The 56,887-nt window shown below is 40.4% G+C and overlaps 1 protein-coding gene across 4 annotated transcripts; it reads right to left on the bottom strand.

The window, feature by feature from the left end:
- Positions 1–269: 269 nt before the first annotated feature.
- On the bottom strand, positions 270–31,819 carry VEGFD (vascular endothelial growth factor D). 4 transcript variants are annotated; one of them, XM_068395459.1, is made up of 8 exons: positions 31,611–31,819; positions 31,230–31,396; positions 12,967–13,177; positions 9,279–9,469; positions 6,465–6,613; positions 5,019–5,116; positions 2,415–2,610; positions 270–938 (listed from the first exon to the last, which is right to left on the bottom strand). In XM_068395459.1, the coding sequence occupies exons 2-8, from the start codon at positions 31,317–31,319 to the stop codon at positions 812–814; spliced, it is 1,062 nt and encodes a 353-aa protein (XP_068251560.1). In that variant the 5' UTR covers positions 31,320–31,396; positions 31,611–31,819; the 3' UTR covers positions 270–811. The 4 variants fall into 4 exon arrangements, with proteins under 4 accessions (XP_068251560.1, XP_068251561.1, XP_068251559.1 ...); XM_068395460.1 differs by having other exon boundaries at positions 31,230–31,376; XM_068395458.1 differs by having other exon boundaries at positions 31,230–31,819.
- Between the last annotated feature and the right edge of the window lie 25,068 nt (positions 31,820–56,887).

Below are 56,887 nucleotides of genomic sequence, written 5' to 3'. Positions count from 1 at the left end.
AGTGTGGCTGTTATCCCCTTAGGGAGGTTAACACACTACACCAGGAACAAATAAATAAATCACACATGGTTGTCAGGCAGACGTGGGAAAAATGATTCTTCTTTATTGAAACTATTGGATCAAGTGACCTTGTTTCGACCTGGGTTTGGGCAGAAGCCAGTCCCAGAGGGACAAACATAAGGCGGCTGTGCTTGAGATGGCTTTGGGTTTTTGCTTATTTTCTTTTGGTTAGGCAGACTTTTAAAATAACAGAGAAAAATCAAAACCACTCGAATAACTGATGTATTTATTTTCTTATATACACTTAAATATGGCACATCTGACAGTAGTTGTACAATAAACTCAAAATTATAATCAAAGCTGGACAGTAGATCAAATAACTCAGTGCTGAACTTACTAGAAGCCAAATCCTGTACACTGAATTTCTGAAGAAAGTTTTACCCAGGAGCTGCATTACCTAAGGATTCAAAGGCTAAGACTATCTAGTCTCAATTTCTGAAAGACTGGCTGGTGACTGTGACTCTGTAACCAATATACCAGCTTCATCTTCCTTAATGTTAACATTGAACTGGCACTTTCCACTCTCTCTTCCACGCAGCCAGCAGTTCACCGGTTGTTGTTACCTCTTAGCGAACAATTACCAAAGTCCCAGAGGATTCACCTGCAGTTAGTGATTACTCTAATAAATAAATGCAGACTGGATTCATTCTTCTGCTGTTAATGTGGAAGATGTTTGTGTTTGCTATTGTTTGAAAGTCAGTGACAGCTACTTTGCAAAGCAGTGGATTTTTGGAGAATAGGGGAAGCTCAGTCAAGGAGTTTCTTTGCTTTGGGACCCATGAGAACCTCTCTTCTCCTTCGGACAGCGACAATGCCTGGGACACACTGGTTTTGCAGTTGGGCATGTTCTGGGTTGGGATGGGCATTTGTCCTCACAGCTGTTTGATAAAGGAGAAAAAAGGAAAAAGAGAGAAGCATTGAAATATGATAATTCGTCACTGTCGCAGTCCTCAACTTTTTCATCACTGAACACTGCAATGCTCTCTAGACAATGTTTGGGAAAGTGTCGACACCCTACAACACAGGGAGACAAGACTGCTGCGTGACAGTTATTGTCTACAGCAGCAGGTTTTGCTGTTGTCCATTTGTCCACAGTCACGACCTAAGTAATGCTTTCATTTTTTGCGATCAGTGAAGTCCAGAGTGTCAGCACTGGATAGTGCTGCCCTCAAATTCTGTGAAGTACCTTAGCTCACCTGATGCTTCAGCTTTGGTCCTCCAGGAATACTGGGCATAAAAGTCTAGCATAAAAATCCCGTGTCCAGATTATAGTAACTTTTAGAAGCCAAACTCATGTAAAGTAATGATTGCGTTGATCCCTTCTCACCTGTCTGTGGCACATAAATGACCAAGTCTCTCATGCTCACTTTCAGCTCTGCTGATGCTATTTTTATACTTGTTGTCAACTATTTTATGCTTGTCTGTATTTTCAAAGGTGAACCTTAAGATGCAAAGGTTACTTCTGCCACAGCTTCTTCTCCATGAATAAACCTATGAAGTCTATGAGAATGGATCCTGTGGGTGACCATTCAGTGAACTGCAGCTCTGCTAAGGTACCCAGGGAAACGGGACGCTGACTGTCCTTTCAGACAGAGGTCCTGAATGCTCTTGGGTCTCTACACATGGCCAAGGTTTTCTGAGAAGGAAATTTTGAAAATAAACTAATGCATGAAAAAAAGAGTATTTTAAAAGGGTATTTTCTATCAAAGTTTTGCCAGAGAAACCTTAAAACTAATTACGCAAAAGGCTTAGGGAAATGCATGGAGTATAACAGCCCTATAACAATTTATCAGCTTCTCAGTGGAATCAGAGCTGATTGAGTAGCTTTGTATATGTGCAAAATTGCACTAGCTCTAGAAAATCACTTGCTCTGAGGACAAACTGAATAAGGAACGAGCTGTATGCTGTGGGTGCCAACGTAGGGACCTTTTGTCGCTAGACATCCGTGAGTCTGCATTCAGCTGTGACAGAGAACACAGGCTGGGTTCTTCCTACCTACAAATGCAAGACTCGGTATCTCACTGTAAATCCCCTGTGTCACACAGTAATTTCAACTGTAGCACAGTTTTAACCATCATTCCCTTAAGATAAGGGGAAAAAAAAGTAATAAGTATTGATAGTTGAGTAGCATCCTTGTCTAGACTTCTTTAGAATGTGTTAATTAAATAAACTTTAGACTCCTTCTATGAAGCAAGTATTGTAAATATCATTTCTATTATTATTATCTCCCTAACTGCAGCAAGGTATTTTATTCCAGGTGGACCTCCTAGCTAATTCAGCACTCACACCTCCAGCATCTACGCAAGCTAATTCAGATCTTGCAGCATAGACACTGAATGACGAGGAACACTTACCTGCAGGTTTCAGCATGAAATATCTTGTGTTTTAGAGCACAGCTTTCCTGGCTCTCCCTACACAAATAGCAGCTGCAGTTCTCTTTACTTTGAAAGAAATCTGTGGGACACTTCTGTCTACAGATGCATTCACAGTTTTCTTCATCAAATTCCATATGTTGTCCGCACATAGCCAGCTCAGCAAGAGGAGGGAATCCTGCAACAGCACACACATCTTTTAGTAGTAAGCTTTACGTGTCTAAATCCTGCTTTTGAAGAGACTAGCTCTTTCTTTACAATCACTAGAACTCACTCATGTACTCTCTGATAGAGTCTAGTGTTCAGAATTTCTGTTGTAACGTACAGTGCAGAAAAGGACTTGAGAGGATTGAGCTGATTATTTTTCTTACTCTTAATACCGCTATTTCTTGTGGGTTGAACTCTGCATAAAAATATTTTATTTTGGGGCTGTGTATTAAAAGACCATAGTGCTAGGTTTTGGAATGCACAAGTCTTTACTGGACAGCAGGTTTTAAAAAGAAAATCTCAAAAAGGATTTAGTCTGCACCATGACAAAAATGCACATCCACGCGAACTGTCATGCTCACCACTCAGTGTACTTCACTATCCATGTACTGCGGAAATTTTGCAAAAGTAATGCTGTGTCTAGTAAGGTGCGAGCTGGTCTAGTGCGTCAATAAGAGCATACGCACACTTGTCAGTTAAAGATAAAAGAAAATACTTTGTTTCAGAAACAAAACCCGAGCCAAATGAATGCACTGTCTAATACCTCATCTATCTTCCCTCAAAATACACATCTGGAGTACAATATGAGGCTAATCCTACCAAAAAGGGAACACATTTAGTGAAAGGTTTATTAAAATGCTAGCAGCACATCCCTGGTTAAAGGTCATGGCATATAATGTGTCATTGGGAAGGTAATTTCCTGTAGTTTTACAATTAGCTCTTGGGTTTAACCTACGGAATGTGGAATGTAACCTGCATCTGCGACCTCTGTAGCCTGAGCTCTGATCTCTGTGGCCAGAAAAGGCTTGCACATTTCTTGAAAGAAACCGTCATTATTATTTACTTAATGCTGGAAAACCAATATCCAGACAGAATAAAACACAAGACCTTTTGGAATGGTGGAAGGAATCTGCCCCAAATTCTTGGAAGACAAACCCCTTCCTTGGGGTGATAAAGCTTGGCATGTGTGAAGTGGCGTAGAGTGTTTCAGTCTCGCTTTGTTTCAACCTCAAAGACAGATTTTAAGTTATTTTGTCATTGTGCCAAACACAATGTACTTCAGAGAATGATATTTTATCTGGTGAAATATTGAATCTATGTCAACAAAAGCTATAATTCAGCAAGCCACAATTTTTAATGCTCCAGGCTGACCTTACAAAAGGCTGAGTTAGGGGGACTCTGGCTATTCACAGTCCTTTTGACATACTCTGAAATACAGAGTACTAATCCTTTCTTGAGTGAAAAGTCTAACTTGAGCTTAATTACCTAACTGGATAGTCAAATGATCTGATCCAGAATGAGAACAGATCCTACAGAAACCACTACGCAACTGATCTCTTGCTTATTAACATTAGGAGACTGTAATCAACAGATCAGTTTATGAGATTATTTAGTGTTATTTTAGCCTGCTAGTCTAGGAATTGCTTGCCAGCATGCTTTTATTGTTGCCTTGGATGGTTTATTCTTTTGCTTGCTGCATGTAGGTTAAACCACAAAGGCAAGGCTTCCTTCTGTTCTGCTTCTAGTGCTCTAGTGCTCCTTCCTTGTATCTGCTCTAGTGCTATGATAATTTTATTTTGACTGGTACAATTTCCTGAGAAAAACAATTTTAAAAAAAACCTTTTACAGGGCTTGGAGAAATTTTAACTTTTCTTAATGTTTACTGCTAGTAAGTATCTTTAGACTTACACAGTTACCCCCCCAGAATATTTCCTGCAAATTTCTTTGACAGATTAAAGTTTTCCAGGAAAAGCAGAGGGAGAAGGGAAGTAGTGTACACTTCTGTGAATTTTACCCTCTTCCATTTCGTTCCACAGACCCGAAGGGGTATGTGTGCATACTCCTGAGTATATATGGCACACCAGTTTGAAAATTTCCTGAATACCTTATCATAAAAAGTAGTCAGATACTTTGAAAGGCCATGTAATCTTTTGCACTGTCTGCAGCTAATAGAGAGGACTGATTTTGCATGCTTAAGTCTGTTCTTAAGAATTTCCCACGATAAAGATTCAGCACCTTCCCCATGCAATATATTCCAGGACCTAATTTTTTCTACAATTAAAAAGTTTTCCCTAATGCCCATCATACAATTTAAGGTCCATGTAAAATAAAAATTTATCCAGAGTGCCTGCTTCACTAACTCCTATTCAGGTTGCTAATATAGAGGGAGTAAAACGTCCAAGCAAAAAACATGAGATGGGGATAAGCACATATGAGTGTTTATTTTCAGGTGAGTTTCTACACCATAAGCCAAGTTTATCTAGAGAGGTGGAATCAAAACTATAACTCTCTCAACGGAAAAATGGAACAAACCCAAAATGAAACACAAGCAGCCTGGAGATAGTAAGCAAAAGCATCCATTTGTAATTTCATCTTTACCTTCTCTTCTGTTGGAGTGCTGTACATCTACAACACATTCACATTTGTCGCTATCCCAGATCCATCCATTATGGCAAAGTTTGTTGGTAAAGGGGCATCTAGAAGAAAAAAAAATAGGAATTAAAAAAAAAATTAGGAGCATCATGTAGTCTTTTGGCAAAATGAGCCTGCTGGTGTGCTAGGTCTGCCACTTCTACTACGTGAAGGTATGGCATCTGTGTGCATTACTGCTGCAAACTGAAAACCTTGGGACTGGATGGTTTTGCTGATAGGGCTGAGCTGTTTGGCTCACAGCAGCTAGGAGGAGCAGGTACAGCACATGTTTCAGATTACATCCTTAGGAAACAGCTACAATTTCGCAGATCCTCTTTTCCATAAAACAGCTCTACCCCACCCAGGGTAATCTTTGTCTTACAGTATTCGTGCCATGTAACTGTATTCAATTTTGCCATGCTGCCAGAAAGTGCAGCTCCAGTTTAAATTTGCCCATGCTTAAGGATGTACAGTGGACTGTTTTCAGGGTCAGAGGGGACAGTTTGGCTTTTAGCTACTTGGCCCTGGGAGGGGAACTCACAAACTAGAAGGTGGCTGAAGTTCTTCTGTGTTTGCATAGGAAGGGGATTCAGAGTGGCCAGTAGGCTGAGTGAGGGCTGGAGTGGCTTTGCTGAAATGCCACCTCTCCCCCAGCCCAGATGTCTAACTAAAGGGCAGTTATGGGGGAAAGCCTACATGCAAGGTTAGACAGAGACATCTGAGCTAACTTCACATGGGTCAATCCAGCTGGCTGTGTTTCTAGTCTTTCTTAAATTAGTGTAGCTTGTTCTCATCAGGACTACAAGTATTTTATACCATATTTTGGAGTTAGATGTGAGAACACTTTTCTCCAGCCAATGAGCCTAACAGAGGCAAACGAGGACTGGACCAGAAAGTACAAAACCACAGTTTGCACTGCTTCTGACCTGATGTGCCATGAGGTATGGCAGAGGGCTTTAGCTTAAGCACAGGACTCTGTGTGCCCTGGCTAAAAAATGTGCAAGCAGAGTTGGTCATGTCAGGTTGAAAAAGTCAAATACCCAAATAGCCCCAGTGGACTGTAGGGCTAATATGCGCACTTTGAGTCCCCACTTAGGCACCTAAGTGTCTTAACGACTCCAGATCCTGCTGAACTAGCCTAGCCTGCTGTTTGTTGGATTCTGGTGTCTGTTCACTTATAATTAGGTGGTCCATTCACCCATTCACACCATTCTGGTGTCCATTCACCAGGTTTAGTTGAAGCTTTGAAACCCTGAGTGATAATCAAATTATTTGGAAAAAACGTTGGGATAACAGAAAGTGAAGGCACCATTGTAATGACCAAACCTGAACAAAATAATTTTTGGACAAAACCTGAACAAAATACTTCGGACTGCACAACATGTGTAGGATTTTGTAAATGAGGGAGCTTACCCATCTTCTTCCGGGTACTGAACAGATCTTCGTATGATGGTGTACTGGTGACGCTGGGTATTTGACAGACATTTACAGCCTGTGTGATTGGCAATTTTGATTGGCACAGGCTCAGGAACACTTGTCAAGGGAACTGAGATCTCAAAGAGCTAGGTGGGTGAAATAAATAACATTTATTTTTCAGTTTCCTTTATACAGTTACTATTTGGAGTTTCAAATCAAAACCTCTTATCCTTTGCCACCAGTTTCCCCACTGTTGCTCTTTTCTAGAGATAGTTACCATAGGTATAAGTGAGGGGGTGGGCACTGAGAGTTTTGAAGAGTAAACAATGCCCACCAAGGTCAGAACTTGCCAAAATGCTGGTCCCAGTGCTGTATTACCAGCTATTAAACACCCAAGATCATTCAAAATTATTTGCAAACACACTCAAATGCCTCTTCTGGATGCAAGGGCCAAATGAAAAAGATATAGGTGTTGGAAATTTGTTCTCAATTGTATAGAATCATAGAATTATAGAATCATTTTGGTTGGAAAGGACCTTTAAGATCATCGAGTCCAAGCATTAACCTAACACTGCCAAGTCCACCACTAAACAGTATCCCTAAGCACCACATCTACTCGTCTTTTAAATACCTCCAGGGATGGTGACTCCACCACTTCCCTGGGCAGCCTGTTCCATTGCTTGATAACCCTTTCTGTGAAGAAATTTTTTCCTGATACCCAATCTAAACCTCCCCTGGCACAACTTGAGGCTGTTTCCTCTTGTCCTATCGCTTATTACCTCAGAGAAGAGACTAACACCCTTCTCACTACAACCTCCTTTCAGGTACTGGTAGACAGCAATTGATTCTCAACCACTTATGAAGACAGCTATTTAACTGTCCTAGGGTATAGTCACAGTATGCATCTTTAGGGGCCTAACTTAACCCCCACGGCCTCCGCAGAGAGGGAAGAAACAAGAGTAAATAGAGGAGTTCATTGCACTTCGGTTGGGTTCCTGCAGGGCATCATCCTGGAAGCATCTCTCTCTTGGCTATAGCAGGAACCTAAGGAACCAAGCAGCCTACCTTCAGTGCATCCAAATTGTCTAGAGTGATCTCTGAGTAGCCTTGTGGAAGCCCTTGCTCCTTGGGCAGCTACATGCAGGAGCTGTTGAAGTGACCCACACACCGTCTGCCCCCCCAAGCCAGCTTCCTTCCCATGGAAACCAAAACATAGGGTACATCTTCGTGTGCCAGTGTGTCTTGGCTTAATTCTGCATCCACATGCAGGGACTGAGAAGTATTCCTAAACCTGACTGCTTAGACATTTAAATTTAGGTGTCACAGTGTCTAACATCAGGTGGCATAAATACCCTTCAGTGGATATTTTATACCAAGGAAAAATAAATACTCTCACTAATATGGGAGTAATTCCATTCATTTTTGAGGAGTAAATCTGGACTGATGGCGGTGTATCGAGGCGTGGAATTTATCTGGAGGCTTTTAAGGGAATCTTTATTTTGAAGGACGCTAAAGGAATGTTATACTCTGCAAAACCGCAGTTTTTCAACAAACTTATGAACTTCTGCTCCAAAAACACATAAATAAATAAATACTTTTTAGCCCGACCTAGCTCCCTGAGCTGATCGGATGTCTTTTGTGTGTGGCCAGCAGCTCATAACAGCTTTCTCCTGGTGTGGAATGAAAGCAATTAATGAACATTGACGCAAGAAGGATGGGCCCTGATTTATTTTACTCCAGCTATATTCCAGTACAACCAGGCATACTGGAATTACATTCCAACAAACCTGAAACAAATACAGAAGTGAATCGGACCTGCTCCCCATGAGGACTTCAATGTCCTTTTTAGAACAGCTGTCCTTGATCTTCTGATTTAAATAAAAGTCTTTTTCATAACTAGAATTTAATATATTACTCCAAGTCAAAAGGTTTTGTCAACTATAGGTAGCAATGCACAAGGTGAAGTTTAATCAAGCAGGACCAGTCTTCTGTGCTCCTTCTGTAGACATGAACACAGATGGTTTCGTCTGTAGAGCTGATAGAGAGTACTAAACTTGGAACTCTGCTCAGTCACCCGCTGGAGCAAGGTATCTCTGTCCGTAGACACTAGAGGGAGTCTACAGAAAGAAGCTCTCTGTGTATTCTCTTTATGCTCACTTTTTGACACTGGTCATTGAAACTCAGGTATTTGTCACCTGTTGCACCTAAGCAGTAAGTGGCTACTGGTTTAAGCATTTCTTTTCCAAAGTGACCTGTGATTTGGGACATTCAGATCCTGAGGCATTCAAATTGAAAGCATCTGTCCTCTCACATTGAAAATGTCCCCTTTTTAGGCTTGCAAAACTGCATATCCAAAATTATTATCCATCCTTTTCGGCACTGATAGCAATTTTGAAAATGCAGCTCCTGGACTCCTAGCCTCACACAACATAATTTCCCAGAGTCTCTCTTAAACCTTTGGTGCAGAGGATTCCTGTGAGCCAATACACTCAAGAGGTCCCAGGTCCAGGTAACAATACATTAATGAAAGATTAAACTCCTTAACATCACGTGAGCCTGCAGTCACTTTCTCAGGGCCTGATTTTCCATCTCTATGCATATGTAGCTATTCTTAATAAGGCAACATCAATGTAAAAAGTTATCTCACATGCCTGCATTCACTCCACATATAGATAAAAAATTAATTCTTCTGTTTGTTATGATTAGTGCAGACAGATCTTTCATAACAGGATCTCAGAAACCAAACATCCTCTTTCCCCTCCCTTCTTGGAGAGCCAGGGTAAAAGAAAGCAAATGAATAGCTTCATTTACCGTTTTGGACACATAAGTTGTACTTGTATTCATGCAGCTCAGACTCTCCTCGTTGCAGCAGCCTCCACATCTGAACACGTTCACACAGGGAGGCTTGAAGAATTTGTTGGTTGTTGTACCCAGCTCCTTGGCAACTTCCACACAGGTTTCCCTTGGCACGCATTGAGTCTTTTGCCATTCCTCATCTATGACTGGAGAAAACACCATTTTTCTGAGCAATCATGACAAAGTTAAACCTCTGATTAGTGAGGCAGAATCATTATATAAATGAAAATGAAGTGCTGGCAGGCCATTTGCACTTACTTGGATCGATCTAAGGACCAGAGAGAGTCTGAGTGCAAAATTATCCCATAACTTACACCAGCTGCACTGGCAGAGAGGTCGTTGCATTTATACGCCTTTAGCTTTCCATGCGGATGACCAAAATCTCCATTAATTCCAGTGGGTTAAGTAGAGCTGCATTGATTTCCCCTAGCCAAGAGTCAGCTCCACGCCCTCTGTCTGACAAACCTGACCCACACCCTGTTCTCCTTTTCTCCAGTGTAGACCTCCTTACTGTCATTTTATCCTCTCTTCCCCACTGCAGACTTGGTAGAGCCTGGGCCTGACTGCAAAAGCACATTAACGATTAACAGATTCTGGTCAGAGGGTATTAATACTCCTACTGGATGTCAGCCAGCAAGCACCGTTTCCAAAATGTCTAATGAAATCCAAGACAAACAGTCTCACACCTCAGTACCCTCAGGAGGTTTGAGTCTGAATAACAGGAATATGAATTCAAGCATGATTTGTCTATTCAAAACACCGTGACATCTTCCAAATACTGAATTGTTGTCTGCTAGTAATTTATTTTAGACTGATCTGTCAAATTCTGACTGTGAGGAGTAATGCATTAACTGACTGAACCAGAGGGAGAAAACATCGGCATTTACATAATATTATCTCGAGTATTGTTAAGGGGTGGCCCTGCTTCTTTTGGCTTTACTTACCTGATTCAATTTATGGAATTACTCGAGACTCATCAATGCTTATGCTTTAAGTCCTTCTGAAAATTACAAAAAACATTTTTCCTGTCTGCCTCCCTCCAGCAGGTTTCTGAACGATCAAAAGCAACTTCTATACTGTTAAGAAAATTGCTCTGTCTTTCAGTGCTGTCCACCTCCCTATGATTGTGCAAGCGATGCATATGTTTACAGGGAAGTTCTGGAAAAAAAAATTCTGGAAGACTTTTAATCTAGATGCTATACTTTTCTTCAGACGAGCATTTATTTCTCTCTTCCCTACCTGACTTTCCTTTTATTATTTTTATTTTTTTTAACTGATTGTGTATATTTAAATCAGTTTTTTTATTCCTGCAAAGTGCTTGCCAAGGGTTGATTCACTCCATTTTCCAGTCATGCAAAAAGTGCAAGAAATAAGAGCTTGGGGTTCGGATTCTGATTTTCCAGCATAAATTAAGAGAAGAATCACTAAAATCAACAGAATTTTCTAGAGCGACGTCAGTCTATCAAAACAGCAATCCAATCCTAGGCCTTAAAATAGAAAATAAAGTGTTTGCCAAACTCATTAAGGTATGTGCATGTAATCACTTCAGATGTCACTTCAATGAGTGTAAGCGGTGATGACCTTTCCAGCTGCACACATCCTCACTTTATTAACCACTTCTTTAGCAGAAGGGCTGTTATAGGAAGGGATGGTCAAAGAAGTGGGTGTCAAATTTTGTTCAGAAGCACCGTGGTCACCCTGGTCTTTTCCATGAGCAAGTGCAGGGCATCTGCTGAGAAATTTGGCTCCGATACAGACTCCAGCTTGAAAGCGCTGCAGTCCTAGGTGAGCTGAGCTGCTTGGGGGAGGCTGTGGTTAGATGAGGTAACACGAGCTTTCAGTGGATTCATTGTTAAATCTCTGGAAAGGAGGAACAAAGTCCTGAATTTGCCCTGCTGGAGTTTGGGGTGCTGTGAAAGATGGTCTAGCAGTGAAACAATGAGGAGCCTTGACCCAGCCTTCTTGTCAAAACACTGTATTAAAACAAAACAGATGCCCTTGGCAAAAAGATCAATGCTTAATGACTGGAAAGGGTGTGGGAAAGAAATACATGTTTATAGGCTTGTTTTTTTTAAAAGGAGCTTTAGTACCTTGAACATATTAACATATTAGAACAAAAGCAGTTTCTGTCCTGGGGTAATTCCACTTTGGATGGAAGAATGGAGAAGATGACCCAATAGGCTTTTTTTAACTTCAGTTTCAGTGGTTTGACTTTGAATGAGAAAGCTGACATCGCTCTGTCTAGAGTTAGACTTTTGAAGGAAAAGTAGGAAATGACCTAAGAGCTGTTCCAAGCAATTATAAGAAAACTATATCTGTATGACTACAGTCATCTGACTTTATTACCTGAACAGTTACATTATTCTGCCATTGAAAAAAGCCCATTGCAATATGTACTACCTCAGTAACACTTGACAACATCCTCTGTTGTCTTGCTGTATTGACAAAAGGAATATTTTAACTTTTCAGAAATGCTGGTGCCCACTAAATAGAGAATAGAGAATTACAGCATTTGACACTAGGTACTACTTCTAATAACAGCTCTATGAACTCTGAGACTTCTAAAGGTGAGCAAACAAAATGTGTATCATTAATTAAAGTCCTCTTAATTGTTCAACCAATATATATTGGATTATTTTTTTCTGTACAAAATTTCTATGAGAACTTTAAAACCATGTCTTCATATGAAAACCCTTTTCAGACTGGCACTTATGTCTGTATTTCTGTGCTGTGGCTCAGAGAAGCAAATTAAGGCCTTTGCTCAGCCACAATTTAGCTGAGTAATGGTGTGCAAATGTGGCTGTAGTTATTGCAAAAGTGGTATTGGAACAGGATCAGCAATATCCGATTTCCCAAAAGGAAAGTGATATGATCATATCACTTCAGGGTACAGACTGAACAAAAAAGAATAGCTCAGTCTGTCCTTTGTTAAGCTACAGTGTAGTTTTGCTGTAGGATATCCATTTGCTAGACCAAAGTATAGTAACTGATCCTTTATTTTACGTCAATGAATATATAATGCCTCTCAAGTCTCTCACCTGCAAGGAATAGTATTCATTTTTGCTCCAAGTGAGGGAATAGATTGTGATTCCCCACATTCAGGTGATGGTTGGTTCTTTCAAGATCTACTTCTCTCCGGAGAGACTTCTTCAAATAGATTGGGATTAGGGCAATACCTCCTTCCTCTGCAATTACCACACAGACATTGCTGCTGATACAGTGCCTTATGTCAGACCACACCTAATAAAAAATGGGATTCTATGCCTGCAGGAAAGCTCATTTGTTTCTGCCTGCAAGTGAATTCTGAGCTTTAGCCCAATGTTTCTGGCCAGCCCCTTGGCCACTCATTCCAACCTGTTCTCTGCACGTTGACTTCCCCTCCTTTCTGTGGGCTGACAAATCCATACATAATACATTCTCTCTTTGGAGAGTATACAGAGAACAATAAGCCTGATTTGGCCACAAAACAGGGAGGCAAACTCAGGCTATTGCCTGACATATTTCCATACAAAGTAATTTTCCACGAATGCCCTGTTGTTTCCAGTATGGGTGTTTTCCAGGAAATCCCTGGTACTTAACCCTTTACTGGTTCAGAGTCAGTGGTCCTGAAGGTGAGACCATTCCACTGCAAACCTGCACCTACCTTTCAGTGTATCGATATCATAGAAAGCAGCAGCAAATCTGGTGGAGCGATGTGATGCAGAGCGAGAGTCTAAATTGGCCAGACTCTTGAGTTTTAGCCTGCATTTCCACAGCTTCCAGTCCTCAGAGTGAGTGATGCGAAGCAGCTCTTCCAGGCTGGATGCTCTCCTGATCTGCTGTTCTGACCGCTCCAATGCTGACAGAGATGTCCTCTGGAAGGGAAGGGGAAAGTCAGAAAGCCAGTACCTTTACAGCCTGTCCCCAATGCAGCACGTGGAGCACTTGTACAAAAAGGCAGCACATTACTGAGGACCGCTGAGAATACCTGGGAAAACAGGAGCACACAGAGATGTCCTGGGCTGTGACAGTGCCTGGCGCCAGACTGAACTGCAGGATTTGTGCCCCTATAAATTGGGAAGAGGAGATGCCCACTTCCTCACCCTTTCCATCACAGCCACTACAGCTATTTGACAAATGCAGGCTGTACTCCCTGTATCCTGGCTCCCCAGGGAACCTGGCAGACACTGATCACATCGCTGCTGAGCCTGAACTGGCCAGCCATGCCAGCATGAGTCCCGGGTCACCCTTACAGACAACCTGAATGAGTTCAGCTGGTGAGCACAACCCATGTGCCTTTGCAGCAAGCCACCTCAGGTGCTGAAACTCTGGTGCCAACCACAAGACATCACTGCAGGGGCAGGTGATACAACTGGAACTGCCCTAAGTACGAGGGCCCATCCACACATCGGGCAAACACAATGTTCAACGTCCTGCAAAGTGAAGGATGCATCTGCCATTTCCCATCCCGACTACTGTTTGGGTCATGGCCAAGTCAGCCAAAGCGGCCTCCGTCCAGCCTCAGCGCTGTGGCTGCGCAGCAACGTTAGCACAGTCATTGCATTTTCCACTTGCATGATGTACGTGACCATTCTCCACTCCCACAGAACACTCCCTACAAAGGCCTACCCCATCAGTTTAAAGTCATTATTCACTTAAAACATACCTGTTTAGAGAAACTTAATATTGCACAGCACCCCATAACAGTACTGGTTTCTTTGGCTGCTGCTTTCCAACATCTGTGTTTGTGCCTTTATCAAGGCATTGAGCATTTATTTCCACTGACTCACCGATCTGCTGAAAACTATTGCCTCCAACCCAAGTAAAAGGTTATCTTTGTAAATGGCTGCGTTGCGCTGGGCTGGTGCTCTCTGTTGTACTCTCTGGTCATGCAGTTGACTGTACTTTTTTGACTCGCAAATGAAGGGCTGTACTGCCAGCTCTCGTAAATAAAACGGCAGTCCTTAAAGGCAAAGCTGAAATATAGGAAGCTGGCAGTGGGGTGTGTAGCAGCCTGCAGTCTGAACTGGTAGCAAGCGAGTGCTTGGTATAAGACTGGGGAAGGGATAGGGGAAAGGGTCACCTGTCAGAGGAACATTTTTAGATGAGATCTGAAACCCAGGCACTGACGGCATCTGTTATTTGTTATTAAAACATCTGTGGCATTTATTTTGCAATGATACAGATGTTAGCCTGTAAATACAGGCCAAGTTCATTTTTGGGTAATTACCTTCCACTGAGATAAAATCCCCTGTGTAGTTAACTCAGAATAAGTTATTTGCTCTTCTTGGTATGCCCATACAGAACATTATATTGTGCTCGAACAAGCTGCCGTGTTTCATTATAGAGATGGCTGGTTTTCATAGGTGAATGATTTCTCATACATTTCGTATGTGGTGAAAACTGGAAAGCCCATCAATACTTATGGACAAATAGGTCAGAAGGAATGCGAATACTTAGCGCCAGTATCTGAATTTCAAGACAGTTATACAAACAAGCTACCCAGAATCTTGCTGATGTAGGAAAGCTGAAATTCAGCTTGAGGTCAATGCATCAAGACTCATTTGTTCTACAAACTGCAGCTTATATTCACTCCCATTCACAAACTTTCTCCTTGACCCTACAAAACATGTAAGTATAGGACCAGCATTGGTGTGGTAACGGGACCAACAGTATTAAAATTGAAATCTGTTAACCATTAAAAAGAATTTTTTCTCTCTCTTTACAGTAAAAAGATGTTCTAGCTGAATCAGCATCCAAGACTTCTAAACTAGAGTGACATTACAGCAAACCTGTAACATGAGATGATGGTATTCTGTAAATTAGAAGACATATCCCTGCACTTCTTATAAGGATCAGTAGTTTGGGACTAGCTTTTCCATTTCTTTTGCTTAAATATCAAGAGGTTTTATTAATGATTATTATATGAGAAAAATAAGTTTTAAACCTAAGATCAAAGAGAACAGAAAAAGTATACATGCCTCCTTGTGGTAAGAGAAGATCTCTGGGCTTATCTAAAGCAAGAATTTGTACTGCTTTAAGGATTCCTGTATTTTTAAAGCCATACAAGTTCCTTAATGTGGACTGAATACACTGAAATGAACTGACTTTATGCCTTCATAATTAGTATTGTATAGAAATAGGAACAAGTAGTAGAAGTAATTTACATACCCAAAAAATGCATCTGCAATAGGTTTTGAAATGTGGTAATTAAAAAGATGTACCTCTGATATTCATGCATCGCAGTGGTGTTGACAAAGTGTGCCTATGTGTGCAGGTTGTTCCTTCTTTTCTTTTATTGTTTTTCATACATTGGAAACTGGAGGAGTACGGTCAAAGGAAATGGAAGGAGCGGTGCTCATTACAGAATTCCCTATGCAGTCATCAGAAATATATCCTAATTAACTAAACCATGATTATCCAAAACTGACACAGAGCCCTTGGAACTGAGTTATTGCTTCTCTGTCAACTCCATCTCTGCTCAGTGTTGCCTGGGCTGTTCAACCCTGAAGTGAATCTGTTGCCTCTACTCTCTCCATGTTTCCTAACACCTATCCAAGCTCTGCAGTTTGACGGGATTGCCAGTTGCCTACTAGCACAATGCCAGAATAATTGTCTTCCTTCTTATATTTGACTTCCTGAAGGGAGCAGATTTTATAGCTGATTTTATAACTTCTTCCCAGGAATCCCTATCTAGGAAAGAATTTCCTGATTCCCTTTCCCGTAACAACAACAGCATTGAGATGAAGTGCAGACTCTCCCTCTGAGCATTGCTGACACTAGGCAAGATAGTGAGCAGAAGGCACTGCTAGATTTTAAGGGAGGGCTGAATCCCAGATAGTTGTAGGTTTTTACAGTGTGGACATCTGTTTTGTCTGTAAGTTAGTCACTCTCAGCTCCCTCTATAGCCAAGACAGAGAAATATAGACACTTTTAGAGCATGTTTCATTTGAAATCACCTTGAAAGTCTTCCTGCTGGCTGCCCAGCAAGCCCAGGCTCACCAGATCACAGGAGGTATTCGTGTGGTGGATCTTTGGTCAAACAAATCTCACCACAGCTATCTGGCATATAAAACATCTGAAGAGAAGTACCTCATTTTGTTCCAATCTACCTAAGTGCCAAAACAGGAACAGTGAATACCACCTTATGTGTTTGTTTTGACTCCTTTGAGACTACTACAATACTCTCACCTAAAACGTTCTTTTAAACACTTGCTAGAGCACAGAGTGTTCAGCATCTAGAAGGATGCCCCTCATAGCTATCACAACTTCAAAGCATTCAAAACTAAAAGCTTAAAAAATGAAAAGAATGTGGAGGGTGCATCAGCCCCATGAGCAGGGCACAGCCCTACAGCCTCGGACACCGCAGGTGGAACAGCTTCAGTTGGGCACTCTCTTGCTGCAGCACAGTAGCACTGAATAGTGTGTGGTCACAAAATCTTTCTGAAGCATTCATTTCTGGTCATCCTATTTTGAAAAGGACAGCATCAAATGAAAACACAAACCTTATGGTCTCATATAATACCACAGATGATGTGCCATAGGGCTGCTAGCACCACACAGATGTGGAGACTTCTTTCATGTACTGCAGTTTAAATTCAAGCCCTGTATAGATATGGATGAACATACTTTGGTTGACTGAAAAGCCCCACTTAGAACAGTGCAGCTTTGCACAGAAAGTTGAATAAATGTTTCAAAATGTGAAACTGGAGGGAGGTGTTATGTTCGACAGCATCCCAAAACTATCCCTCATGTGATGGTCAAGGACTTTATCCCCTCTCACAGTGATATCGAGTGGGACAGCAATTAAAATCAGCATTTGAACAGGAGGGGAGATCCCCACTCAGCCACAGAGCAGGGGGAAGAGTACAGAGTGGTCAAACCTTCACTGACATTTTTGGGAGACCCAGCTCCTCACAGAAATCAAGAGGAACAGAGCGACTGTCTGTCTGTTTCTCCTGACTGTAGTCATCTGCACATCCTATTTCCCATTTTTCAAATACCCCTACCTCCCTTTTTTAGGCTTTCTCTGATAACTACAGTTCTTACTTACAGGTTCCCTTCCCATTCTCCACTCTGCTCTCATCTTCTTCTACTGCTTGGATCCCACTGTGCTTTTATGTTGTTTATTTTAACTCCTTTTCCCATATTCTGACAGGTGGGAGTCTAATGAGACCTACCTCAGGCTGAGCTGTTCAGCCTCCTGGTGCAAAGGAACATCCATTTTTCTCCCTGCCGTGCCCTCATTCCACTTCCCTTACGTTGGCCCAGATTTTAGTAGTCAGCTGGGGTGAGCCATCACCACCATGGTGGTTGTTGGTTGTAATGGCTGCAACCTTGATGTGGAGCAGGAATTCACTGCGCTTGGTGTGGTTCACATAGGTAGCAAAGTTATGATCTCTGGTCCCAGAAAGTTTAAAATACACATGAAGGCTTGAGAAAGAAAACAGAGAAGGAGCCTTTGGCAAAGGGACAGGGCAATGTCCTTTACATGCTCCCAAAATGAACAAGCTACCTGTGGAGCCATATCACTGGAAAGCTCCAAATAACCTAAACTTTCAGTATTCGTAAATGCACACCCTGTAGTCAACCAAACGCATAATGCTATTGCCTACAATAAATGTTTGCATAGAACTCATCGATAACAAATGTCAAAGTAGTAGGTTTAAGTAGTTCATTCTTATTTCTTCAGCTTACTGCTGCTTTTAATATAATTTTTCTAAGTATCTTACCTAGGAACGGATCCCTTAGAGATACTTAGAGATAAAAATCAGATTCATATTTAAATGAAGCTCTGTGTTTTTCATAACACTGACCTCTCATATGTTCCAAAACTATTCTTCAACTCAAAGAGGAATATCTGTTTTCCTCTGTTTGGGCTATGAGCAACATCATTGACATCAGGAAATGATAACCTGGGTTAACATTGTGATTTTTGGATGATTACAACTTTTGTCCTTCCAAAAGAAACCATAATGGCCTATCTGTCTTCCTATCTCAGATGCCAGAAAAACCCTAGAAGTAGTTAGCATTGGAAAGGAACAAGAGAAAAAGCAGTGGTATGTTCAGTGGCCTTTCCCACCTTGGATGCTGCCTTAAATCATACACTGAGTTCATTAACTCATTGATTTATGCTAGTCAAATATTTGGCTTATGCATCATGTCATATGGATGCACAATCCCACACATAGTCTGCGCTGTTCAGACTGGGCCCCTTCTTCAGAATTAGTATTGACAATCTCCCATCAGGTGCTGCGGCTCAGCAGTTTCCACTTTTTCTCCATGCTTGACAAGCTCCTAGGTTTCTTGCCTAAGAAAAATACCCTACCCTATTCAAACTGATGTCTGAGTGAGTCAGCAGAAACCATGTTTGCAGAACCCCTTTTTTCACATGTGCCACTCTTTCCAGCCTGACACATATCATCTTTGCATTAATGCTGTGTTTCAGGATCTCCTAGAGGTATTTTGAACAATGGAGGAAAGATGTGTAGAATACAATAGTAAAAGAAATGCCCACAAAAGTCCTAAATTTATTTGAGGACCTATAGCACAAACACATGCCTAGGTCCTAAAATTAATTCTTTTCAAGGCCATCAGTAACTATCAGTATTTTTATTTAAGAAAACAGACGCAAGGTGAATAATATTTTGTGTACATGAGAACGCAAAAATAAAGGTTGATCAAAATCCATATTTTGCTCAATCAGAGGAAAGTCCTGCTTGCATTTCACTCTGTACTCAAGCACACACACCCACAGACCTGGGAAATACATCCTGAAAGCTTACAGAGATGACTACTTTCCTTAAGTCCCAGACTCGCAGTCCTTATCCACAGTGGGACATAAACCTCTGCTTAAAACTAAACACACGTAAGAGCTCTTCTGAAAAGGAATGTTTTTCTGAGTTAGGGTCACAGATACTATTGTGGCAAGTGCTGCATAAATACCAATGGAAATCTTCAACATTATCACTGTGTCCAGGGCCAGGACAAATGATTAAGGAACCTCTCAATAACCTTGCACTGTTTTATGATCCATCATCTCAGCGGTTAAGCAATAAAAAGAAGGTAACAGCTTTATCTTGCCAGGGAAAGCAGGCTGTAGCTGCATAACACAGAGTGATGATTCTCTTAATGCCATTGTATCACAAACATGGCCAAACAGATTTAAGCTAAGTTCGTACTAAATCTTTCAAAATTAACCAGTCTAGAGGGAAAGTTTCATCGCAAAGTGAGGGCACATGGACATCAACAAAGAGTACCAACAGCATGTGAGGACATTTTGAACCTTTATGTGAGTGTTGTGTGCTTAATGCAGCAGTAGCAGCTGCATTCACTTCAAGAGAAGTCATGTAGAAGACAAAGACTTGATGCAACCCGAAGCTGAACTCCCCCCATTCCAGTGCTGCCCAAAGGCTATTCTCAGAACGTGACTCAAACCATCTACTAGGTAGACGTTTCATCGGCACATGAGAATACCAAGGACCTTTGCTGCTATGCATGCTCCACCTGAAAATAACCTCCTTCTCTTCCGTGGTGCATTCCCTAAGGTGTTTTTACGACAGCGTATGAGCTGATCATAGATCCATCATAGAATGGTTTGGGTTGGAAGGGACCTTAAAGATCATCTAGTTCCACTCCCCCTGCCATGGGCAGGGACACCTTCCACTAGACCAGGCTGCTCAAAGCCCCATCCAACCTGGCCTTGAACACTTCCAGGGAGGGGGAATCTACAGCTTCTCTGGGTAACCTGTTCCAGTGTCTCACCACCCTCACAGCAAAAAATTGCATAGTTATGGGCTCATCTTGCAGAGACACAGTGCCTACATCTCCCTGCCATCCCACGATCATTAAAAAGAAAAAAAAATATGATCCTGTGGGTCATTCACCTGACTGAATATGAACTAGTTATCGAGACTCCTGGTATAGTTAATGGGGAAAAATAGGTCCATTGGGTGCATGTTCATCTCATTCTAAAGTCTGTTGGATAGACTGTGCCTCCAAACTTCTTCTTCCTCTCCATTGACACTGAAGGAGTCAGCAAGTCACTAGCTCAGCTGTAGTTAGGTGACCTGAATCCCACTCAACAGAGAGCAGTCAAACGAGATTAAATCCCCTGTCCTTATCCAACGCACAAGCAATTTATGAGGGACTGCAATCAGTTTTTCTCAGGTACACAAAGATAAAGAACCAGGAAGTGCAACTCCACCAAGGTCTGAAGGACCTGGGACTGGCTGAAAGCTGCACTGGAAGCTGCCTGGACAGAAGAAAGCACTTCATTCCCAGCCCCAAAGCCATGGGATGGTTGCCCAGACATGCTGTGTCTCACAGCACACAGACTGTGAGCTGATGTGGCCAGGGAACTGCAAAGGAGTTCCTGTGGAAAAGCTTTGTTCTCTCTTGGCAGGAAAACAGTGCAGCTCCTGCCATTGTGAGGCCAACACAAAGACCCACATGGTGTCTGAAGGTCTCTTGTTCGACCATTTTCCTGGTAAGGACGACAACTTTGTGTGGAGTCTCTGCAGTAAAAGGAGCTCCTTTTGAGGATTTTCATCATTATCAGTAGTATTTTTAGCATTATTGTGGCTCTTAGGAGTATGGGGTCAGGTACAAACACGAAATAAAGAGACAACCTGGTGTCTACAACCAAAGTAAAAGAGGAGAAAATGGAGGAAGGCATTCATCCAAAGGGAATACCAAGGAAACACAGAAATTATTGCTCAGAGCGAGGTGCCATGATTTTGAGATATCAGGGGCTTAACCATTGCCAAATTTTATCATAACAAATATGGTCTATAATACAGCATCTTGTATCCTTGGGGTGTTGCATAACGGGTAATAAAATAGTGAGAGAATATTCTGCAGCTTGAAAATATCAGGCTCGCAGGAGCGACTTGCTGCCTTATCAAAAGCAACTGTATTACCCTATAAACATCTAGCATGAGGCGTCAGACTCTACCACATGTCTGACACAAACTAGTTTGCACTAATTTTATCATCACCGTTGTACTTCATTTGTGAGGAGAGAAAGAACATCTACTTTTCAACAGCTCCAATAAAATCAGAATTTTGATTCTTTGTCAGCTATGAAGTTCTGATATATGAAGTCCCATCCCTGACTGTATCCCCTCTGGAAGCATGATTATCTATCTATGCATTATTAGTGCACAAATAAGCTATTTTTAATTATAGTGAACATGGCCACAGAGAGACAAAACAATGAGATATTTTGACTGCCTACTAATATTGTGCTCTGAAACAGATGGGCTTGTCATGGGATTTTTCAGTGACTATTACAGGCTTTGCCATCATTATCAGAAGCATGGATGAAGTTTCAGGAGCATGCAGTATTTCGTTGCACCTTCAAATGGTGACTGCTTAAACAAATACTTGAATCTTTCCTAATACTTAGAAAAAACTGTAGGCTCGCTCAGTGCACTGCCCTATCCAGGCTGAACGTTCACTTGATCATCACAGTTACAGCATTAATAACCTGGAGGGACATGCTGCTTATGGTGGGGACAGGTTTAGGTCCTGTGAGGCAGTTTTCCAGCTGTCACTTTTTTAAAAGGGTGCTTTCTCCTCTGAGAATTGTATTGAAAGCATACAGCTGTATTGTCCAAGTATACCGCAAAAAATATGCAACTGGGCTGAATTTCTTCTTAAAGAGGTTGAAAATGGCCTCAACATTCTTTCCCTGAATATAAAATTTGTGAGGACTGTGTTACAGTTGAGAAACCCTAGGGTTGCATCAGACATATGATAGTCAAAGAAGCTGGGGTTTTGGGGCTTGGAGGCAAAGTACCAGGGCAGCACTTTTTGTTTTCCAAAGCCCCCTCAGAAAATTGATGCCTTGATTTGCCTGCTAATATTTTCAGCTGTGCCCACTACTACAGCGTTTTCTGCAACTGCATCGAAGAGAGACTCCATATAACTCTCACCAGGAAAAATATGCATGTGCCAGACGTGCATCGCCTGGCTGTAATGCCCAGACAGCTACTCCTGCTGTGCCTGTGGAGGAGGAAATGGTATTCTGAGTAGAAAGTCTGAAGGTCTCCTCTCTACCCTCATCAGTGCCTGCTTGCCCAGAAAAGGCTCAAGGACTGAAGAGCAGACACAGGAAAAAAAATCTTTTGCTTCCCCCACCCACAGCCTAGGTGAAACCTCTCCCATCTGCCTCTGGAGTTAAAGAGTGTTGGCCTTGCCCGTGCATCCTCTCAGGAAAGGGTGACTATGTGATCCCACCACTTCATCCTGAAGTCCTGTGTGTCATGGCTGCTGAAAGAGAAACTGCATAGAGCCCCATCCTGTAAGAATGGCAGCAGAGAATTGCCAGAGCACAGAAAGAAGGACTGACAGATACGTTAATTGTGGGTTTGGGAGGAATGTAAAATGGTAAAACTAATAGTTTGAGCAGGTGTTGTATGAGGGGGCAGGGGGCTGACAGGGAGACATTTATCTGAGACTGTCACATTTCTCACTGATACAGATGTGATGTTTGAGGGCCTCTTTTGCTAAAACCTTGTCAGTACATCATCTGACCAAGACCCAAAACTGGAGGAGAAGCAACTTCTAGACTGCTCCACCTCTGATGTTCAGTGTGGTAAAAAGTTCCCTCCAGACTCCCTTTTTTGGGAGTCTGTCCCCTTGGGCTCCAGCCTTACTTCCAGCAAAGACAGGGGACTGACTTACGCGTTTCCTAAACTTAGTGGTCAAGGTAGTGATAAAACAGCTTCTACTTTAGCTGAAAATGAATATGTTTTCATAAGTAAATCATATTAGCTACCCTATGACTTCAAGAAAACAGCTGGTTTATATTTTGAATGGCCTTTTGAACTAGAATAGATCTTTTGTGCTGCTACAGCAAACAGATCAGACTTCTTGCACTTTAGCATGAAAATCCTCAGAGATGAGACATTTTGGTTGCTGTATTCTTGGTTTGAATGAACCAAAATATTCAAAGCAAAGAACTGAAAACATCAGAATTGTATACAATTTTTGTGAAAGCATAAATCTCAGAATATTTCATATTCTTTTTAATGTCCAAAGCAATCAGAGACTGATAATATTTTATCAAAATACCTCTCACAACTGTATACTTTTAGGCAGCTAGATGACCCACCAAAATGAGGAAGTTTTTTTTCCTGCTAGCAAATATTTTGTGAATCACCTACAACTGTCATTAAACAAATTTTTCTTCCCACAGCTAGGTCTTTTGGCTTCTATGGGAAACATCCTCAGAGCAGCTGAAGTGTGTTTTTGGAGGTAACAACATTCACTGTGCATCATTTTGTCAGCAGTGATGGAAAAGCCGGACGAGCAGATGGAAGAAAAGAGTAGTTCTACTATGGTATGGAGTTTCTTCCTGTTCAAGCCTAGTCATCTACATTGAGAGTTTACCTTTAGGTTCCTCCTACAGTGATCACTCAAAGTATATTTGTTTGGTCAGTGAATGGACGCAGATGGATTGTCATAAATGTCCAGGGTGGTAACTCATTGATATATCCAAAATGCTATTGACAGCTTTGGGAGTCTTACAGTACATTTTCTGAGCCTCTACTTACATGCTTGTTCATATCATCTTGCATTGCTGCAATCTGTTCAGGCAGCCGTGATGATCAGTACAGAGCACAGCTAGAAACATTATGTAGCACGTACTTCATCATACACAATGTTAGGTGCTAGTCTAATGCTGTGACAGGGCACACATATCAAAAATAGCATATTATGTGTGTTTACAAAGAGTGTGTCCAGACTATAGTCACTTTCTTTTGCTTTTTGTCCATTCTCTGGGGGTCACTGGGGTTTGGGCAGTGGTTTTGGAATGGCTCAGTAACAGAGACCTGAATGAAATCAGATGACTATGTATTCTTTTAATACTTGAAAATATTTTTTAATGTGATGAAGGTTACTTCAGTTAGTGCTTTCATTGGTTTCTGGGTTTGCCCCAAGACACTTTAATAAATGTTTTGGAAGGGTGACTAGCCAATTGGATGGCCGAGTTTCAAAATGTCACTTCACAAAGCAAAGCCATTGCCAATACTGAATGAACTTATGTTACCCCAATCACATGCACACATTTTCCTGGAATTGTAATTTTTCCTAAGTAATATTTCCCTATCAGTTCAGGAAAGTATCCTAACATGGTTTCTGAGTCACATTGCTAATTAAAGTGAAAAGTTTTGCCTGTTTGTATGGCACATTCTCTACGTGCAGCATGACATATGATACAGTAACATGATGCAAACTTTTTGTGATTCAACCTGACTCAAATAGAATTCCCTCCCCAGCTGCACACAAATAGTGACCACGCTGCAGTCAATGACAATGAATTCTCAAAACTAACCCAGCATGCTTCCCATCAGAAAGCATGGCTCAGACAAAGCCATCCTGACATCTGATAATAAGGAGAGCAGTCACCCCTTTCCAAACCCATGTGGCGCCTGCACTGGATTGCCAAATCCCATGTGTTCAACTGCTCATCTGTTGTACTCAGCATGACTTTGCTGAAGTGGCAAGGACCCTGGATGGTATTCTACCACTAGCTGAGTGGTCACACACTGAGTCACATCTGGGGGAAAACAGAAAAAAATATGCAGATGTCCTTCAGGAAGCTGAATATTTCTTAATGCAAGCAAACTAAAATACCCTGCTCATGTTCTTCTGTTCATTGATACAGAAGCCCATATACAGCTCTTTCAGGACATCAAAAAAAGAGCAAATTCTGCTTGGTCTTCCCATGGGCAAATGGGGTCTCTGCAGATGTAGTGGGGGCACGTAGCATTTTGTCCCCGTTCCCCAAATCCCAACAAGGATTGTGAAGACTTCCAAAACATGCTGGAGAGGTAGGGAGCAGGCAGAGAAGTAGATAAGGGACTGGCCCATAGTGGGAGGATTAAGGAATTCCTAAGGAATAAGAGTTTCTTTAGGAAAGGTATCATATTGAGTTTACTTCCCTGCAGCAAAATATTGTGGGTCATTTTTTTCCCCCCAGCAAAGCCTGGGACTACATCTCAAAGCCAAGCCCAAGAAACAGCAATGGCCAGTTTTGTAACTGGACTTACTTGCCCTGAGAAAAAGGTCTAAAAGAAACACACATCCCAGTCCTTTAGTAATAACTATAAAAACTACTGTATAGGGGTTTTTATGGGAATAGGAATAAATGAGTTATCACCTACAACAACTGTACCTTATTTATTTTTCCCAAATACTGATATAGTGTCCACAGGAGATAAGACACAAGTGAACCTTACTCAGCTCTAGTTTGGAGTAGGCACAGCAGTGATCAGAACAAAATTTGCAGACACAACAGCAGAGGTCTCGCCAGCCAGAGTTTGCACCAGGCTTTTTTTTTCCATTTTCAAGCAACATATTTCTCTGTTTGCCTCCTGTGGGAGCCTGCATCAGTACCACCACATCAGTGGTTAGAAACAATGCAAATGCCTGTGAGGGAGAAAGCACAAGTAGGCTACAGAAGGCAGAAACAAGAAACACTCACTGAGCCTGAGCTGATTGCTTTTGGTTGCCTTGTGACCACAAATTAACAGAAAGTTGCTCCACTGCCCTCTGAACCTGCCTTCTTTTGGTTTCACAGAGTTTCAGATGTGAGCCACGACTGATGTCAAACTTTAATTAGCGCTGTCTTCATTTCAAACAGCTGATTAACGGAATGGATTTCTCAAATGCTGCATCTGATTAATCTGAACAGCCTGATGTACTTTTCAGAGCTCTGCTCTATCCTCAGACATTAAAATCCTAGCTGAGATGGACAGGACTGGAACAGCAGCTGGGAGGGATTTTTTTTGCCGTTTCTCATGAGTGAGAACTGCTCTTGATAAAGTAGCAGTGTGTTAGTAGTTTCCTTTCCAAATTGATAAGAGCCAAGGACAGATGCCCTGTGGCATGGCAACAATACAGAATTGTTCTCTTATCCTTCGCTGTACCTTGTCAAGGCAGCAGCAGATAAGTCAGAACAAATTGGCTTTCCTGACAACCTCCCTGATAGCATCCCACTCCTGAAGGAAAACCACAGAAGATCATTTCTGCAGGAATGTGGCAAGTACATTTTCACACGTTTTTGGCTCATTGTACTTACCAGAGATGGTAATCACAGAGAATTAAAAGCAGCAGTGACAAAGCTGGGATAATAAAACGCTTCTGAAAACCACAATTTCATAATATTTATTTAAAAGAGTTTGCTAACTTTGAAAGGAAACTGGATGTGAGGATGAAAAGCCCAGTTTAAACAGAGAAATTGTTTCCAACAAACTTTAGAGTTGCTTTTTGTAGCTGTTGAGCAGCTTGCTGTACTTCCAGGAGTTGTCTTTGAGGAAGATAACTCATGAGATAGATAGAAAATTTGTTAGAATCTCTCTTTTCTAGAACTGAGCAACATTTGCAAGCAGCTATTAGAGAGCTGTGTAGATCTATCTGAAAAACAGTGTCAGTCAGAGACAACTGAAAAACAGTTTTGTCAGAGACAAAAGCTTATGTCCAGCTCTGCTGCTTAGGTTTCTTTGCAGAGCTCTGTCTGTTTCGGTTGTACGGACAGACAGACTGCAGCTGGCTCTAGGAAAGGAGAGATGCAAAGAGCTTCCTGATTCCTTCCGCTCACAGTGTGATGGCTTTCCGGTATTTCCATGCCTTCCCAGGGCAAAGCTTTCTCCACTTAGGTGGTCCAGGGCATGAGGATCATGGGGAAGTGCTGTTTCACTCTCACCAGCAGACAAGGATTCTGCACCAGCTGTGTTTGGAAAGTGGCTTCCACCCTCTGTCCAGCTCACAGTGGCAATACGAGATTGTTGAATCTAGGAAGATCTGTTAGAGCAAAAATGACCACTCAAGGCTGTATTGATGTTTAGCGCAGAAGTAAAAAAGGTTTAGCTGTGGAAAAGGAGTGCACATAACAGAGAGCAGCCACGTTTACCTCCAGGGATAAGCATAACTAATCCCTCGGTCTTGTGATCAGAAAGTAGATTTCTAGTTCAATGATACTCCTCAGGCCTATGAGCTGTGGGTTTCTCTCTAATGAACCAAACGAGGGTTTACCATGGGGAGAAGACTCCTGCAAGAAGAAAAGGCTGAGAGTCTGTTATAACTTGGGCATTACCAGTTGTGCCTTCCTCTTGCCTTCCCCCTAACACTTTATTAATAACGTTAAGAGGCAGAATAGGGCAGGGAGCAATGAGACTCAAATTCTCAGAGATCAAGACCTTGCAGCCTCATTAGAGAGGCAGTTTTAGTGTTGGAAGGCAGGAGCAGCTCTGACAGATCATTGGCTTTTCTTGGCAAAAAAATCACCTCGGCTCTGATGAATATAGGACATAGCTTTTTGCATCTAATTTTAAAATTCTGGAAAAAGTAGCCTATGTCTGTCATTTCTCTAGGAGAGGAAAAATGTGTGGGGGAGAGACAGGAAAAGAGACAGCAAAGTTTGTGGTTCCCTAGCTGAGGGCTTCCAAAACGTAAGAGACTGTCAGGACAAAACTTCAACAAGGAATTTTTAAAGCATTTCCTGATGAAAAAAAAATTAATAATAATGCTAAGTCTTCAGAAAATCCATGTGGAAATCTAATTGTTCAATGAGGACTTTGTATGTCAGGCTGGATCCTGAACCAAGCAACTGGCATGCAAGGCAGAGGGCTTGCTGCCAGCCTTGACGTGAGTTCAGCTCCGGAGCCCTGCCTGACACCTGCACGGTCCCAGTCTGAGGCTGCCCACCGCTTCCCATCATGACATTATTTTCCAGTTGCTTTTAACATCGCCAGACGTCAGATGTTCAGGCTGAAACCTTCCATGCCAGATGCCTGCCTCAAAACGATTTGAATAATTTTTTGCTTTCTCTGTCAAAGTGGTTTGACCGCAGTTGAGGATGAAGCTCCTTCTTTATCTGTGCAAAAACATTTTCTGGCAGCCTCGTCTTTGCAAATGTCTGGCATATCCCCACTGTGGATCACAGATGTGAAGTTTTGACACCTGAGGGACCTTTGTTGGCCCAGATGTGTCTGCTGCTTTCTCTGCAAAAATCCACCCAAACATAAAAACCTCTGAGAACAACAGCAGAGATGTGCCAGGGTTTAGCAGCCAGCTGGGGCCTGTGCTGACCCCGCTCCACCCAGGAGTGGAGCAGGACATGGGTGCAGGCTACTGCAGGTCCAGCCCATGGGGCTGAGAGCTGGGGGCCTGCCCTTCCTCAGCCACAGGGGTTGGGCAACCAGGGAAAGGAAGCTGCCAGATTTGCCTGCAGAAGGGGAGGGAGATGAACACCGATGGAAGAGGGCAAGACCTGGCCGAGGAGGCTGAGAGCATCTGGGGAGACCAGAACTAGAAATGGGGGTCAGGAAAAGGAAAAGGAAAGCTGGGAAGTCCTGACCACAGAGTCAAAGCAACAAGCTAGGGATGGAGGAGGGAAGGGGGGACCATGGTCAGACAGGACTGGAAAGCAAAAGGGTCCAGTAAGGCTGTCTCTGAGGAACTGGGACAGACCTCCTGAGGGTCTGAGGGAGAAGCAGGACATCCCCACCCAGGAGGAAGTCAGCGGGACTGAGAGCGGCACATGGAGAGCACAAACAGGAGCCCAGTAGGGAACTTGAGACCCTGAGTCCTGGATGTGAGGGAACACTTTTCAAATGCTGGGACTGGAACAGGTCAGGAATGGAGAGAGGAAGGAGGAGATGGGCCTGGCAGGCAAGGGACAACCAGCCTTGGTGTGCACATGGGAGGAAAGGAACTCCTCTACCCAGAAGAGGATGGCATTTGTGAAGGGTTGGGAAAAGCCAAGCACAACACAATACTTGCTGAATCACAGCAGCTTGTACATAAGCTTTTTCATGTTCATGGCATTAATTAGGATATTTGCAGAAGGGGCATAAGAGAGTATTTAAATCCTTAGCCCCCCCTGAAACTCTATCGCATGATACTACACTGACACCACCTGATGGTTTAACCATCAACAGGTTTAAAACTTCATGTGTCCTGGGCAGAGCTCAGCTACTTGAACTCATATAACTGTAGGAGAGCAGGTTGCTGGTGGTTAACCCTTCTTGGGTCTCATTAATTGCATATTACCTGCACCCTGACTTTGATCTTAAAGATCTTTAAAAGAACAAAGCATGGTAGATGAATGCAATACATCCTTTCTGTGTTCTGCAAACTCAATATAAGGTGCCAATCAGTAAGAATAGTCATAAACCTGTGTACCATTAAACACTGTAACATGAAGGACTTTTTGTGGGGTATATACACATACGTACACACACAAAAGCCCACAGGTCATACATGCTAAAACAACCCAGAAGTCTAACATACTAGGTAAAACATTAAAATTAAAATAATCAACAGCTTAAAAAGAGCCAGAACAAGTGGGAAACGAGTCTTTTCCTTGTAGCAGTCAGCGGCCAGTGCATGTGAAACACAGCCCTGTTTAGTGTGATCTACACAATACCTTCAGGTCAGTCTTGGAAACTAACAGTGATTTGTTATTATATACAGTACTATGTGGCTAGGCTGGCTTCTTGAGAGTGGTAACCAAATTAGAATGGAAACAATTACAGATATACATGTGTTGGATGGACAATACTATCACAGTGAATAATCTATAAAGCTGTTTAAATTAGCAAGAAGAGCTCTTGGATTTTTTCTAGGCAAAGTGGATATGGTTTCAAAATTTAATTAAAAGACTAACTAGTGGTTTACTATTATGCTGAACAAACTTGTGTCCCATGTGAGGACAGAATTCTCACCACTGCCAATTATACAGTGGTTAGTGTGCTATAGTAGAAAGCAATTTCTGATTTAAATAAAGTGACTCCTACATGTAAGAAACCAGTGATTTGTCATGCAGTTCATAAAGGTGATGTATACAAGCCTGATTACTCTGGTCCTACTGCCTTCAAAGCACTGATTGCTGAGGTTGTAAATTAAAAGCTTGTGAATGGTGAGCAGGCAAAGGGGTTAGTCATTAGTCATCCTGAGGCACACATCGCTCACTACTGCTAACTCTTGTGCTGGCAACAGCAGTCGGCAATTAACCGCAGAACTTTTAGTATTTCTTTTCTAAAACACAGGTCAACATGCAGTGCAGTTCACAGACTAGTGTGTGGTCATCTCTTGCAAGCGGGAGGTTTTTCTTAACTGAAAACAAAAGTATTAGCTTGTTTTGCTCTGTTAGTGAAAAACAAATAATTTGTTCTGGACCACACACTGAATTAATCATTTTTGGACACACTGCACATGTAGAAATTTGTTCCAGTTTTTGTTCTGATTTTTCTAAATGGTTGTCCTGGATGTTCTCACATTGTCGCAGAAAGTCAGATCTGAGAAATCCTACTCTCAAGGTGAGGCTTCAGCTTAAATTTTGTTGCATGTGTTATATTCAGAAGAAAGGTTAATTCCCAGGCAATACATGCTCTATTATTACTAGTTGCTGTTTATTTTAAAGTCCTGGATAACATCTCCTAATAAAACAAAGAAAAACATTTCTCTTGTTTTCTGGAAACAAGTGAACAACTGATGAACACGTGTTTTTAGAGGAAAATTTTCAATACCAGGATACTAATTCCTGCAATTTTAAATACCTGAAATTCAAAAGTGTATTTAAGAAGTATTCTAAATGCTCTGACTTGCATTTTTGTTTAGATTTTGCTTTTATTTTGCATAACTGACACTAGAAATTTAACTTAAGAAGAAAGTATACAGAAAGTACTTAATAATAACTAGTAAAAAAGACACAAAATATGAAACAGCAAATATGGATTTAATTTCTTTATAGATTCTCCTTTCCTCTATGGCTACTAAACATCTGTGCAACTAAACCATCACAAAATAAATGTAAACACCAAAACAGCAAAAAGACCACCACTTTGCACGTTAAATGTATGTAATTCTGGCAATTTGAATTATTAAGATTGACAGTAAATAAAGGTTACCTACCTTCACAGATCCATTCTCATAGTCAGATCCTTGCAGCAGATGTAGGAAAGAAACTATGAAAATATTCACAGTTGCCCACGGTTTGTACATTCTGATTGTTAAAATCCACAGGTTACTACGCAGTTGTCATCATACAGCTAGAGGCGTCTGTTTTGAAATGCATTTCTCTATCAGCAATACAGAAAAGAAAAGCTTCCAGAATTTCTCTTATAAACTCACAAAGGATTCCAACATACGAGAGTAAATATCTGGCTCTTTACTGCTCAAAACAATTGTAAGCTCATCTAGAGAATGTCATTTCTTAGAGAAGATTTTAGATACACTTGAAAGAAAATCATGGTAAGGATTTAAATAGGTATGTATCTGTATATATACACATACACGCTCACAAGTGATCGGGTATGGATTCCAGTTAATGAAGTTAATATATCTTTCATCAAGATACAAGAAGGCATTCAAAATCCATCTGTGGTCCAGAAAATGTAAGAAATCTGCTCTATTCTGTGCTCCGTGTTACAGCAGCCTTTTAAGATGGTAGTGTAATGGCCAATGTTTTGAGCTTGAGAGCTGTAATCCAACTCTGTATTAAAACTTTTTTCACAGCCTTCATGGAAGCTTGCAGAAGCATGTGTCTTAAATCTGATACAGACTTTGGCAGTAACACAGTCAAATTTTGGCTCTAATCCCATTTTGTCCCTACCAATAGCATAGCAGTTCTTAAACTAACTGATGCAATCTAGACTCCCATTATTTTAAAGAAGATTACCTGAAACATGAAACTTCAGCACACGTTCTTACACAGCACACATATTTTAATTTACTTATTTAAAAAAAAAAAAAAAAAGAGAGGGAGGGAAAGGAAAAGAGAAAGACTGACTTTCTTTAATGTGTTCTATTTTATGTGGCATAGGGTTTTCTGAATAGATTTTAAAAAAGAAAGTTTAAAACTATCTTTGACAAACAGGATTTGGATTTTTTTTAATGAAAGCTCATGAAGCTACAGATATAAAAGGAAAAAAAATCTATTTTTATTGCAGTAAAACACAAACATTATTTCTGCCCCAAGATATGCACGCTTTTTCACTGTATATTTCAGCTGTTTAAAACCAAAATGGAGATCTAACATTTAAAATTATAACATAGATAAAGGCTCTGATAATTATGCATGTTAAATATATATTGCTATACTCATAAAATATATTGTGTTCAGGAGAGTAGTTCCACTCTCACATGGCTTAGGGTTTGCAGAATTGGACTTTACAGTTGTTAACACAAAGCAGTCATGTACCTAATATTTCAGAGCACTGGTTTCCTACCTCTGATGTCCAAGCAGTAGCTCTCTTAAATACAAGTCACGCTTCTGCAACTATCATTAGCTTGCATAATTTATTCTTAAGTATTCATCAGAAATTGACATTGGAGAGAAAATTATTTGAATCCAGTCTTTCCAGCTGTTGTCAGTTAACTGAGTCATTATGTTTTAAAAACACATATGTAACTATTATTTTTTAGCTTCGTCTTTTGCCACTTGTGAAAGCAATCTATTTCTCATTTTTTGGCTTCCTCCCCCACCCAGCCCACACTGTTTCGTACAAGGACAGCAAGAGTTTCATCTCTTTGAATTGGGTGTGAAAAAGCTCCTCTGTTTGTGTACCTGCTTCTCCCCCTCATACCTTCCCCACACCCAGGCTGTCAGCGATAGTCACAGTTTCATAGGCCCTACACTACAAGGAACATTCTGTGTCTGTACTGTAGTTTACCATTAAAATACTTTAACTATTTAATTCATCATTTTAAATTAACATATTATCTAATGCTTATGTGCAGTCACCTTGACCTCATTTAATGTCTCCATGTCCCTTCTGATAGTAATATCCGTCTCCTTACAGGAACTGAAAGCCTGCTAAACTAAATTAATACTCCTCGGCCTCGGATGCACTGCTTCAGCTAAGTGACCAAACAAAAAATAGCCACTATATTCTCTGGATTACATGACAATAACTTTCTATTGACCTGTAATTAACTGGAGGGAGTGCTTGGCCATTAACATCTCTTATTTAAGGGGATCATTATTTGAAACACAGACCCAGATTCACAAAACAGGCAAGAAGCAATACATGCCCTCATGCCTTGATGCCTGGTGAGTGGGATACCTACACAGCCTGTCTCCAGCACAGTTCAGGGATGCAAAATTTCACCAGCCTAACCAGGCACCTGGAGCAAGCCTTCCCTCTGGCCGTCAGCCAGCCTGCGTCTGTCCTCACAGGCATCACCTCTCCACTTCATAAGTTGGCAGAAGCAAGGGAAAGCTCAAGAGCAGTGCTGAGGTTTTTAAATACCAGCTATGGAATTTCTCCCATCAGCCCAGCAAGTGTTTAACTGCTTGCACGAAGCAAAACAGCTTTGGTGGGGAGAGTGAAAAGCACCTGTGGTGGTATGTTCTGCAAATCACCAAGGAAGGCACGTTTCTGAGAACAAGAGCATAGCTCAGGTCTCTGCTCTAAATCAAGAAGGAAAGCGATTCAAACCCAACGGGTCTCACATCCTCAGCCTCACGGCGAGGGTGGTGATTGCCTTTCTGCTCTTGCGAGACCCACAAACCATACGTAAGGGTCTCTTATCAATCCAGCACTAGAAAATCAAGGCTGCTTGTTTTGGAAATGTTGGAGGGAAACACCTCAATAATACTTTATGTGTGTTAGTTCATCACTGTTACTTACCAAATTCAACTCTGAATTACAAACACATTTGGAAAGACCAAGCTTGCATCTTTCTCAAAGCAAACCATTCATCAGAAAAGTTCATCCACCTCTGGCTTCAGAGGGCTTTTTGGCAGGAAGACTGAACTGACCCTCAGGCACTGAATCAAACTCGTTTACAGGAACAAGTTAGATGCTGCAGGCAGAAGACAAGAAATACCTAGTCTCTCCCTTAGGACTCAGGCACAAAGGCTAGCAAAGAAGGAAAAAACCCTTTTGTTAATTGCAGAGGATTTTAAATCTAGCTCAAAGTGGTTAGTGAAAGCAAAGGCAAAGCAAGAGAAATCAGTTGATGGAACAGCAGAGCAACTCTGATGACGGATTTTTGGGAAACAGCATTTTCACTGTCTGCACCACTGTCCCCATCCCTTTCCCTATTGCTCTTATCTCTCTCCTCCAATTCAGGATACGAATCAGTGCTCCCTCCAACACCACCTCAACCCTGCTCCTCATGCAGCTTTCTTATGATTTTTCCTGCCTACTGCTGCACTGAGAACAATTTAAATACTTTTGTGTTGGAGCTCAAAACTCAGAAGTATTTTGAGGCTTTGAGTATTGCAGGCTGCCTGCAACAACAGTGAACAGCCTTGCTGTCTGACCAGATGCCTCCTAGGACTATGCCTTATGTTTTCATTTAATTTACATAAGTAAATTTTCATTTTATTTAACACAAGTTAACAATAGTCACATTCTAGTTTCTTGTTTTATCTCAGTTGCAATTGTAGAACCACCTGCTTAGTTCTGTGCATGGCTCAGATTAGTATTTCATTTAAAATCTAGCACTGTATAAAAAGGTACTTAAATAAAATTTACGTGACTATTTACATGACTCTGCTTTTGTAGCTGAATAAGCAGCTCCATTGTCATCAACAAGGCTAAATACCATGTAATGAACCAAGAGTTCAAACATTTATGTCACCTTTGGTTGAGCAGCTAATAGATTAATATTGTGTCAATGAGTCAGCTCTTTGCAAGAACAGCTTAAAAATTTAATTTCATTAAGTCTATTTGTAATATTGATTCACACTGATGTCTCAAATGGATGAACAATACGGATGAAAAGAAGTTTAAATCTATTTATCTGCAAACATTATGTATAATTTATTAAACAATATTTTAAGCATGCGGGTCTATTCCAAAGTAACACTCACATACATTGCACAGAAACCCTGATTCACTGATTCCCATACTCTGTTTTTGTGATGGAAGAGAACATATAAAAGACCCAGAACTTGGTAGATATTCCTAAGAACAGATTAATCATACTTTCATGGTACTTTGCACTAATTTTTAAGATAGAATATGCAGACCAAGTGCAGCTTATTTACCCGAACTGCTTACCATGGCGCAGTGTGGGTTCTATACTTCAGCTTCAAGCAAATAAAGAGAAAAAAGGCCAGTACAGATGATTAGAACTCAAAAAATAGCACCATATTTGGCCTATGCATTTCTTGCATGCATACACACCCAAGGACGGAAGAATTTCTTGACAATGATGAGCAACTCATATTCTTCACATTGAAAATCTTTCAGGTGAGACAGTAAATTCCTTTGGCTATCTGAAAATAACTTACACCCGCAGAGAGGTCCAGACTAGTGTCACTATTTGCCAGACAAAACTAAAATGGAAACACCTCAAACAAAAAACATCTTCATTTGGAGAAATGTAACAAAACACAAAAGGAAGATATTTCAGGCCTTTTAACACAAGAGTAAGGCATGAATCAATAGGACTACTCAGATCACAGAAGGGTTGTGAGGATATGCCCTAAAGAAACTCCAATTAAATTGATTCCTCTCAGATTGCAAAGTTAAAATTGGAGATCAGTAAAGGCAGTTCATTGCCTTTACTTCAAATAAAGTATTATTTCACCGAATACTTTGCACTTAAGAACTCCACACAATTTCAAGTTTCAGCATGGTGCAATGTTCAGGGAAATAACAAAATTCCTAATGAAGGTCATTAAGTAAGTATTTGTAAGATGATTCTATGAGCAGATCCGTACGTTCCCTATAAGTAATCCACATACAGAGGATCTTTTGTTTTCTTGAAAATTACATAGAAAAAGAAAAAATGGGTCAATTATGTCAAATATTGCAAAGAAGAATCTAACTTAGATTTAATAAGACACTCATGACACAGCAATTATATGGCAATTCAAGGTCACTCAGTACACATTTTAAATTAATTATCAAGTAATTATTAAATTAAAAATAGTTTTTGAAATAAAGCAATGTTTAGTGTAACAGCTGCTGGCATCAGGAATTTCTATCAAAAAGCAGAATGCTTGAAACATCACACTAAATGTTAAGCTGAATCGATAAAATTTAGAAAAATAAGCAAAATCCAATCCGCAGAGCCTCAGATTCAGAGCATGACAAGACTCTACTGAAGCTGTGCTAGTGGAGTGATGGGGGCAGCACCAACCAGCCACCTCCAGAGCCAGCCCTCACGCCAGCCAGGCTGCTGCTTCATCTCATAAGGTTACACTTCAGCTACCCTTAATTTAGATAGCCTAATTGTCTACTTGCTGCAGGAAACCTGGAGCTCAGCGCAGGCTGAAAAACCTGCCTGAGAAGCAGGCCAACCCAACTGGGTGCTATGCCTCTACTGTGCTCCAGGCTGCGGTGGCTAAACTCCTATCCATATCCAATCTAGCTAGATTAAAGTTCACTAGGGAATGGCTACATGAGCTACAAACACACCCTTGGCTGAAGGGCAGGCATACTCTTAGCTTGAGCAAAGACGAACCACAATATGCACCGGTTCAGTCCTCAGCCACGCCACGCTGCGGCCCGGCTCCAAGAGGGACGCTGTTGTTAACAGCACGTAGCAGAAGCAGCGCCATCAGCAAACACACACACATTTTTGGTTGAACTTTTGAGTGGTGAACATACCTTTGAATTGCTCTGTCTTTGAAAGGCTCTGCCCCAACTACGTGAAGAGCACAGCTGCCTTGTTACCCTTCTCTCATTCACATTTGTAATACCTAATGTCTGGAAAGATGGAAGACCACTGTGGGGATGGCTGCTGTGCTGAGCAACAGCTTTAGCTAGCCCAAGTATGAAGAAATTGGTGTTCCTTTGGTTTCAGTGCTTCTTTTGCATCTGTCTGTGCAACTCCAGCTTCTAAGGAGCCTAACCTACACGGCCTCTGATCCAGAGAGCAAGACCTCTCTCTGGATTCCTGTAATTCATATTTATCTACAACAATGGGAGCTCTGTGTCTGCTTGTCTTCACATCCATCTGTGTTTACATAACCGTTAATGAGGGCAAAACTGGAACGATAATCAAACTTTAATTACAGAGGCATGTAAGAGCATTCACAAGCCTTTATTTCGCTTGTGACTTTTGTAAGTCCTCACTTCTTTTTACAGAGAAATGAGGCAAGCTAAACAGAAAGATAAAAGAGGTCTCAAGATTAAGGATAAGAAAGGGAAAGAAAAAAGGGAGGAGGGAGGGGAGAGGAGAAGGAGAAGCAGAGGGAGGAGGAGGGAGAGGGGGAGCTCTGGCCAGGGAGCAGATGCCATCCTTCACATCTATTATTGTAGCAAGGGCCTTTCCTCCAGAGGATGAAACACTGGCTGGCTGGTGTTTAAGTATGTCTGAGGGTCACTACCTTTTCAAGTCAGATGTCTGAAATCGCTCACAAAGCCAAGGAAGGAAGCAGATACCAAGAGAATGGATTCAATGTCAACATTCGATCTGACACTTCATCCTCTGCTACTGTACAGTAAGAAAGGGAGGTATAATTGCAAAGCACAGTGAGTATCCAGACAGAATCACAGAATCACAGACTGCTGAATCCTGAAGGGATTGCGAGCAAAACAGATGAACTCGTGGGTGCTTGTAAAGAGGAAAATTAAAATAGGTTCTCATTTTCTCCAGTACACATGCTAAATCACTCTGTGACTTAAGGGTATGCACAGCTTGCACCAACTTGCATAACTGAATAGACATTTGTTGTATTATGCATGTCAAGCCTAGAATTTCTCAAGAGAAAGATGTGACTGCAGATGACAACAACATCCTTAACCTTGCAGTGTCTGGGTAATGTCTTGAGCAAGTTAAAGAGCCTTATCTGCTCCTGCTGTACACACTTTGTACTCCTGCTGTACACACTTTGTACTCCTGCTGCAATGGACAAGGTAGCACCAGCTGGCAATTATTCTTCAGTCAGAACAAGATGCTGGATATTTCCATGTGGAAGAGCAACAACACAGCTTGTACTTTAAACATTTCCTTTTTTTCTTATCCAGTACTGTAGAGTCCTACAGCAATATAATTCAAGTGGCTGTAGCAGCAGAGCAGCTACAAGACATCAGGGAGATCTGACACAGCCTTATAATGGTACAAATAGCATAATTAAAACACCTGTTAGATGAGAAAATACTCATTTAGTCTAGTGACTGTTGCACTCTCAGAGGTCAAAGAGCAAATACATGTTACAGGCCTGGTCAGTTAATGCTGAATTCATATAAGGATATTTTCTGAAGCAATCCTTACCACAGGATCACCTTCAGGTGCTCCTGGAGAGCTTCACCCAACTCATCACGACTCTTTTTTGAGGTAGACAGGCTTTGTGATAGAAGTGGAAAATGAAAGATTAGTTTCATCTTTGCACTTCAGACACTAGGCTAAACTTTGCCAACATAAGCAGTCAGTGGAACTGTTGGTGGAACTGTAGGCATGACTTAGTCTATCAGGACCACAGAAAAAAGTAGTCTCAGAACCACATGTGTTTACCTAAAATGTAAATTAGCCTTTGGTCTTTTTCTGGACATTTTAATCATATCCAGTCTACTCAAAAAAGTTCTTGTTTAAAAGTAATACAGAATACCTCAAGTTTTTTACCTCAAGTAATACAGAATACCTGGGGCCAACACGCCTGGCCAAGTTCCAGGGCTCAGATGTTTCTTGCTTCCTAGTTCTGATGTCCTGTCAGGGAGATGAGGCCTTGAAATAAGCAGAAACAACTCCCTGAGAACACTATCTGTGCCCGAGTCCCAGCCTCTTGACCCAGTGGTTATGGCTAGAGTATACTGTGAAAACATCCTGCCCCTCAAGGCCAGCAAGAAACTCCAAGGCCAAGACAGAAACACAAGATAGCTTAAAGACACCTGTATTCACCCTCCCTGCTTGCCTCTGTCTTCATCAAAACGAAAGCAGCTTTTTGCAGGAACTTTCAGCTGTAAAAATTCCTTGGAAGAACTACCTTCACCCAGCATTTCTCCCAAACTGAGACCTCCACTCCCCATACAGACATTTTCACAAATAAAGGCAACTAACAAATCAGAGATAACAGGCAGAGAAGTAGAAGCAAAGAGGCTCAGAGGGAGCACATTTTGATATAAGTCCTAGGCAAACTGAAACCACATTGTGGGAGCAAGATGGTGACAACAGAAGGGTTTGTACATTTATTTTCTACAGGTGATTTCTCTGCTTATTTCTGTAGCACCCTGAAGCAACATCCTTGGAGCAATATATGCATATATAACAAATGGTCTGAGAAAAAATACAAGGTTCAGCATAATTAACCTTGCAGTGAACACCCTGAGAGCATGCACACAGTGGTTTACAATGACGGCAAAGCCCTGAAAGTTAATTTCAGGACTTATACCTGTTTGAGGACACTTTAGAGTAACAACTCAGTAATCTGAAAATAAAACCCATCTGGTGCAACTTAAAGTTTGGGGATGAAATGTTTATTATTTACATTTGGTTTCACTGCTTTAACATTCACGAACACTAGGCTGATAAAAGCATAAATAAGCTCCCTGACGTCAGCAGGGGAGAATTAATGATCTCTCTCTTGAGGATGTTTAGAGAAGTAAATGTATACTGTAAAGTACATATATCACAAAGTTCATCTCTAGCTCTAATAGGATGATTTTTTTCACACTTCAAACACAAAAGCACTTCTGTGCCTTTCCAAGAAATCCATGTTTCCTGTCTCTATTACATCCTATTGCTATCAATAATGTATAAACATAAACAGTTTGTCAACCTCACCCTGCATTTCCTATTGAAAACAAAATAAAACATGGCCTGGCCAACTGGCTTTTGTAAAGAGTTTTTATCCCCAAGTTGATAGTGCTACTCCAGCTCTGTCTGCCTGCATACCAAAATCAAATGAACACTTCAGATCCGTCACCATCTGGTCGGTCACCTATGTGAAATGATCTACTTATCTCTAATGCCCATCCACTGCAGACATCAGGGTTCAGAAGACCAGGTGCCGTCAGGCTTCTCAAAGGACAGGAGGAGTTCTGAAGCAGCTCAGAGAGTGCCCTGGCATTCATTCATCTCTGAGCCTGCTGGTCTCACACCCAATGCAAACCTATTTTTTTTATGGATCAGACCATTGCCTGCTGTTCCCCACATCTGTTCAGATAACACAGAAAGCCTGATGGATCACCCACCAGTCATGGTGTTGTAGAGTAGAAGAGTTCACTTGGCCATATAAACCACAAGGTTTTACACAGAGTATTTTATTATGTCACGACAGCTCTGAGAGAGCTCCTCATCCATCTGGGAATTACTCTGTTGGTGGTATTTGATGAATACACCATGAACTTAAGCCTCTAGCACTGCCTTTTGGCCAGGCTATTCATAACAAAATCCTCTAGGGTCAGGAGGGTAGTCAGGGAACAGCAAGCAAATCTATATCTTTTAAAAGAAAAGGGTAAAGACAAGAACCAGGTGAAATAATGAGATATTCTTAAGTTCATATAAAATGCTACAATAATCTTTACATGCAGTGGAGAAATTTGATAGAAGAATTTCTAATATCAAACGTGAACACTATTTAGATTCTGAAACAGCATTTACTTATTAAAAGTAGGAAATAAAAAAATAAAAAACCACAAAGAAAACGGATGAACATGAATCCAAAGGAAATTAAAACTTAATTAGCTAAAAAGCTTCTGGGAATATATCACGGATGTGACAGGTTAGAAAACAGTAGTTAACTTAATATCAAATTTTCAACAAGTTTTAAAACACTGCAAAAAAATACATGATCTGTACCTAAATCTTCAACTCTTGCTCTTATGATGCCTTCATTTTGACAGAAAGCTCTTCAGGAATAAGATCAGTCTTTACCTGACAGGTACCAAATCTTAAAGAGCTGGAGATGATGTAAAATATTTTCAGGTTTTCAAAAAAATAATTATTAATGCTCCATAAAAGACACTAAGAAGCAGGTTTTAAACCAATAGGCAGTTTTTAATCATTTTTTTTCAGGATTGACTGGGAAATGAGGGTACCTCTAGATCATTAAATATAAAAGAGACAGAGTTGTACCTCTATTCCTCTGCCCTAATTCATGGTTACCTTGCTCCCTGGCTCTGTTTTAGACCACTCTGGTTAGCTCACTCCAAGGCAACACCCAGGTATGGTTCTGGCAATAGTTCATTACAGAGATCTCTTTATCAATGAAAAAGAATACAGCAAGGGGATTCCCTCATTCCCCTCACACAGAGCTTTATGATAGTCTTCAAGCAGGCTTTGCATCTTCAAACATGCACAAGAGTCTTCCTGCCATGCCCCAAGACATGCTACATACATAATTATGATCTAATAATTAAGTCATTAAGGATAATGATGTTTAAAAAGTCATAAAAAGGGATAACTATGACTTAAAGCCACAGGAACGTCACGTGGAGCTTACAGGATATGTCTAGCCAAATACCACATAGCCCAGATTCAGCCAACCTTCTCATAAATACTAGCCTGACTGGTTGGCCTGAAGCAATCTTGACATAATTCTCTCGACCTCAGGGAGAGGTCCTGTCAGTCTTTTATTCAATATTATACAAATAGTCGAAGGGACTACCTGGCTTAGAAAATGTATGCTGTTAGGAATGTTTTGTGCAGATCTGCATCTTCTATGACTTTTGATGTAAGCAAAATTGACTTCCCTGGTTTTAATCGTCTTCTGCTATTGAGGGACCAAAGCAAATATAGTAAATACATTTCAACAGATAATTACTTATGTATCTTTCCACCAAGCTGGACTCCACATTAAGAATATTTCTCTGGCATGCATGCCAGCCCACCCACCATTGTTCTGAATACAATAAAGAGCGCTCAGCAGAAGAGGAATCAGAACACAGCAAAAGAGCAGATGAGACTGAGGATGAGAGGATCCCAACATGATGTAGGTTCATCAAGACTCATAGTGACTTAGCAGTGTCTACATTGCTTCTCCAAAGAGATTCTCTATCTCCCCATTACACTCTCACCAGATGATCCCCAAGGCTGGAAACGGAGGCAATAAGCAAGACAAACTCATCTGGAAAATAGTTATTATGTTAAGCATAACTACAGCTCTATTATTGTTGTCCTACTGTCCTATTTTGGGAAAAAGAACAACTTTATTCTGGGCTACTTAAATTTTCAGTATTGCAAAAGAGATTTAAAAGGAATGATCAGCCCAGGCGAAACTGTTCCTGCTGACATCAACAGAAAGGACCCCTTTCCAATTCCGACTTCACGACTAATGCAGAGGTTGAGAGATTGATGTGTATCATGAAAATTAAGAAAATGTTGAGCAATTAGTAAAAGCAAAAGCATTACAGAATATTTGAGAACTTTCTGATCTAAAAGTTTTGAGAACACGTTTATAAATTTGCACATTGAAGGCTGCAGGGAGGTGCAAGGAAGGTGATGAGCCCACAGCTTATGGCAACAATGTCAATAACTCCCATCTCAAGTCTTTTCAAGAAGTGTCCTTCAGGCTGCAATTATTAGGGCAGAACTACGTTCTCAAACTGAACAGTCACCATCAGTCAATACACTGTGTGGTGAAGTTCTACTTATTGTTTAGCATCATCAGGATCTTTGAATAAAACAGACATTTAAATATGAAATTATAGGAACCGAGTTGTACATTCTGAAATTGTTCTTTCAAAACACTTCTGAAAATTATTTTGCTCAGAAATATTTATGTTTCTCTTAAAACCAGTTTAAAATCCTTACAAGAATTTTTTTTCTTGAACACCTTCAGGTTCAGTCTTTCCCAGTGCTGACAAAGAATGTTCCTACCATTCCATTTTCCCTCCACTTTCAAGCTAGATCTGTGCAGCCAGCCTTTTCTCAAACACTGGATATGAAGATGGCCCATATTGTTGCATGGACTATGGATAAGAAATAGCTGAAATACTCTAGTACGTGTTTTAAAATGCAGGAGAAGATGATACAAAGGAGAGGAGTCTGTAAAAAGTGGATAGTCCCATTCAAATAAGATCTCACATTCTTATGACATACATTTCATTGTCAGCAGAGAACTGTCCCACAAGGTCTTTGCTGTCACTCTGTATTCATTTAAACTTTGAATACCATTTTCCAAAGTGACATACAGGATTTTGTATGAAGTAATCACAATTCGGACACATCTACAGTGCTCTTTTAATAAAGGATGCGTATACTTCCTGGAGAATTTATTTTCTCAGGTCCTTTCTGAGAATTCTGATTTACACATCACTAATGCCAGTTTGCCAAAATATTGAACTTCTGATTTATATGGGATCATTTTTCCTCTCCTCGCTTTTCTAAGGGATGGATGGAAACAGCAACGTTGTGATATGCAAGATCATTTCAAATTGCATATAAATATAAATGTAGCTCCTATGGCCTATTGCTGGTCTGTCCATTCATGGTTGAATGGCAGAGCTTTGACTATATCCCCAGACACTGAAATCTGTTTATGACACTGGAGAAAACAAGCTATATAAACCTAGATTATATATGTAAAATATGTTGCTATTTATCCATAAAATGCTTACAGAAGAGTTGCAAAGTAGCTTCAAAGATAATTACATAAATGTTCACAGGCAATTTTTCTGATACATTATGAACCTTGTTATTTTTTGTAAATAAAAATAGTTTCAAAAGGCAAAATACATTTTACTTGTCTTTCATTTATAAGTACAGCCAAATCAGATAAGAAATATTTTCCATTGCTAACCTGGGCCAAGAATGCTAACTAACAGTACAGTTCATAAGGGTCTCACTGAAAATAGCTGTTCTAAATATGTAGTTAGATCAGGCTGTCTAAACATTTGTAAAAGCGCAAGGAAAGCTATCTGGAAAGGCTGTCTTTCATTTATAGTTGTAATATTTTCATAGAGTATGACTTTTATTGGCTACTGCATTTAATCCCCATGGGGTCTGCTTCCCTTCTTCCAGTGATGAGGATTAAGCAATAATTCCCAGTATCTTGAAACACACGGACCAGACCAGTTAAACTCCAGCATACATATTAAAACTCTGATTACTGCTTCTTCTTTTGGTTGGAAGTACTGAGCAGACTTATAGATTCTCCTAAATCTCCTAGCAAGGGAATTAGCACTACAGACATGAACATGGAAAAACTGCATCCCTGTGTTCTGATCATCCTAACCATCTATTTACTACATAGAGAGTATAGGACAGCTAAGCAGTCAGATGCTGCAATATAACACCTAGGTCACTGCTGGAAAATGTACTGTCGGGGGCACAGCTTTTCCCCACAGGTTGCTCTCTGTGGGTGGCCCTTGCAGTGTGCAGGAGTGCAGCCCCACTGAGATAAAAGGGCGGAGAGCATTGGGTCCTAAATCAGTTCCAGTAGGTGGCAAAACAGATCTGATAGATGACATTGAGCATGTAAATAATAATCTCGTAATATAAAACTGTTCTGTGGGCATTTTTCTTTAAAGCACGGCAGTGTCAGCACTACTGGGAGGCTGAAGAGGAAATGAAAGCAGTGAGCTGTCAATCCACCGGCACATCCTTCTGCTCAACCACAGCCTTTTGTTGATTTTATTAAGAGCATCATCTCACATAGTTGCTAATCTTGTCATCTTGTCATTTGCCAGAATGCCGTTTTCCAGAAGATGAACAGAAGCTTTAAGGAGAGTTGAATACAAATTTAACAACATACCCACTGCCAGGCTTGGTATGAATAAGTGTTGTCAGTACTGAAATACAGTGAGACACAAAAATCAAGGTTAGTGTACAGAGTTTTAAAAAACATATAGGGAGGACTGCACTGAACTGGGCCGAGCGGTTTCACAGACTTGGACAGTGAGTGGTTCAGGCACAGATGCCTCTTTCGTTAATGTCTGTAAGACTTAGGTACAGTTGCCATCTGAGTGGTAGAAAATAAGAACAGATTTACAGAGCTGTCTTCTCATTTCCAACCTCACAGACACAAATGAGGCACTGTAACAGACTCGGGGTATGCTTAACGCTGCTTTACAACTCGCTTGCAGTCAGCAAGGTGATTTGAACAATGACCAACTTCCCCAGGAGAGTCTAGCACCTCTCAAAAGCAGTGTTAAGGGTACATCTGTGCATATGCATAAGGCGTATCAGAGAACTACAGCTCTGTATATGCTAATTCTCATTTTTGTGCATATATGTCCACACAGACGTGTATGCATGTGCTCTGAACAAGCACATCGGAGTAAATATCAAAGCAGTATTTCCAGCTTCGGCTATGGGGAACCTAGCAGTCTTGTGCATTGAAAATCTGAAGTCTAACTTAACCTCTGAAACTCCTTACACTGAGCCAAATCACACAGTATCCAAGGGAATTACTGGTACCTATGACTGGATTCATTTCCTCTAACTTTAGACTGCCTCTGCTGATGCTACAGTGAGTCTAGAGTGATCAAGTCAGGTACGGATGGATTCTGTCTTCAGGGTTGCAAGCAACTCCTTCAGATGTCCTTCAGCCATGTAGTAAAGTCAGAGTGTTTTCCAGATGCATTTTTCTTCTGCTTCTCATATACTGCCTGGATGATGTCAATTTCCTAGAAACATTTTAAATTATTATGCCAAATAAGCCAATGACTTACTACATCTTACAGAATTCGCAAAGTATCCCATCTGGGGTTGTTGCTTCATATGAATTGAAATACTTCAACCCTGTGTCCTTCTTTCCTCAGGGTGAAATGAGGTCATCCAAAATTTTCTGCAGGTCCCTTAGGCTTTTAGACACGCTGTCTGTTTCTTAAATAACTTCTAATAACCCCAATTTCTGCCTTAGTTGCTATCATGTAGCAGTAACCTCTAGCAAAAGATTTCCCTCTAGATCAGTTTACTCCCTATTTGATTCAATCTCTTTCTTTTGGCATAACATATTGGTTTCATCTTTAGATGCTTCCCTCCATTATTAGCTACATTTGTTTCACAGTCACATCTTAACCATTCAGGCTGCAGTGGGGATTACTTATATGTAAGGAAACAGCTTTTGTTCTATATTAAACTATGCTGCACTACTGCTGGGAGAAGTAATTACATTTAATAGAAGATATGGTTTACTATCTGAGAATATATAGTAGTCACACTGGAGATGCTATACCAAATATTGTGTACACATGCGTTAAATTCCAATACTCCACAACTGGTGTATGTTTTCTAGTGTTAGAAGGCTTTATAAGGATTTCATTTCAATTATTAAGCAAATTCTTAAGTGTGATGTGTCCTTCGCACATTGTTCTCCAATGCAGCCAAGTTAATATTGCTATCAAATTATAACTTTGCACTAAAAGGATTTTTGGTGTGTCAAATTTTCAGTTAGTATCACAGTGAGAAACATTCATATGTTAATAATACACACACTTTCACTAACTATTAACAAGCTAACAAACATCACATTTCCTTTTTGCGAGCTGCTAGTGTGTCAGGAATATATCTGCAGTAAAACAGCTGATAGGAATCCTGCTAAATTACACTGACCACATTTTCTACATTCCCTTCACTTGACGTGTGCAAGGAATCGTTTGGTTCTTAGTAATCCCCTCTGACAGCAGGGAGAGAGGTGAAGTACTTAAGTTCTGAAATTCTCTAAAATTTCATCTCTCTTATTCTATACCTTCCAAATCCCTATCTTCCCCCTTCCATCCATTCTTTTATGCTCCCACTTAATCCTTTATAAAAATGAAGGGTATACCTCAGTAATTTTCTTTTACCTTTTTTTCCCAGCTCCCATACTTTTAAGGCTAGAAATACATAATTAGGAAAACATCCATGACCTTTTCAAAATAACTTGTCTCCATCTGCAGTTAGCTCCTAAATCAAGGCCTGGTTCCTAAATAACACTACAGACTCTAAATCCCTCACCCAATCCCTCATTTATGAACATCTGTTTATACCGGGTCTAACCCATTTCTTTCATGCTTACCTTACAAATTGATTTTGGATACCACACAATCTGCTTCTTAAGCCAAACTGCAGGCTGTTGGTTTTGGCTTGGTATAGTTGGCTGATGCTGTTCTCCAGAGTGACTGAAGAGTGTTAAGTCAGCTCAGATCTCCAAGGATGGTGTTACCCTAGAGAACAGTACTGCATCCTCCCAAAGGATTTATTCTTAGAAAGGTACTTCAGGTTAAAGAAACATCTTCCAACTTCTGTTGATTATGAAACAACTGTTGATTATGAAAACTGAAAGGACTTGACATATTTGTTTTGCATGGGATTGCTTAGTGATTTTGCATTTCTCTCACCCTGAGCAATGACAATAAGTCAACCTTATCTGGTTTTGCTTATGTTTGTGTTTTTGTTATCTGCAATTTTAAATCATCATAAGTTAACTGCAAATTATGATATTTTGACTGCAAAGAGGTAGGAAACTCTTCTTACTATAATTCTTAAAATTTATGGGAGCATGTTCAGTGCTTTTAGGTATTTAAAGAAATGATTTTTCAAATCCCTCAAATCCTGGAACTAGATTTTACAAGACATTGTTCACTGAAGAGTACTTGTGGCAAATGGAATGCAAAATGCTTCTCCCCTTCAATACACCGGGTCCACCATGAAAAGTAACAAAGATGCCAAAAGTACTGCAAGAGTGATAAAACACCCAAGGAAAACTTAGAAAAAATGTAAAAAAAAAAAATCACCACGCTGCAAAGTTGCAGTACAAAGAACAATTGGGATGCAATTTCTTTTTAAGACAGTGCAGCCAAAATAATGATAGTTTTAGCTAGAATATGCAAAAGAATCTCATAAGAAACTATCAACGAAATCAAACTTTACTCTCTTTTTAGGTTTTGCTAAGGCAAGACATTGCACCAATTCTCACTGAGCTTTTTTTAAGCGATCTTTTGTGGATATGGTAGTGTGCAGAGACAGCAGCAACACAAGGTGACTATTTTAAAAGAGGAAGTGTATCTACATGTTGTTAAGTTCAGAATTGCCATGACATTGAACTTACCTCAAAAACAACAGGTCAAAAGTGACTTGTTTTGTGGCAACTAGAGTACTACTCAGCTACCTCCACTTACTGCATTTGTTCATTCACAGAGGGCTGGATTAGAATCTCCAGTTCTATGTACGAATGTACGTGGAAACTTCATTACACAAGAAGAGATAATTAAGTGTATTTGTGATTAAAGTGATCTGCTAAATCAGAGCCACCATCTCCTAACTCATTCATGACCACAGAGTCATTCATGGGTAGCCATGTTACTCTGACCCTTTGATAAATTTAACATATTTGCTCACTAGGTTCCTGTAACTTCACATGTATGACCACCTCCAGTCGTTCTCTTAGCAATTCAAAGTGAAGATCTGGTATGCTGATTACAGCAATTGAATACAGTCCTGACCACTCAACTACAGGTCTATTCATACACACCTGTATGATTCATTTAATGTGTAATTTGGGGTGATTCACTAGGCCCAGCTTCCCGTCTTTATCATTCTTCTAATATGTAAGTAATTTGTAACCTACGCCTATAAGACAGAAGAGTTCATTGGTGGTGTTGCGTGCTTGTAATGCTTGATATTATCTTCTCCCTCATCTGCCCATTTTACATGAAAGCAGCTAATAACTATGTCTTGTATTGCAAATAAGATCAATTTCTTATGCAAATCAAACCCACTGCAATAGGTAATAGTGAATTCCCTTTTATACAGCTAGCAGGGAGTAATGTGTTACAGATGTGAAAGAACTACGCAGTGCTGAGATTCTGCTAATCCTGAGGGCAACCCTTGACTGCTGTGACTTGTGCATGATGGATGGAGAACTGTTCCCAAGGGAAGGGCTTATCAGATGGGTGAGGGTTGCAGGATGTAGCCCCGGGTTCTCTCCAAGCCATGTGGAATGTACTGCCTTCAAACCCCCAGACATCTGCTTTCTGTGAGAGCAAAATCACTGACCAGCTGCTTAACTCTTAGATGTGTCTAGTTTAAAGGAATCACCCAGGCAATTAAAACAACTAGTTCACTGAAAACTCATCTCTGATGGATTTGTGTTGCTCTTTTTTTATTATTTCGATTCACTCCTGCGTGAATTATCTGATGCTGATAAAGTGCAAATTCTGAGTGATGTTTTCCCTCTGGTTTTAAGGCACCTGCAGCACGCTCTCTCATGGGGACTCTAAAAGCGGAGTTCATATTGCAGTCTTCCTCAGTAGAGGGCTCTTAATAGAGCCTCTATCCCTGCCTGTTTGCAGGAAGTTTGCATTGTCATTTGCATAATTGTTTGTGAGCAATCTCCTTCAGTCCTTCTGTTTGAAACTGGCCAGTGGGTAGACTACTGTGAACTGACTACACCAAAGACCCATTCCACATAGCAAAGGTCGTTCCTTACTACCTAAAAGAAATGCAAACAAGATATTGTTTGCAATGCATTGTTTGGATATATTATTAGGTCCTTCAGACTGAAGTAAACATACATTGCAATCCTACACTGTTTCTCTTTCAAAGTCTGTCTGTAGTAGATTTATGCATGAAAATATCTAATTACCATTAGCACTTATAATTAACCTTCCAATTGCAGTCTGACACTAACAGATCTACAGAAGCCAAATAAAGAAGAAACAATGAAACATTAGCGGGCATGATGGCATTGGGTCAATGGTTGGACTTGATGATCTTTTAGGTCTTTTCCAACCTTAACAATTCTATGAATACATTTTGAAATACCACATGAAAAATGGTACTGTTTGAACTGTCTCTGTTTAATTCTTTAATACATCGGGTATGTGTGAAGGTATTTAGAATGCCTCCTCACTTACAAGTTTATATAGCTGACAACTTCATTTTTGCTTTTGCTTCTTTTTTAAACTCCTACCAAGTGGAACTGTTAAGCTTAATTAGCAGTAATTAGGTAGCCTTCATTCACCAAAGCCTTTGAAGGCCCAAACTCTCACTTGAGGGTTTTTTGAACCATCAGAGAATCTAAATGTTATTCCTAGAAATAAAAGGGCATGCTTTTCTGTAAAGCAGACAAAGTTTTTTCTCTCACCAAGTCCATCATCAGTTGAGACAAAGAAGTTCAGTCCTCTTGCTGCTATACTTTGACCTTTCATTATCCAGAAAGCAATGAAAACCTTACAAAATCAGCTCCAGTGTTAATCTGTGGTTATGCTTCCAAGGGACCAAGTTCTTTCCAAACAAGTCACCTCCAGGTGGTAACCAGTATCTTCCCATTCTCCAGTCCACCACCTCAAAGTCACACTTACCAGGCTGGGATTACATCTTCCAGTTCCTGTTGGTTTTCAGTCAGTGGAATTTGGTCTGATCCTGAGTGATGTTTTAGATCAAAAGAGGTATTCTGCTCCCATATACAGGAACCCAGCTCCCATCAAGCACTGTGCTGCTCAGTCCTGGAAGTAGAATTTGGGAACAGGTGACTGCCTTTCTTGATATGTTTCCAAACACTGAGGATGTAGAACATTGCAAAAAATAAGAAGTTTTTCACTCTATAGAGGTGAAATTCTTTATCCTGTTATGAATCACACCCAGTTTATTACATTCCTCTTTCCCACTTTCCTCCTCCCCCCAAAAATAGTAAGCTGCTTACGTTTCAGGAAGCAGCATGTGCTTGGCTTCTTTGTCCATCTTGAAGTCCAGGTACATATTTCGTACTTGCATGCAGCTAAGGAAGACGGGAAGGAAAATATTGTTTACATATTTAGAATCTAGTTTGTAAGAAGACGTACAGGACCACTATTCAAAACCAGTTTGCTTTCCTTGTTCCTCAGAAGTTAGCTGTTATATCCTGGATAAATGGAGTAGTAGTTGAGGAAGATTTCTACGTTCATAACATTGTGGCTGTAGTAACAGAAGCTATAATGGTAGCTGTATAAACATAATGTGGAAACAGAGAAAAAGAAAAGTTCATTGTAAAAGACAAAGCCAAAGTACCAAACAGAAAAAAAAAAAAAAAAAAAGATGGTAAATCTGGCTGAGGTAGAGCAGTTTGAGGTTAATATTTAAAACACTTCCTCAGGTACACTGAGCAGAAGTATGTAACATCCGTCACAAAGGAAGAAGCTCATCAACAGTAGTTGCATCTTCTTTCTGCTTGACAGCTCCAGCACAATGTCATTTTTCTCTGTATTCTCTAGGCATTTATGAACCCTTCAGAAGACAATAGGGAATTTGAAAAAGGAGAGAAATTAGTAGCATGTATGGAGACATGCCTTGTTGCTATCACCATTCACATAGTGAAGCAAATTAAGGGAAACTTAGAAGAATTAAAATCTTAAGCAATATTACCCTTCACTGGAAATACTATGCTTGTCTTCAGAGATTACAGGGAAACCAGAGGAATTGCCACCCTTGGACTGATACTCACTGGCAAATGCTGGTGTTCGAAGGGTTGCATCACATCATTGTTTTATAACAAAAAAAATTCTTTATAGAAATCAATAGCAGTTATGAAATCTCATCCACGCAAGTGATGTGACTAGAACTTGAATAAATAAAACCAATGAAAATATACACTAGGAATAGCAACGCAGTATAATAATTTTTCCAGTGGGTGTTTACTTGGCTCACCCTTATTTGGAAATATTTCTAGTTAAGAGGCAATTCCAGATGTACATAAGAAAAGCCCTTAATTTCCCTCCCTCCACCAAATAAAAAGACAGTGTAAGTGCATTTAAGTTAGACATTTAAGTTTTCCAAAATATACATCAGTCCTTCCTAAAAGAAAAGCAATGAGGATTCTTTGGAACTTCCTGCAGTATTGTATAACAGCCCTGAGGCACTCCTGCGTTCATCTCTCTGCAGCTGAACAAAAGAAGCCCAGCCAGTTACTGGGAGGGACCATCACATTATTAAGCCATTCAGCTGTGATGAACAGGGTTAGGAGGTCATCAGAAAACGGCCTAGGTTGAAATGCTGACAGATGTTTTTCTATCACCTATTCCTCAGTGGAATGCTGCTGCTGGATTTGATCACCTTGCAATCCTGTACAGCTTTTTTCTTTACAAAGTTAACAAGTTAGGGATTATTCCTGGAAAAGTTGCTGCTGAGCTCATGTCCTTTTTTTTGAAAACAGACAAAGCAAAAGAAAAAGAAAATCCTCGAGAGAAATTTAGCTATCTTTATAGAGAATTACATTTATTCTTAAGAATTCTAAAAAGGTCTAAAAGCTATTCAAAGCTCATGCAACTTTTTGGGGAGCCCTCGAGGCATTATTGTTTCATCCCCATGCTATCCCACAATATATTTTCCTCACAGGATCCCTCACAGACCACAGAAGGCTTCACAAGATGGTACTCCGGCTGTACACAGCAACAAGGAAAAGCTGATACTGGACTGGCCACAAATGCCCAGACAATAGCAAAGCAGGAACACTGTCATCCTCTGTGCTCACAGAGACTATCCACATATATCACATGATCATAGACGTGATCTTTCCGTGTCTCTGCTGATTGACTTCAGCTACTTATACTTCTGTTTGACAGGACAGTTAACTGTCCATAAACAGACCAAGTGGAGCTCCATGGGTGCCAGGCTGCACAGCAGTTACTGGACATGTGCAAGAAATCATCTTTCAGCAAAGGCTCTGCGTTCTGCCTGGACAGGATACCTTGGACTCTCTAGCCAGACATTGACAATTTCCTAAACTAAGTTATGTACTCGATCATATCACAGTTGCTTTGAGTTGACTTTTTTCATCAAATATTTCATCAAAATACTACAGTGATAAATTTACTGAAATCACAAAACCAAAATAACAGAGCACTTCTTGTAGATAACTTCTTGTAGACCTTGCCTGCAGTACACTATTCATTTATACACGTCGCATAAAAATGAACTAAACTGAGTTTAAAATTCACAGTGACCATGCTCTGGGAAACTTAGACTTAATCTAGGACTGCAAACAACAATGAATGTATGCAATGCATTCCAGTGCTATTAGGTAGGGTCTGTTATATTTCAAAATACGTAAACAACTGTATTATGCCTGTCTAATTTTTCCATGAAAAAAAAAGAGTGCCTACAAAAAATAGAGATTTCAGAAAGGTCTGGGTGTTGAAGCCTCAAAAGATGGGAATTTACTAAAAAATAACACAGTGCTATCTCATTATTCTAATAACAAAATGGTGTATCGCATTCACCTGGCTTTTTCAGTGGGTGAAGTTCAGACATTAATGGTGAGCAGAAAAGATAGTTGAAACTTTGGAAAAAGACACTGGAAAAAACTCAGTGAAACAATCCAAAACATAGCAATAGCTTGAATTATCTGAAGTAGTCGCATTCAGATGCATTTGTAGCTAATGGAGAGAAACAGACACTTCACAGGGTTATTCATCTTCTCTTAAAATAAACAACAAAAATACACCTGTGAACATAACCCTAAAAATCTGTCGATGTACTGCAAGGAGCATCTAGGGCGACCAGTTCTGCGGCAGATGCCTCTGCTATGGACTTCTAAAGTTAGGGAACATAAATACCATCCTGGGAGTTTTACTGGGTGTTTTACATCTGAGCCTGGTCTACATGCATTTAAAGGGAAGTTTCACAATGGAAAACAATAAAGAAACCAAGAAAAAAAACTCAGGAGGAATTAGACTGAACATCTGCTTTACAGCACAGAATAGATCACAGAATCACAGTCTTTGAGGTCAGAAGAGACCTCTGGAGACTGCCTAAGCAGGGGCAACTGTTGCAGTGCTCAAGCCACGTGCAGTCAAGTTTCGAGTATCTCCAACGATGAAGACTCCAGCGCATCTCTGGGCAGCCTGTTCCAGTTCATACAATGGTCATTTACATCAGGGCATCAAAATAAGACAAGACAGGACACAGAACCATTCCTCGCCCTGCAGAGAAACGGGTTAGAGATTACCCAAAAGTCCTGAGTATGGAAAAATGTCAGAAGTTGTCTGACATAGATTTTTTTTTACTGAAAATTTCTAGGTTTTATCACATAATTAATCTCTATTTTCTGTCACACGTGACAGTCATGAAATCAGTATATCCCCATCATTCATATTTAAAATAGAAAAGGCCTATTCTGATATTATTTAATGCACATGCTGCCTAGTGAGCTCTAAATTGCTTGTTGGTTAACACATTTTATTACATACTCTAAGACTTAATTTTATGCACAGACCAAGGAAAGGCAGACTTGTATTTTTTAAGAGTGAAAACTTCTATAGTGAAAACACCAGAAGATTAGGCTGTAGTCCTACATGTCCCCTTTTGTACAAAGAGATGTATTTCCTTCTCCTGTGGCTCACACAGACTTCCCAGAACATTTATTTTGGGATGAGGATGATTGACAGACTTTTCACTGATGACAAATGCCTCGGTCTGCCTTGGTCTTGGAGCACCACTCCAAACTGGAGAGTCTGTCAAGGAACAGAGGAGGCCACAGGGCACCCTGGCTCCAGGCAGATAATGGAGGAGCTGCCTACCTCCTAAGCAAGTATTAAATAAGGTTAAAAATTGAAGCTCTTTGATGTTCTTTTTCTTCTTGTAATTTTACCAATACAACCTCTGTCACCACTACTAGATAGTTCCCTAATTAAGGAATGAACCAGTTGAGGAACTGGCCCTTAGTAAGCAGTCTCACATTGTAACCAAATGCACAGTCTCAAAACACACAGATCAGAACTAATCTTATAAATTCCCTTTCTGAAAAGAAGAATTACCTATGCTGTATGCCCTTCAAAGAGTTTTCATTCAGAAGTCTTTAATTTTATCATCCCTAACATTCTTTCCTTCCTTTCCTGTGTTTTATTTGTAAATGTGTTCTTAATTATAAGAAAAAAACATTGCCACACATAAGCTACACAGCCTATTGAAATCATGGCTGCTCCAGCAGGGAGGCACTGGAGTTTCTAGCACAAGTATGAGAGGCAAGAATACGTATGTCCACACTAAATTCCCCTTTTACACATTAGAACTGATTTACTAACCTTTTTTAATATGTCCATTTTACTGCCAAACTGAAACAACATATAAAAAGTGAAATAAAGAAGAGAGATTGAAATGGAGTGGGATCTGCATACCAGAGCAGTCATAAATTTTTCAACATGTGGCTTCAAATGTATCCATAACTATTTTACAATCACATTTTAAAAGATATTTTTATTTAATCTTTTTCTTCAAGCTTGCTCCATTTTTTTTTAATTTCTACAAAATGTTTAATTTCCTGATCCAAATATAATTTGCAACTAAGGTATGAAACACCATGTCTTAAGACATTATAAAAAATGAATTAGTCTTCCTCCCTGGCTTTTTTTCTTCTAGTAGTAGTTGTTTCCTGACAGAATAAAGAAACCAAATAGTTTGCATCCAGGTACTGTATTAGGATCAGTTATTCATAATTCCAGGAACACTATAAGCTGTGCAATCAAAGAGGTTTTTGGATGTAAACCAGCCAAGATTTTCTCCAGTTTTCCTTCTTGAAATGCTCTGTATTGGACAGATCCACTCTTCTAACAGTTGCTTCTGTGGGTCTCACTCAGATCCAGTCAATGCATCTTCTAGAATAATTACTGTTGGTTAAGTAAGATGTATGTTGATAATCATCTGTACTTTTGATTCACGTATTGCAGCACTAACTTTATTTTACCTGACATGTTGCTTCACTTCCCTTTGTTTTTCTGTTGTACATCTCATCGTTCTGTTCTTTCCCCTTCTCCCCTTCTCCTCCCCTCAGCGTCAATGAATTGTAAGCCAAAGATGCTGTTCCACAACCATCCTTTCTTTTTAATTCCTCTCTGCTCTCTCCATAAATTCTTTGTTTCAGACCCAACTTTACTCAAGCAGCTCTTCAACAACATGATATCTAGGTCTTCAGGCATCGACCACATGCAACTCTGCCACATCGTGTACAAATACAAAACAAAAAGACTGCAAGTCCTAGAGAACTTATAGTATGGCTTCATCTTAATTTAGGATGATGATCAGTACAAACAAATGGAGGAGTAAAAGAACAAGTAAGGCAATCTGGTGATGATAGGCAGTGGGCTCAGCACAACCTCGAATTATTATCAAGCTTGCTGTAGACAACCTGGCAAAGCAAGTTCTTACGGAGAGATTTAGAAATGCACATTTCCCTAAGTAACTATCATAATAAACAAAGATAAATTTTAAAATGGTGCACTAGAATGTATCTAAACATATAGCAGATAAAGAAAGAAATGTGTGGTGAAGGCAAAGATGGCCGAGGCAACTTAGTTTTATCCCTGTTAATTTTTACTTTCCTTAAGACAGATCATTGTAACCATTTTTCACTGTCTATCATTCTCCTGTTGCTTTCTGCTCCCTGCTCTTGCAACAGGTATCCTTTCTGCCAAGATCACAGCCTATCAGTTGCATCTGAAAGATCAAAACCTCTCTTCGCACGTACAGAAAAAACTTTGGACAGCTAAAAAAAATTCTGCAATCGAAAAAGATTTCACATTGGAGACAGTATTTAAGGACTGCAAGCCAGTGGCACGATGGTGAGGGGAGCAAAAAGGAAAAGATCTATTTCCTTTTTAAGAGCAGTAACAACCTCCAAGTCAATAATTTCCTGGCAGTTAATGACCAGACGGATTACGATCTTCTCCAGATGGCCATTAACTGCCAGGAAATAGCCAACTTGTTGGCCATTAGTGCTAAAACCACGATTAGGATACTGCTCTTCATTAGTCACATTCACATGATGTTACTAT

This window comes from Nyctibius grandis, chromosome 2 (assembly GCF_013368605.1).
Source record: "Nyctibius grandis isolate bNycGra1 chromosome 2, bNycGra1.pri, whole genome shotgun sequence".
In the NCBI taxonomy this organism is placed as follows: Eukaryota; Metazoa; Chordata; class Aves; order Nyctibiiformes; family Nyctibiidae; genus Nyctibius; species Nyctibius grandis.
The sequence above is the reverse complement of the archived record's forward strand: the minus strand, read 5'-3'. Positions and strand labels throughout refer to the sequence as shown.

Excerpts from the sequence above, each read along its gene's own strand:
- VEGFD (XM_068395458.1), bottom strand. The coding sequence starts at position 31,319 with ATGTACAAACCGTGGGCAACTGTGAATATTTTCATAGTTTCTTTCCTA. Across the intron at positions 13,178-31,229 it reads ATGAGAATGGATCTGTGAAG|AGGACATCTCTGTCAGCATT; the intron begins GTAGGTAACCTT and ends CTTCCCTTCCAG. Across the intron at positions 6,614-9,278 it reads CAACTTATGTGTCCAAAACG|CTCTTTGAGATCTCAGTTCC; the intron begins GTAAATGAAGCT and ends TCACCCACCTAG.